This window comes from Mus caroli, chromosome 9 (genome assembly GCF_900094665.2).
Source record: "Mus caroli chromosome 9, CAROLI_EIJ_v1.1, whole genome shotgun sequence".
Taxonomy (NCBI): Eukaryota; Metazoa; Chordata; class Mammalia; order Rodentia; family Muridae; genus Mus; species Mus caroli.
The window spans coordinates 26219907-26291995 of NC_034578.1; the positions used below are offsets into that span (position 1 = coordinate 26219907).

At 44.4% G+C, this 72089-nt stretch overlaps 1 protein-coding gene across 3 annotated transcripts; it reads left to right on the forward strand.

The window, feature by feature from the left end:
• The first annotated feature begins 9689 nt into the window (after window positions 1–9689).
• Snx19 (sorting nexin 19) lies at window positions 9690–47945 on the forward strand. Of its 3 annotated transcripts, XM_021172128.2 has the most exons (11): window positions 9690–11889; window positions 14494–14632; window positions 15583–15683; window positions 15789–15908; window positions 18128–18258; window positions 19102–19198; window positions 19685–19865; window positions 22360–22489; window positions 44472–44656; window positions 45449–45536; window positions 46515–47945. In XM_021172128.2, the coding sequence occupies exons 1-11, from the start codon at window positions 10201–10203 to the stop codon at window positions 46645–46647; spliced, it is 2994 nt and encodes a 997-aa protein (XP_021027787.1). In that variant the 5' UTR covers window positions 9690–10200; the 3' UTR covers window positions 46648–47945. The 3 variants fall into 3 exon arrangements, with proteins under 3 accessions (XP_021027787.1, XP_021027788.1, XP_029337340.1); XM_021172129.2 differs by lacking the exons at window positions 44472–44656; window positions 45449–45536; window positions 46515–47945 and adding an exon at window positions 33195–33610; XM_029481480.1 differs by lacking the exons at window positions 44472–44656; window positions 45449–45536; window positions 46515–47945 and adding an exon at window positions 26323–26728.
• Window positions 47946–72089: the final 24144 nt, after the last annotated feature.

The window sequence follows — 72089 nt, forward strand, 5'->3', positions numbered from 1 at the left end:
TCCACCACATGGCCATTCAATCCCGCTGTTGAAAAGTTAGAAACAGATGGGTTTTGAAAATTCAATGGGCTATCATACAGTCTTAAACAGGTGCCGATTCCAATGGCACCTGCCGTTCCAGATGTGATTTCAATGTTGGAACAAACCGACATCCACACTGCCACCTGGAATGCAGCTATTGAGGGAGAAAATGCTTTTGTCCCTGTATCTGTTACTGAAGACCAGCAGAGCTTGGATGCTCTCGGATGGTAATACAACTGCACAGTCTTATTTCAAGACTCTATCACTTCTCATACCTTAGGTCACTATTTAGTCCACAGGGATTCTGATCACTGTGTCTGGTATAGGAAATCCACAGGCCCATCACATCTGCTGACTAAACCTAGTGCGCTCAAAGTGGTACCTAGTGTAAACTGCATGCCAGGAGGCAGCATAAACAAATTGACAACGTTTGAAGAGTCTTCCACAGATTCAATGTTGTGTAGTGCATGTCAACACATCCCTAGACACTATGGGCACATACAAAGTGTCCTTCTTTGTGCCAAATAGGAAACGTGTTACCGATCCAAGAGTGTCTCCTAAGCCTTTTTATAGAATCCTTCACACAGCTACTAATTTTGGGTGGAGCTTACAACTATCCAGAATGATGCCCAAGATGCTTGGACCAAACCATCCATCAGATCCAATGGATATTGAAGAGTCTGTGCCAAATAAAAGTGTTCGATGGAACCTCTGCCTGGCCCTTACAGGTACAATACAGAGTACACCTTTAGGACTGTAGAGCAAATTCTTAACATTACGAGAAGAAAACGACTTTCCTTTCCAGAGCAGCCTTTGGGTTGATATTGAGTCTTAATTGACATTGGTCTGCCTAAAACTTAAGCTGCCTGCTAACTGGGTATTGTCCGACTGTGCAGGCTGGGCATATACAACATAAACAACAGCACTTGATCATCAGATGAACAGATAAGACTGGGCCCAAAGAAGTCCTTAAGATAAAAAGGGATGTGAGGCATTGCTCATATTATTTCTAGTCACTCTTCCGTATATTACACTCTCTTTCCCAGTCTGCACCTCTGGCATTGTCTGGTATTCCCTACAATCAGAGGGTGGAGGAAGAGACAGCTCATGCTTGGTGCACAGGTGGTTATGCAGGGTGCTCAAACATCATACAGATATGCAGAAGGGCAGCATCTCTCTCTCTCTCTCTTCCTCTCTCTCTCTCTCTCTCTCTCTCTCTCTCTCTCTCTCTCTCTCTCTCTCTCTCTCTCTCTTACTGCAGAAAGATGGTGGTGAAGTGTAGCCTTTAAGCAGTGTCTCCTGATTGCTCTCTTTGTTTGAGATGAGAGCAGACATGTGACTATATACTAACCCACTGCCTCTAGCCAATTGTTTGGCTGGATGTTGAGACCTTTGAATGGAACATGGTCAGAACATGATACTGAGGATGTCTGATAAGAAACAGTACAAAGCTGGGCAGTGGTGGCGCACGCCTTTAATCCCAGCACTCGGGAGGCAGAGTCAAGAGGATTTCTGAGTTCAAGGCCAGCCTGGTCTACAGAGTGAGTTCCAGGACAGCCAGGGCTACACAGAGAAACCCTGTCTCGAAAAAAAACAAAAACAAAAACAAATAAACAAACAAAGAAACAGTATAAAGTTTTGTTTTAAAGCAAGTCACATTCTTGGAGAAAATATTAAAAAGGCACTTGTATCAAAAAATTAAGGCTTTAAAAATACAATAATAAAAAAGCAAATAACCCAATAATAAAATAGGGTAATTTTTTAACACACTTCATTGACACACATACACAGAACAAATAAACACATTGTAAGATATTCACCAATACTATTAGTTAGAGGCATGCAGATAAAGTAACTAAACTAAAGATATATGACAATTAGAATATTTAAAATCCAAGAGGCCATGAGGGGGTTTGGAAAGGCAGCTTAGCAGTTAAGAGTGCTTGTTGCTCTTCTAAAGGACCAGAGTTGGTTTCGTAGCACCCACATCAAGCAGCTCACAACTGACTGCAACTTAGCTTTACAATCTCTGAAGTCATCATATAGCTCTGCTACCACCTGCACACACACACACACACACACACACCTTAACAAAAGTAAAATCATTTTTTTAAAGAATATAAGAGAAAAAAATTAAAAAGAAGCCTGGATTCTTTCCAAGTTTGGGGGGAGAATACAAAATTGTAGAACCTGGTTTGAAGACAGGCTGTACGGTTTATCACACACCAGCCAAAAACCCAATCATTTTTCTAGTAGATAATTTTTTATGAAGAAATGAAAATGGCTGCATCCAGACATTTACACACTTACAGACATGCTAGATGCATTTGTCATAACCCAAACTGGAAAACAATGATCCACACACAGTTAAAAGAAGCGCATTGTCATGTCTGCTTGATGGAGTACTGCCTAGCTCTAAAAAGGCATAAAGTGTCGATAAAACAACACAGATGAATCTCAAAATAATAATTATGCCAAAAGAGAAATGCCAGTCGCAAAGAAAGTACATTATGTGTGGCTATGTTTATATTAATTTCTTGAAAATACTTAGTAAGTGACAGACAGCAAGATGGCATATCTGTTGGTTATCTTCTTGAATTTTGTTCAGTGAGTATCTATGTGTGCGATACACCTGTGTCAAAATGTATCAAACTTTGCACTTATTACGTATTTGTAATCTGTCTGCCAACTGTACCTCAATAAAGCCACTGAGATAGCCAAACATAAGAAAGTCAGTGAATCAGTCAGCTAGTGGATGGATCACAGGGCTCCCAAAGGAGGAGCGAGAGAAAGTACCCAAGGAGCTAAAGGGATCTGCAACCCTATAGGTGGAACAACATTATGAACTAACCAGTACCCCGGAGCTCTTGTCTCTAGCTGCATATGTATCAAAAGATGGCCTAGTCGGCCATCACTGGAAAGAGAGGCCCATTGGACACACAAACTTTATATGCCCCAGTACAGGGGAACGCCAGGGCCAAAAAAATGGGAATGGGTGGATAGGGGAGTGGGGGGGAGGGTATGGGGGACTTTTGGGATAGCATTGGAAATGTAATTGAGGAAAATACGTAATAAAAAATATTAAAAATTAAAAAAAAGAAAGTCAGTGAATGCCAGAGATGCTTCTAATGTGCCTCATTCAGATGCTGTCTGGGAAGATTCTCCTAGGCAGGATCAATGCTTGTACTTGAAATCATGAGCAGATACTGACTATCCTTTAATTGATTTTTTTTTTCTCTGCCGAGATAACATAATGGCTCTCTGCATACTGAAGCTCAGTGGTTCTCAACCTTCCTAATTTAATAAATACCCTTTAAAAGGTTCTTAGGGTTGTGGTAACCCCATTATAAAATTATTTTGATGCTACTTGCTAACTATAATTCTGCTAATGTTATGAATTGTAATAGAAATATCTGACATACAGAATATCTGTCATGCGATCCCTGAGAGGATCAGTTGACCCCCAAGGGGGTCAAGACCCAGAGGTTGAGAATCACTGCTTGCATTAGCTACTCATTGTGTGATTTTTATGAGACACCTAGAGGAGTTCACTTCATGCTCACAGTTGTGGACTTAGACAGCTTCTGACTTTAGGTGTCTCCGCACCCAGGTCAGTCAATGCAGTGTCTATACATTTTCTTTGCTGTTCAACTTTGATTTCAAGTTTCTAACATGTTCCCAAGTTACACCACATGTGCCTTCTAGCCTCCGAGAATTTATATTCAGTTCTACAAATTTAGAATGATCCATTCTATTTGAAATCAGTTGGACAGGGTGACAGATAGGATACGTCGGTATTTCCTAGGCAGTAAACTTTCAAAATGCTATTCGGTTTCATGAGATCTATTCAATCACTCCAACGCTCCTTGGGATTATTTTGTAGTTTTTTATTTTTCTAATGTTTTTCTCACTTTGAAGTTCCTACATGAAGCTGCATCATTAATCTCTCATACGTCTGCAATTATGCATCCTTTCTGGACTTAATGTTGTTTATTATTTTTTTCATCCAAAATCAATTTTCCTTAATTTTACAGCAATCACCCTTTGGGTTTGTTTCTCTGCTTTAGATTCCTAATGTATCTTAAAGCTATAATTCTATGCTTTCATCACAATTTGGGAAAATTTTCTGTCAAATGTTTTCTCTTAAATGTTTCCTTCTCCTCCATTTTCTCTGTTAACAGGCGCTGGAGTCCTGAGTTTATTAGAGTTTTCTCTCTATCCCCCATCTCTCTTAATATCTCCTTTAATCACCCATCCTACAGTTCTGTATGCTGCAGTCTAGCAATTTACTTCAACAAGTGAGCTAGATGGATAATTTTCTCTGCAGATATGCGCAATTTTACAATTATGACCTACTTTTACAATTTATTTGCCTGCTTATTGAGGGCCTTACTTTTTCTCCATGGTCACGCGACGATGGGTGCCCCATCCAGTTGTATTTTGAATCTGTACAGCCACCCTGACACTCTGGTATTGTTAGGCCCTATGTGTGTGGTGTTCTTTCTTTGGAACCCTTGCCTAGATCTTATATCAGATGGTGTCTGTGTCTACAGCCTTGTGTTCTACATATGCTACTCATGGGATCTTTCTGCCCCAAACACTTAATGGTATTGAATTGAGAGCTCATATTTTTTTCTATCTTAAGGTTACCTTATTTTATAGACTCCAAGCGCGATTATTTTCTTCCAGGAAATGCTTGTGTCTATAATTCACAAGCTTCCACTAACCTAGAATCTCTTCAAGCTTCCCTCCAAGACTGTAGCTCAAACTAGATGTCCAAAACTCAGTTGCTTTTTCTTCTAGGTACCTCAAAGCTCTCCATTAAGACGTGTCCTGCTAAGGACCTCTGTCCCTGTGATCTCCCTCATCTTCTCATCTGTTCACAGCCCACTACTCTTAGTTTTACCCCTGATCTCGACATTTGTCTCCATGTTTTATTTCAAGATTGGATTTACTTCAAGACTGGCTTACTATATGCATCCTCTTAGGAACCCAGCCATCCACCACAGTGTTTTCCCTTCAGTGTCTGCCTGGCTCAGCATGGGGAGCACCTACCAGAGCACCTAGCAGTCTGTGTAGGCAGATGTGAAAGCTAATCTGAGAATTGTTTCTGTATGAACTTAAAAGAAACATTGAAAAGTTCAGGAGCTATCAGCCTCCATTTCAGTAGCCTGAAAATCGAAACATGACCTTCCACATAGCCTACAGTAGGAAGGAAGGAACTGTCACGGACCAAATTACATCTTTTCAAAAGTCACATGGTAAAGCTCCAGTACTCAGTTTACCTGAGTGAGGCTGCGTTTGGAGATTGCTAATTATAGGTGAGCATAGACATGATAGTGGGACTCAACATGTTAGTGTCTTTCTAGGAGAAGGTAGGGAAGGCACAAGAAAGACCCAGTGAAGACCCAATGACAGCTACCTACAAGGAGAGACTTCCCCTAGAAGAGCCAACCACGTCAGACACTTGGAACTTCCAATGTCTTGCATTATAAGAACCAAATTCTGTTGTTTAAAAGAGTTTGTCTGTAATGTTTGTTCTCTTGGGAGTCCTAGCAATCTACCTCCTTCCCATAATTTGACATATTTCCATTATATGGTTTTACACTGTATCCATCTCTGTCTCTTATATCAAATGTGAATTCCTGAAGAGAAGTTACCTAGAGTCCATTTTAAAATTCCTAGTCCCTATGCCCATCCTTGTAGGATCTGTGGCTTGCTCGGGATAACACACTCCTTGCTGCCCTCTGGTGGCTATCTGCTCTCAACACATCACTGAAGGCAGAATGGGACAACACCCATGTTCTCCTGGCCTCTTTTAGGCAGTTGGCTTTGCAGTTTATAAAAAGCAGCTTCCTTCTCTGCAGGTGTTGACACACTCTCTTCCACTTTCTACACCACCTGCAACTTTCTGGTCATTAGCATTTATTAGTAACTTTTCTATCAAACTTTCACTATCTGCTTTATTTAAAAAATTGATGACTTCTAAACCTAGCTAGATCATACCACTTATAAACCTAGACTCACCCAGGCACTATGGTGCACACCTGTAATCCCTGTATTGGAGAGGTAGAGGCACCAGAATCATAAATGTGTGGGCTATAAAGTGGGCTTGAGACTTGTTAAAAGAGATTTAAAATCCTTAATAATGTATTCATATCTTACTTCAGAAACCCATTTGACTGCACTCAAACTTAGCCATCAAAACTCCTTTCATCTGTACACACTTTAGCTCTGTTGTAGCCCACACAATGTCTTCCCTGCTGACTCACACGTTCTGAGATCGCGCTGCTTTACTGGTGAGCTTGTAGGTGAGGTTAAGGATCTTGGGAGGGGACGATAGTTCTGAATTACAGGGGAGGGTCTGATGTAATCACAGCAGTCCTTATAAGAAGGCAGGAGAGTCAGGGGTAGGAAGGAGACATGACTGAAGAAGCAGAGGAGCGGAGGTGGCAGGAACGTGAGAGCAGGAGCCAGAGAGCACAGGTGTCCCCTAGACACTGGGAAGAACTGGAAAGCACAGTCTGGTTTCTGGCCTCCTGGGTGAGCACACTTCTGCCAATCCATTTGAGACTGCTAACTTCCCAAACTGTAAGAGGATAAATGGTGTTGTTATGAGTGGCAAGGCTCATGGCAGCTTGGCAGATCAGCAATCAGAAACTCCCGTGAACTGAGCTCTAGTTTCCCATGAGCCTTTTTCTGGTTTGCACATAAACTACTGCTACTACACTTGAGTACGTTCTCACAGCAGACTGTCCCGCTCCTGGCTCTCGTTCATTGCCCGTGTACTTAGACAGCATAGTTTTACGTTTTAGCACCTCACTTCTCGGGGTGTTAAGGGTCTGACTCTTTGCCATTTCTCTTTATCTATTCTAAACATTGCTACATGCTCCAATCCTGTTTGCTTCTCTCCTATGCTGAGGGGCAAAGCATCTGAGGAGAGAACAACTGAACAGCATACATTAATGCCATGAGAGACTCATGCTGCTGACCTTGGCTAACTCCTCTAAGACTCTGTCTTTTGTGTGAATTCCATTACTTCCTGTTTTCCAGCAACAACTCTACCCCATGCCCTGTCTTGGCTCACCTTCAGCATCATCAGAATTCTCTCCCTGGCCTTGTGGCTTTATTTTGGTTCCTGTTTTTGTTTCCAGCACCAGTGATTGAATTCAAGGCCTTGAAGAAGCTCAACAGCATTTAACGGCTGAGTAACAGTCCTGGACTTGTGTAATTTCTTTATTTTTTTGAACAAATAAAGTTTGAGTAAGTGGTTCAGGCCTCCCTTGAGCTCACACTGTAGTCCAGGCCCAGGGCACCCAAGTCTCTTGTAATACAGCCCATAACACCAAGCCTGCCTTATCTTCTATTTTTCAAGAGAATCTGAGGGCTGGTATGGACTTGTTCCAACCTGGCCTTTGTCACAGTTCCTTTTGTTCTCATAGTACCTGAAAGACCATCCCTCCCTCAGCTACTATTTTTTCTAGTTTATATTGTCCCTAAAACACACTCACTTCTTTTCTGTTTGCAAATGTAAGAGTAAGCAGGCATGAACCACCCCAGTCCTTAGGTCACTACCCATTCTTTGTGTTTGTGTTTTATTGTTCTGTCTTCTATTGCAGCATCATGTTACCTCATGTTAAACATGACGTCATGCTTAAATGCACTGCTCTTTTTGTGGCCTGTCTGTTGATGAGCCTGAGAATACCTTTGGGTGAATTGGTGGCTTTTGTCTTCTTAGTCCTAGCACTCTAGTACTATGCCTTTAATGGACTGAAAAATAGCAGGTCGGAAGGCAAGCGGCGTCTCTTGAGAGGTGAGTGACCGGTCAGCCTCCCCGACCACAGGCACACACCATTCTCTATCAGGCAGGGCTCTCATCTCCTCCCAATGATTAATCTGTTTGGATCCTAAGATCTGTCCTAAATCCCCAGGCAGAAGCTCATAGCCGTCCAGATGACAAGTGCATTGGCATGTCCATCAACTGTGCTGCAGAATCAGGAAGACACTCTTGGCTACCTCAGAGCTTCAGACCATCTGCTCAGGTGGCACAATGCCCACTGACAAGGTCAGTTCTTTGCTACCCTGCACTTTCAGTCTCATGATGCATGGGAAGTTTTTCTCTGAACTGCAGAAGCGAAGTCTTAAGTGGCACCATTAGTTCCTCCACCATTTAAGTCTCTGCTGTGACTCTAGCATGGGCAGCAGGGATATTTACTTCTCTAGAGCATTACTGTCAGGTAACTGTTCCCAGAACAACAGGACAGTTTGGGAGGACGTGACAGGCAGTCTGCAGGTCTCACATTCCTTTCCGTTGGGAGGAGGATACAGTGATAGGATGTTCACCCTGGCAACAAGAACTAGTGCTTTGTAACTCCAGAGATCACCTTGCCTGCCTAGAAACACTTTGATCCTAAACTATATTGTTGGACTTTGAGCCTGTTAGTTGTCAACCACAGGTTTCCTTTGTATTCAAATAAAGTTATTACCTCGACACCAGCAGTGGAGACAGAAAAGGCAGCTGTAAGATCTCTCTTGGTGGTACAGGGTTGTTTTGTTTTGCTTGGATTTTTTGGTGGGGAGGTGTTGTTTTTGTTTTTGCTTTTTGTTGTTTTGTTTTGTTGTTGTTGTTGGGTTGTTTTGTTTTATTTGGTGAATTTGCCTAAATCCTTCAAGGCTACAGCAGAGGACAGACTGGTAAAGAACGATGGCATTCATCTGCGTCCCAATAGAAAGGAGAGCCACAGTGCAGAGTCCGGAAGGACCAAGGTGGAGACTTACGCAGGCCTCACACAAAGAAGTCATAAATGCGTCTACACAGAGCCAGGGTCACTTTCACATACTGACTCTCTCTGTAGGTCACTCTTTTTTGAGTTGACAACTGGCAGATGTATTCAAAGCAGAACACAGACAGGGGCATATTCCAAACCAAATGTGTGAGAAGGTAAACTAAAAACTATGACAGCTCTTCCTCTGCCTTGCATGCCTATGCACTTGGGAAGAAGACAGGCAGAAAAGTCTTCAAGATTCAGCACGAAGGCTATCTTCTTAATGGGTTCCCTTTAACCATTGCGATTCACTAAAAGCATTCCCGAACATACTTAAGATTTTGCAATTCACTATATCTTATAGGAACTCGTTTTACTGAAAGCTGATTTACGTCAAATAAACTCATTCCCCCCAATTAGCTTCAAGGGTTACAAGGACCCACTCTTCAAGCCAGTGACTAAACATAGGAAATAGAAACCTGCCCCATATCTTAATACTTACCTTTGACTACTCCGGAAAACAAAAGAGGTGGACTGTGAATTGAGTAGAGTGGGGGGGGGGGGAGCAGAGGGTGGAGTGGGGGTAGAGGTGGGGTGTTCTGGAAGAAGCAAGGAGAATTTTAAAAATCCCTCATCAATCAAGCTCCCAACAGTACGTCTCCAAGGGAATTAAAACAAAGCTCATTACGGAAAGTTTCCCCGAACCTCTAGAGATATTTACAAACAACACTTTAAAGAGCCTGGGCGAGTATCCGTTTGGGGTGAGCACCGGCTCTGGGTTCTCAGCTTAGCAGAGCGCTGTGTACGCCCACCGTCACCACCGCTCCTCACCACCAGGGGGCGTCCGTGGCTCCGATCCACCGGGCCGCTCTCCCAGCGTACCCCGCTCCCGCAGGCCGCGACCCGGAAGCTGTCGCCGGCTGCCAGCCGGCCCGCGGCTCTGTCCACTTTGGAGTTGCGGAGTGTAGTGGCCTGGGCGGCCGGAGCTTGCTGTGGCTGCTGGCCGCGGCGGTCGGAAGGAACCCCCCACAATGAGTTCGTTCCCAGGGGCGCAGTCTGGGCACGCGTCCCCCGGCGACGTGTGACCCGATCTGCCGGCTGCTGCTTCGGAGTTCGTAAGTGTCCGTGGGCCGCGCGGGGCTGCGAAGAGACTCTCCGCCTGGGCCATGATGAAGGCCGGCAAAGTTTTCCTCATCTCGGCTGGGAGAGGCTAGTTGATGGGCTCTGTCGACAGAAGCGAGCGGGAGAAGCAGAGCTTTCTCTGTCGCTCTGCAGTGCCAGGAGTATCGAAGGTCCAGAGTTCACTCAGTAGCAGCCGGAATTGTTCTCTTCGGGGACAGTTCATGCTCCCACTCCTGACACCAAAATAAAATAGGAGGCTGTCATCTGTGGAAACATACCTGTCCTTTCAACCATGAAGGCACAAACAGTGTCTCCTACCCAGGAGAATATCTCCGAGTCCAGTTATGTCCACAGCAATCTATGGAGTAGCCGGAAGCTAATGATCGTAGGGGTCTTGGTGGGCTGGCTACTGGTCATCCACCTTCTGGTCAACATGTGGCTTCTGATCCTTCTGTGTGCATCGCTGGTAGCGCTGGGAGGATGGCTGGGCTCCACTGCCATCCTAGGGGCTTCAGGTCAATTGCACCTGGAACGATTCATTACCATCACCACCTGTCCTCCATGTCCCGAGGCAGAAAGGCAGCTGGAACAGGAGATTAACCGCACTATCCAGATGATTATCCGAGACTTCGTGTTATCCTGGTATCGTTCTGTGAGCCACGAGCCGGCCTTTGAGGCAGAGATGGAGGCAGCCATGAAAGGGTTGGTTCAGGAGCTTCGAAGGCGGATGAGCATAGTGGACAGCCATGCTCTTACCCAGAGGGTTCTGACTCTCTGTGGTTGTCACCTGCAGAGCTATATTCAGGCAAAGGAGGCCTCTACAAAGGAGCAGAGCTGTCCAGTTCAGCCCTCCCAGCTGTGGGATGCTTACTGCCAGGTTACTCCTCCCCATCCTGCCATGAGCTGTCCCACCACGGAGGTCACTTATGCACGTGGCATTGTGAACTTGATACTAAAAGAATTAGTGCCCAAGCCCCACCTGGAGACGAGGACTGGATGCCACGTTGTGGTTGAACTTATTACTTGCAATGTAATCTTACCACTGATCAGTAAGCTATCAGATCCTGACTGGATCCACCTTATTCTTGTGAGTATCTTTTCCAAGTACAGACATGATGCAGCCCAGGGAACTAAACCCCCCTGCTCATCCAGTGTCCTAGAGCAGCCCTCGGTGCCCACATCTCTGCCATTGATTGTTGAAGTAGAGAGTCTGCCAGTAGGAAAAGCATCGTCTCCAGCAACAGCCCCAGTACCCTTGACCTCCAGTGAGCCAGCCCCTTCCCCAGAGATTGAAGAAGGCCACGAAGCTGTAGAGGGAGATTTGCCTGGGATGCTCGAAGAAAAAAAAGTAGGAAATAGCTCATCCCATTTTCTACAGCCAGATATCCGAGGCCCCTTGTTCTTATGTGAAGACTCAGAACTGGAGTCACCACTGTCTGAACTGGGCAAAGAAACCATCCTGCTAATGACCCCAGGCAACTTCCTTTCTGACAGGATTCAAGATGCTCTGTGTGCCCTAGACGACTCCGGGGCTCTGGAGCCTAAGGATGGCGAGGGATCTGAATGCATGGAAGGAGCAGAAGCTGAGGAGGCCCCAGGGACAGACACAGAGACAGGCATGCTGGTCTCCGTGCTTAATTGCCCAGAAATCCAGATTGACACAGCAGACAAGGAGGCAGAGCAAGGAGACGACACCTCTCTTACAGCTTTGCTAGAGGAACCAGAAAAACCCTGCCCCTTACGGCCATCATGCTTAGACAAAGATCTCGCCAGTGGCGTGTGCTCCCTTGAACCTGCTATGCCCCCAGTGCCTCTTTCCTCCTCTCCACCTGGTCCTCTCAGCTCAGCCACCTTCAGCTTCGAGTCCCTGAGCAGTCCAGACGGCCCGGTTGTCATCCAGAACCTTCGAATCACTGGCACCATCACTGCCCGAGAGCACAGTGGAACTGGATTCCACCCATACACACTGTACACTGTGAAGGTAACAGGATGATGGCTGTGCTTTCTCACTTTGGGGATGGGGTTTAGAAAGCGGAGTCCATAAACAGATTGTTGCAAGGGCAGATAAGAGCATCCCGGGTTGATTAAATAAATTAAATAAGGTGGTGTGTAGCTGGTTTGGAAGCCAGGATCGGCTCTTATGGTAGACCCACACGAACAGCCCCAGAAGCTCAGTGTCAGAAGACTTGGGGGGGGGGGGTCAATGTTTTCATTGGTTCTCAAACCTGCTTCCATCTCAGAATCACTCTGGCTGCTTTGTAAATACACTGACTCTGACAGACGGATTCTGGATAAGAATTTCTAAGAATGCATCCCAAAATTCTACATTTTTTTTAAAAAAACAACTTACTTATGTTTATTTTATGTGTATATTTTGCCTGCATGTATGTAAGTGCATTGTGTGCCTGATGCTTGTAGAAGCCAGAAGAGGGTTCTACAGGGTCTGAATCTGGAGTTACAAACAGTTGTTAGCTGCCATGTGGGTGCTGGAACCAAACCCTGTTTCTCTTTAAGAGCATCAAGTGCTTTTAACTGCCGGGCCATTTCTCCCCATTTCTCCATCCCCCCACATTTGTTTCTTAAATGAAACTTTCCAGTTAACTCATCGCTCCACTGCCTGGCCTGAGGGGAGACCTGCTACTTTAACCAATTTTCTCCATATCATCTCTGCATATTCGTTCCCAAGTCTATGCATAGACGCCTCAAGGAATGAGGAACTTGCCACCTTCTGACTTAAATATAAGTATTCTACCTTCCTAAATATATATATCTATGTGTATATATATATATATATATATATATGATATTATCATTTTTAAAGGAAGAAATTAGGAAGAAGTTCAGAAAGAGAGTTCCTTGGCAGGAGCCGCTCTGTTGAACTGTACCTGCCTTCTGGAATTTCTGTGATTATCAGTCCAGCGCTAGGAGGGCCATGCTGCTGCTCCCCTGGTGAAATCCAAGAGAACCAAGGGGAAGTGTCCTGTGCAACTTCAAGGGGATCTGGCCTGTCAAAAGCCACATGACATCTGAAATGAAGGCAGTCTTGGAGCTTGAAATCTCTCCTGAATCCTACCTGTCTCTTCTGCTCGGTACTTGTCTGAGAGACTTCTTTGCTCGCCTCAGCTCATAGGACTGTGTCTTCCTGTCCAGCTCTAGAGATGTTCAAACACCAGCCCCTTTAGAAGTGGCTAGAGTCACTACTGTAATTCGAAGCACCTGTGCATTCATAGGCACGCCACACTCACTCCCATGGCCTTTATAAAACAGGCATTTTTCAAAAGCACAGACGAAGATCTTTGGGGTCACAAGTGAGAGGTGACTGTCAAACTGCGTAACTTGAGCAGTTTGCTTGCTTGTTGTTTGGACTCCAGGTGTCCTTCTGCTGTGCCCTGTGCTCACATACAAGTGCCAGGTTCTGGCTATTTCATCTTCTACTTGTGACATATTTGTGAACTGATAACAGTTTTTCTTTCTTATAACCAGAAAAATCAAGTTGCTGCTCAAGGGATAGGGCAGAATATTCTGTAGAAAGCTTCGCAGCTCCCGAGCGCTCCTAGCTCGAAAGCTCAGTCCTGAATGCTGCCTGTCTCCTTCTTTCTTGGTACTTATGGGAGAGACATCTTTGCTCACCTCAGTACTTAGTGAATATTCTTCCTCTCTAGTTCTAGAAATGTTCAAACACTAGCTCAAGTTCTTTCAACAAGGAGATTTTTTGTTGCTTTATAGTATTTCAGCCAAAGAATAGCCAATTTCTGATAAGAGCAAGCACATGCAGAGTTGGTCGCAGCATCTATGTATCTTACACTTCTTTGTCAGAGGGCTTGCCCTGTGTGGCCAGAGCTTCCGTTCTCTTCAAGCTGCTTACTTTCCTAGGAGTGCAGTGTGGGTCATCTCTCCCACCCTGGCCCTTTATGTATATGAGGCAGCAGACTGACCTCACAGAGCATGTCCAATCATCATGCCATGTCTAGTGATATAGCTAATATATGCTTAATCCAAAGAATTTCAATTCAATTTCCAGAATAACAATTAAAAAGATTAATTTTCCCAAAGCTACAACAACAAAAAAGAAAGAGAAAGAGGGGGGAGGGAAAGGAAAAAGAAAACTAGTCCAGGCCAAGTCGTGAGTGATGCTTATCTGCTGTTTGGGACTTTTCTTCCCAAAACTAGTATAGATTGTTAGTGGCTAGTTGTCATGGCAAAGTGGTTTTCTCCTGATGAGATCTCTCCTGTGATTTAGCAGTGGTCGCTGTTGTAGGTATGACTTCTGCTCTATAATGTCTTTAGGATTTAAAAATGTTATGGAGCTACTTTGGGAGTGGGAACTTCTGGTAGAAGCAATCATAAGAAACAGTGGCAAGTCTTTCTGACTGAGCAAGGGGTAGCAGGAGGCGTAGCTCATTCAGCCGTGGAGTTTGGATTGTCAGTTACAACTAAGGATGACCGTCAACACAGTGGCATCTGCAGCATAAATGAAGTTTTCCCCTTTCCCACACGCTACTGTCACCATTGAACAACTCATTAACCCCAGAATAGATTCCCTAAATCTCACTGGTTCTATCAATAGCTCTGTTCCTTTCCACAGTACGAGACTGTCCTTAATGGCGAGAACAGCAGCGGCCTACAGCAGCTGGCCTATCACACCGTGAACCGCCGCTACCGGGAGTTCTTGAATCTGCAGACCCGCCTGGAGGAGAAACCAGATCTACGAAAGTTTATCAAAAGTCAGGTGTTCCCCAAGCTCCCAATGGCAGCTTACATATCACCTCTAGCTGCTCTCATTTGCGTGCTTGGTGGCCTGTGGGTTTGTGGGCAGGAGAAGGCAGCACTGGCTGTCTCATCCCCAAGTTTTCTTGAGAAGCCTCGGGTCTAGAGTTGGACAGCTGTGATGGATTCCCTTCTGAGGTTGTCCTTGGTGACAGGTGTTGCTCCAGTGTCCCCACATAGTTTACACTTAAGAAGAAGAAGACACATCTTCCTGTGCCCATAGAATAACTCAAGGAACTAAATTAGTGTTTCCAGGTCTGGATTATCCATCTTAAATAACCCAGAAGTCCTTATCTTCAAAACCAAGCCTTTTGAGTGCTGTTTGACACATCCAGCACACAGTGAAAAGTTTAAAATGTAATCATATTTAAACACAAGGAAGCTGGGTACTGGCCATGTTGTTATAGTTGCTTTTAGATGCTAATGATAATGCAAATAAATGGTAAGCTGAATGTAAATTATGTTTTCTTAATTACATAGCTAATATTGGGACAAGCTTCAAAACTGCCTGGTTCTCTTCTCCACACTTCCCATGCATTAGCTCGTGTAATCCTCTAACAGCCTGGGGTAGATATTGTCATTCCTTATAGAAAAGCAGTTGTTACCAATCATGCAGCTTGCCTAAGATCATTCTTATAGCAGGAATTGGAGCCCAGACTTAACTCTGGGCCTCTGGGCGTAAGAGGCCTGATGTCAGTAACTGCTGCACTGTGTCTTCTCTTCAGATTGAGGCGAGTAGATTGTTGCATCACAACCCTGAGGACAGTTGGAAGTCCTGAAGTTAACAAAAACCCAAAGCCCAAACCTAGTGAAATACATCCAATAGTTCTGTTTGTTTTCCATGAGATGTCTCTGTGTGCATGCTAAGTGGATGAATTTGCTGTTTTTGTTTTGCTTTGCTTTGTAGATGTGAAGGGTCCAAAAAAGCTCTTTCCAGATCTTCCATTTGGAAACATGGATAGTGACAGAGTAGAAGCCAGGAAGAGCCTCCTGGAGTCATTCCTGAAGGTTGGCATCTTTTCTGGCTTTGCTCAAATCCTCACCCCACACATCCAACCCAAGGCTCTGAGATCCAGGGCCTGGGATTTCTTCTAAAGTGTTTTTCTTTTGCAGCAACTCTGCGCCATTCCTGAGATTGCCAACAGTGAGGAGGTGCAGGAGTTCCTTGCTTTGAACACAGATGCTCGGATTGCCTTTGTCAAGAAACCATTCATGGTCTCTAGGATAGACAAGGTAACAGCAGAGCCACTGTGCTCAGCTTTGTCCCTTCTGCAAGTGGGAGGTGTGCATTAGGGTGGAGACCATGCTGAGGAGATCAGAAGGGCCTCAGAGAATAAGATGGGCCTCAGAGAAAGAGTCAATAGAACATGGACTAAAATTTTCAAGACCTGTTGCTAAATATTGACTGGATCATCACCTTGCTGAATCACAGCGAGCAGCTGTTAGAAGACAATGACCGCATGATATAGATATAGATACACATATACATATATGTATATACACATATAGATATGTGTGTATATATACATTTGATATTGTTCTAATGGAAGCATATAAGGCTAGAAGTGGGCCTCCTCATCTTGACTGGGAGAAAAAAAAATAAGATGGAATTCTATATGATAGGTATTAGGGGACATTCTTCATGACGAAGAACCCAAACTAGAAAGAGATCAGCAAGACAAAAGCCCCAGAGTTCTGAGCCGATGTACCCATTGGTGCCTTCCTGGTTTCCTTATGGGGACCTTCCTTTGCGGTTGCCTGGTTCTTTGCTTTTCACCTTTTGAGTCAGCTCTCATTAGAGCCCAGTCTGGCCTGGAACTACCCATAGTCCCAGCTGGTCTCAAACTCATCATTGTCCTCGGCCTCACATTCAGGGAGGCTGACTATTTTGAGCAAGGCACTGTACTAATTTACAGTAAGGCCAACGTGGAAAGCACAGATGAAGGCCCTCACATCAGCTACAGACCTTAAGGCTGAGACGAAAGTTGTCTTACAGGTGTGTGCCTATGCAACTGTGCATTCACGCGTACATGTGTGGAGAGCATAGGATATCTTCCTCCATTGCTCCTAGTTTTTGAGACAAGGTTTCTCACTGAACCTGAAGTTCTCTGGTATTGGCTAGAATGGCTGGCCAGGAAGTCCCTGAGATCTGCCCTGACGCCAGGAGCATGGGAGTTACAGATGTATATCACAGAGTTACAGATGTGTATCATAGAGTTACAGATGTGTGTACAGAGTTGCAGATGTGTATCACCACAGCCAGCTTTGATGCAGGTGCTAGGAACCCTGAGGAAGGACTTTGCCCGCATAATCTTCTCCCCAGCCTGCAAACTCTATGTGCTAAGCTGCATTACTTATGTCTGTGCCGTCCTATCTCGTGTTCCCTTCCTGGTTGGTTTTCCTAGTGTTCCCTGTGCTCTTGTTAGTTGTCCAGTGTGTCTTGGCTGTACTAGGTGTGCTCTTGTGAGGGATTACGACAGGAATGAGGTACGGCAGGCCTGGTGCTACTCTGATCCAGCAGCCTTTATTAACGTATGCTCACCTCCATCGCCTTGAGTCTTTTTGGTTTTGTACATTTCCCTTTATAGCTAATATATGAGTGCCACTTTCACATGCTGAAAAATATAGGTGATTCTTGTTTCTTACAGGTATTTTTTTCTTTATAGCAATTCCAGATAGCTTAACCACAGGCCTGAGGGACTTTTATTTTTTCTGTACCTAAAGAAGAGAATTGTTTGATTTGACTACATTTCTTTCTCTTTTTTTAAAGATTTATTTATTTTATGTATATGAGTACACTGTAGCTGTCTTCAGACACACCAGAAGTGGGCATCAGATCCCATTACAGATGGTTGTGAGCCACCATGTGGTTGCTGGGAATCAAACTCAGGACCTCTGGAAGAGCAGTCAGCTCTCTGAACCACTGAGCCATCTTTCCAGCCCTTGATTTGATTACAAACCCAACTTGTTACCCACAATCCTTGCAACATGTTTATATTATTTAAGCTGCAAAACTGTATTTTCTTTTTTCCACTTACCATCTTCATTTTTCTTCCCTTACATACCTTCTTTATTTCTACTAATTCACACTTTGCTGTTAGTATCATCAATTTGGAAACTGGGAACCCCATGTTTATGTAAAAAGGAAAGAAACTAATTAAAAGTATTCTTTAGCCTGAAGAACTCTCTTGAGTTTTTCTTTTTCCTTCTTTTCCCTGTGGCTTCTTATCCCTTGGTATTGTTTGTTTTACTCTGTAGAGAAGACTGTTTTAGACAGAGAGACAAAGTATTGATGTCGTTGGCTGGTATCTGATTTTCTCAAAGGCAAAGGCTCTAGCTGGCGAACTCTTTTCACCCTGTGCTAAAGCCCAGAGAGGTGACTGTCCTGCTCTCTGTCACTGCCCATCAGGAACGTGCAAAACCATTCTGATCCTGTACCTCCAACCCTGCAGATGGTGGTGAGTGCTATCGTGGACACCTTGAAGACAGCATTTCCTCGCTCTGAACCCCAGAGTCCCACAGAGGAGCTGAGTGAAGCAGAGAATGAAAGCAAGCCCCAGACAGAAGGCAAGAAGGCTAGCAAGTGAGACGCCCTTCAGTGGCCCAGGGCTTCTGTCCTCGCTTCATCCCCAGCCCTCAGCCAGAGCCGCTTCCATTCTCAAGCCCTAGAAGAGAGGAGGCATGCTGCCCACCGGGTTCTAGCAGAGCCAGAGGCTGGGTTCCACAGTGCTCTGCCTAAGGAGTCTAAGCTGCCAGGAAAACAGCACTGCTAAGCATTTGCTCCCATGAAACCCTGGGCCCAGAACACTGGGAATGTTTGACTAGGAGGGAAATCTGTAGAGTCTGATACTCTTCTTTCTGTAGAAATTGAGATGTTTCTTTCCTACTAAGAATCAAGGCTTGTGATCTATTTGTTTGCCATCATTTCTGGAACTTTTGGCTCAGAGAGTACTTATCCAAGCACTAAACAGGAAAGGGCTAGGACGGAAACCTGCAGGGTGTATTTTAGTAACTGATTGACTGCTGCTGCTCTCTGCCATATTCCCGCCCAGCTGACCCCTGGCAGCATCCATACCAGCATGCGGAAGGCGAGGATGGCACATGCACCCTGTCAGAAAATTCTGTGTAAATGTGGCCCGTTGAGGAGAGAGCCATTGCAAACTAACCACTATTTTACTTGACAAAAGTCCTTTCATAAGTACCCTATAGACGCAGTAAAATATGACACTGCCTTTGAAAAATTGTCAAGTATATATTGTTTGGGAGATTTCATCTCCTAGATAGTTCTGAGCACACTAAGCGCCACAGGTACCCTAGGGAAAGCATGGCTGTTTCTGTTTCAATATGCTGTCATTACTTGCCAGCCTCTCTTTTTAGAGAGCAAGATCATCGACTGCTTTCTGTTCTGCCTTTGTTTTTGTGTCAGGTCCAGACTGAGGTTTTCATCCAGTAAAATTGCCCCTGCACTGAGTATAGCCGAGGCACAGGACAAGATTCTGTACTGCCTCCAGGAAGGCAATTCGGTAAGAGCCCCAACCAAGAGAACAGCTAGAGCCTCAGACTGAGGTTTAATCCTGAGATATAGTATGCAGAAGGCTTCTCTAAAGTCAAAGAAGAATCGGGTGCCCTGCTCAAGAACTTAGCTGATATCTGGTTCTTAAAATTTTATGCTAAAATTGTTCCCTCTGAGTGCTTTAGAATTCTGTCAAGTCTGGATTGGCAAGTTGGCTTCTTAAGGGAGTGGGTTTGAGATAATAGTAGCAGGATGATAAGGGAAATCGTTTTCTAAATGAGAACAGGTGATCCATCCATGTACAAAGGTGATTATCCCAGAGCAGGCTAGGTGTACTTGCAGCCTGGGTAAGGAGTGGAAGCTTTCCTGAGGTGGCCATGGGTTAGTGGACTCTGTGCACGTGGGACTTTTTCTAGTGAGAGTTGGGAAACCCAGATGCTACCTTTATTCTGACTTCTGCATCCTTGGTGATCTTTGTTACTTGCTGTTTCTTCAGGAGTCAGAAGTCCTGTCCATGTCTGGGATGGAGTCTTTCATTGAAAAACAGACAAAGTTACTGAGAATGCAGCCAACAGAGGTCCCAGATAAAGATCCCCAGCAAGTCCCCAAAGAATATGTGGATAGCGGTTTGCTGAACAAAGCTGTGGTAGCCCAAGAGCTAAACAAGAGTGGCCCGGGTGAGTGACAAGACCTTTGCTTCCATAGCAGAGAGCCAGGGAGATGTCCACTGGGCCTCAGGGTAGGTGGACTGTGCAGTGCTGATTTCTCTTGTGCTCAGCAGAGACATCCATGTGCTGAAGTACTCCAGAGCTGGAGGTGCAGTGGTCCAGAGATGGAGATGGGATTTTGATCCAACCAAGCAGCAGGGAAAGATCTGTATGCATAGCATCAGTGTGTTATTTTGGGCATGGGGCTACTCTTTTTCTAGACAAATCCATCAGTGTCTGTGGTACCACTTTCCTGATGTTTCTTTTTCCCTCCCTACTTTTCTCTCTTTCTCTTTCCCCCTCCATCCCCTCTCTTTGTTTCTGTCCCTCTCAGTACCTCTTGGGGTCCTTTAACATCATTCTTGAGGTGTGGTTTGGCTTGTGTTCTTACTCTGTACTCTCCAAATGATCACGTCTGCTCTGTCAGCTTCTGCCTGTGCATGTGTGCCAGTGACGCCTAACTACCAAACTGCACGCATACATCTCTACATGGATAGAGCACAGAGCAGCTGAAACACAACAGCATCTCATGGATTCATCTTCTCCCAGATCTGCCCCTGCTTTACTTCTTGCCATTGCAGATGAAGCTTCCTAGTTCCCAGGACAAACAGGCAGAAGAGGGTCTGAGTCCCACTGCCAAGTATTGTCTTCCCGGGAGGAGGTCAGGTGTTTCCTACAGAGGAAAAAATCAGAACCTGGCTTCTAACATGCTTAGTGACATAGGACTTTAAAAGAAGAAAGTTTTATTGATTAACTAAAGCAAAGACCTGCTAAGACTAAATAATGACAACATCTTGAGGGAAGATATTGTGGACTGAAGAAGAAAAACTAATTTCATATTTACTCCCGGATGCTCAAAAAAAAATCACCTGGCCTCTGCTATAGGAACCTCAGTTTAAGTATGTGACACAGTGGGGCTGCTAGTTAGCGGTCATTGTCAACAGGACACCGCCTAGGGTCATCCGAGGGGAAAAACCTAATAAGCTGGTTGAGGAGTGGCCTAAGTCAGATGGCCTGTGGACATGTTTGTGAGAATCGGTCTTGATTACTAATGTCTTTGTGTCGTGTTCATCATTTTCTTCAAAAGGACCTTGTGATTCCATTTGCTTTACTTCTACTGCACTGACTACATGTCACCACATGGTGGCAGCTGCAGATAGATGCTATTCTGTGGCACTGAGGAGGCTGTTTGCTGAGGGAAGAATAGTCCACCTTTGAGCAAAGAACTAGAAAGCAACTCATGTTTTCCACACATGACACTCACCAATTTCTTTCCCATTTGGAAGACTTGAGGGGCCACAGATGAGCTCATGTTTTTGCTGGGCTTGAACATCTATTCACTGGAAAGAAGCATCTCTTCACATACATACATACACACATACACACATACACACATACACACACACATACATACACACATACATACACACATACATACACATACATACATACATACATACACACACACATACATACATACACACATACATACACATACATACATACATACATACACACATCACAGAAGAAAATATGTACTGAACAGAATCTAGAAGTGAGACTCAGTGTTAACCGATCTGCCCAGACCCCAAAGTGATTTGTGTTCCAAAACACCCTTAGAAGAGGAAAGCTGGTGCAGGCTGGTCCAGAGAGTCCCCATTGAGCCTAGACTAGCAGAGCATTGATGTTGATAGTGATAACATTAATCACAGCAGAAATGCCAGATTCTCCTAATCATTATGGAACATCCGCATACCCCTGGGACACTGACATGAGGTGGGAATCCCAGCACAGATTTAGAGAGTAGACACTTCTTTCCAATGGGTAGATGTTCAAGATGCTTCAGCCCAGTGTAAACATGAGCTCATCTGTAGCCCCTCCAGTCTTCCAAATGGAAAAGAAATTGGTAAATGTCATGGCATTTTACCAGAGGTGTGGTACTCTTCCCAGAACCATGTGTTATCTCAAAGTCAGACTCCAGCCTCCCGCACCCCACCCCACAACTCTGTGTAATCGAGGTGGGTCTGTAGGAGAATGAATCTTGGTTCTTTCCCTTAATCAGCCCATTCCTTTCCATTATCCACTGTGGGGGCGAGTGGAAGGCACAGTGCCTTGCCAGTTCCAGTTAGTCAGCAGTTGTGAGCCCCTGTGTGGAGTAGAATGGAGTCACCATCCTGGAGAAATACAAGGGAAACCAAAGCCAGATAGGTAAAATAATTACGTACAGGACCTGTTAATACGATTTTAAAAACCTGTCATGACAGAACATTAGAAACAAAAATGTTGTAAAAGCATACAGAGCTCATCACTGAGTGATAGATACAAGCATTTTTTGATTTATATTATGCAAAGGGATTTCAAAACTCTAGGATAATGACAAGAAGCTAGAGAAGACCTGGCTGCCACCAAAGCTCTGAAAGAGGAGAGGTCTCTTCCCGAGTTACCAATGATGCTTTGTCCCCAGGAACAGAGACAGAGTTAGCCGACACGGCCTTTGATCTGATCCTCCTGCTGTTGATGGAGCAATGGAAGTGGCTGTGTACTGAAAGCATGCAGAAGTTCCTGCACATTATTTTTGGCACTCTAGTTCAGAGGTAAGATTGCTGAGCTCTCTGTCATGTTAGAGCCTCAGTTTGCTAAGAAATTGTTTCTGTACTAGGAAGGTTTAATTAGCATTTCAAGAGCCTGCAAACTCAGCATTCTAGGAATGTGGGGAAGAAGCCCCTATCAGAAGCCTTTTTGTAACCAACCACCTTGTCTAAAGTTTGAGTGTATATAATTCTCTAAGGTTTCTGACATATATAGCACACTGAACATTGCCTCTGTTCTTAGAATACTTTAAGTTAGTCTGCTTACTTTAGTACATCAATTCCTCATGCGAGGCTCCAAAATGTGTCAACTTAAAAACACTGGTGATCGCCACTATACATTGGTTGACATTAAGGAAAGAAATCAAAGCACTTTCCCTTGGGGTCATCTGATCAAAAGTGAGCCCAATTCTGCCTCATGTATTCTGCCTCTTTATAGCTTATGGTTCCTGGCCTATGAATCTGTCTATTGTATGAGTATGAATCTGGATCCCTATGCTTATCTGAATGCTGTGTCCTGTCTGTGTATGTCCATAACAAAAGACTTCTGCTCAGACTTTGCTGGGCAGCACCAAAGGCATCATTTGGGGAAGGAATGATGCTTTATAGAAACCTTTAACAGGTTAAGGATTTTACAGGGATTAAGTCACTTAATCGAACTGACCCCAAATAACACACTAACAAGTTATCCAGGACACACATAGGTTGCTTCCAGCATTTACAGTGGATCTTTGTTTTATAAGGTTGCTTTCAACCTACTTTCTGTTTTCAGCATTTATTGTCATAACACACATACACACATGAGTTACTTGTGGGTCAGGACATGAAAGAATATATAAGATTAAAGCTATGCATTTTCTCAGGTTGTAAACCTCAATTACATGGGAAAGTCAAGGCAAGTAAGGTTGTACTACATTGTTCACTTAAATCCAAGTTAAACAGGTGGAGAATGTATAGTTTTAAGTCTTATGTGACCTCAAAGTATATTATTATTAACTCAGCTTCAAGGACCAGCAAAAGTTTCAGTATCCTAGAGTATAGAGATAGTCTCATAATAATGTGGTACCACGCTCTGGGGTCAGTTTCACATTTTTACATCCCCAAGCCCTGTGTCATTCTTTTATTTCTGTGCACTGGGCATTTCTTTTGATCGTGCATAGTGCTTACAGGATGGTAAAGCACAGAGAGAAACTTGGACTTGCAGCTTAGCTTTATCTGGGCCTTAGAGATAGCCTGAAAGATTTATGACTAGATGGAAGCTTCTACGACTGATTTCTTATCCATCCTTATGATCTTCCCCATTCTCTTATACTAGACATAGTGATAAACATTTCTTTGGACCCTGAAGACCAGATTTCAGTCACCATTTTTGTACCATCTTGTCTCGTTTTTCCCTGAATTAAGGAGACCTCTTCTCCACTCACTCTGTTGACAGGGATACTTATTATATTATAGAAGTTATCCGGGTTCCCTAACGTCATGATGCACAATAGATTCTTTTGTTCCCAGGAGATATTTAGCAACACAGGAGGAGGTTTGGGTTGTCACAACAGGGAAGGAGGATGGAAATGCCCCTTGGAAAATATCTGGTGGGTAAAGATCATGGATGCTTCTTGCCTTCTGTGTTACAGAGAACATTCCCTGATGTACTCCCCCACACACCTCTCTGCACACACAGTGATGACATATTCTTCCCACAATGCCTCTAGTGCTAAGATTGAGAAATTGTTCCTTCACTGTTAGCTTAAGGGCCACAAGGACCTACAAGGTGCAGGGCCTGGTACAGCCTCTCGAAATATTTGGCTGTATAAACATTTTCCTTCTTGATATTTTTTGCAGTTATATCTCTAGTTCTGTTGTGTTCTACTCTGTTACCTGGGAGTGTTGCTAATTGGGCTTTTATTTCTCTTCACCCTTTATTGAACTTCCCTTTATTGATCTTAATACTTTCAAGGGTGGAAAGATCCTTAGTAGTGAAATCTGAAGTCTGGTAGTGTAAGGTTAAATGACATTTAGTAGTAAGGGGGTATACTGGGTACCCCACTCCTCAGACCATGTATGTGATGAGTTGGCTTACAAACTCAAGAAGCTACTCAATAGGAGCAAAACAGCATTGAAACATTAGGAGAAATTGGAAGATTGAGATTCATAATTTAGAATTTGGAAGAAGTTAAGTTGCAGTGTGAATAGCCCAGAATATTAAAGGACTTGGGCCAATCCAGACACAGGACAGAGACCTTTATCTAGATCCAGGAAGACCACTGAAGAACTGGTATCTCACAGGGAAGTTTGATCCACAAGAGGCACACCCCCAGGGATAGGCAGAAAAGCCAGCCTCATTTCAGGATTCAAGCCAATTGCAGTGCCTCAGCTGCAGTAAATGGGATCGAAAAAGTCACCATTGTGCTGGCCTGAGCTTTCTCTTGCCTCACTGGTAGAAATTTGTCTAAGCAGTCTTATAGCATTCATTCAACTCTACTTTAAAATACTGTCTTACTGTCTAACTGGGGATTCATTTCAGTCTTCTATCTTTAGTCGTTTTTAAAGTATTACTAAAGGCTGGTCAGTAATGTACAAAAGACACAGACCTACTGTTGTAAAGTTTAAAATGTAATGAAGGTGAGCACAGAAACTCAGGCACCACCTTGGGTTGAAAGTGAGTGGGCAGGGAGCCTGCATTCAGCCCCACTATTCCAAAGCCTGATCTGCACTAACACAGACTACTCCCCATGGTTTATACTCTGAGCTTGGTTTCCTCATCTGGGAAATGGGATTAATAATGCTATTTTTTTCTTTATGTATACTACAAAGTATCAAAAAAATGATATTTGTTCTTCAGTCTAGGAAATGATGAAAACATGTCTTATGTTTCTGATGGCTTCAAATTAGTTCCCCTCTGTGGGTTTAAGATCTCCATCTCACACGAGTCTACTGTTGCCACCTACAGTCATCCCTTGTGGGACTGACCAACACAGCATTAAGTTTCCAAACAATGCAGGCTCCACTAGGCCTTGAAGCTGATTTATACCAACCAGTGGGTTCTTTTGTTAAAACAGCAACCAGGAAAGTTCCAGACCTAACTCTGAAGCACAGTGCCTGAGCCCTGGTCCAAGACACAAACACATATAGTACTCAGTTTTCTGATGTTTTCTAGATTTACTGGATAGGGAGAGCTTCTGGAACCCAATCTCTTCCTGATGAGAAGAGATTGGGCGTCAAGCTCCGTACCTTCTCATTCCACCTCTCCTCCTAGACACTTGTGTTAGCCCAGCTAGCCAGGCAGACAGCTATCTGGTGAATGCAGAGCAGCAAAGCCCATAAGAGTCTCTAGCTGTGATGGAACCAGAGAGAACGCACCTACGAGTGCCCCTGACTCCTCAGCTTTTCACCTTTCATCCTCCGGGACTTTGTTGTTGCCTTCTGTTTAGTATTATGGTGGAGGCATCATTTGGAAAAGCAGAAATATTGCCATGTCCTCGATGACTGTAAGTGGCCTGAACAAAAAACTGTGGCTACCTTGGAAAAATCTGTGACTGGTCAGTACTACTTGCTTATGCAGGTATGCCAGGCTTTGCTGTTGTCGTTGTTCTTTGGGTAGCTTCTTTACATCTCTCCACTTTGTCCTTTGCCATTCTCCTGTCTGTTAGTGCCAGGTTTAGAACTGTGGTGGTTGGCACTCCACCCCACCCATCCATAGGCTGACCTTAAAGGAGGACCACCTCCTTCTCTGCTCAAGAACTCTCTTTCCTCATAAGTGATCCCCATCTTTTTATAGTGTTTTCATTTGGCTCTCAGGATGCATTCTAGCTTTATAATGTTCTGGGTACTTCTGTTAATAGGAGTAAGAAGAGGGGGAAGTCCTGGTCTTTCCAGAATGGACCATTTCCCTCCATCCAAAGGCTTCAAGGATTTGACTCCTATGGTCCACAGTCTTCCATCAACAAGTCGCCATATGTGTAGTAACGTGAAGAAAACAGGGCTCACTTCAGAAGTTACTATTTCAATGGATAATCTTATTGGCTTATATGTATTCACTATGCAGCAAATGTTTATTGAGAGGTAATTCACACGGATGTTATATGTGACACCTTGAGCATATTTTATAGTTTAATCCATTTAAGAGCTCTGTGAAAGAGGTGTTATGATCCCCACTTCTAACCTGGGGGAATCTATGGCTTATAAGGAATTGGGGTTATTAAGTCAAACCATAAGGTTCATAAATAACACATGCAGAAGGTAAAACCACCCATGCTTCTCCATGTTCATCTGTAGTGATTCTCATAACTGTCAGGGTTAGACCTTTGCTCCATGGCTTCACGGGAAAACCTGAAAGTCACTGCTCTGAGCAGCAACTATCCCCTAATCCCCCTAAGAGGAGATGATCAGGTAGTCTATAGATTCCAAACTGCGTGCCTATATCTACTTGGAGCGAGGAGAGCACCTATGACCTCAGACGGTAGCCTCCCTAACTGCCCCCTAGGGAAACCGTAGTCATTATTTTTTTAAAAGCTGTTTGTGTGGTAAGCAAAAAAGCTGGGAATTTGACCTCTCCTGAAGCTGCAGGACACACACACACCCAACACACCCACCCTGACCCCACTACAAGGGATGGCATATAAGGGCCTAGTGTCCCCATGACTGTCACACACATTTCTGTCTGAAACTTAAATACTGGAGCCATATTCTTTTGCAGGGTGTTTGGGCTCCTGCCTTCTCTGTGCTTTAAGGTACATGGTGGCTGTCACTGGCCACAGATGGCTGCTGTGGCTGCTTTACCTTTCCTGAGCACTGTGCAGTCTTGGTGTCCAGGAGGGGATGCCACCTAGATGTAGGTACTGTGCCCCTCAAAATGTCCTCCCTTCCCACCATCGGGAGTCATTATCTCCATGCAGACATGCTTGCTTCTGCTGCTTCCAGCTTCCTCCAGTCCCTGCTCCCTTAAAAGACCTATATAGAGAACTGCCTTAGACTCCCGGGACTTCTGCCAGATTGTAAGCACACTCTCTCTAGCTGCAAAGGCGGGGCAGGGGGAGACAGAGTAAATTCAACCTCATGACCCCTCCTTCTGAGCCAACGTTGGAGGAGCTCTGGGCTGTGCCAGGCTTATAAATCTCCCTTGATTGTTGATGGTGTGGAGAGAGTGGGGGAGGGAAGCTCAAGAGAAGTTAGATGCCCAAAAAAGGCATGGTTAAGTCAAAGGCAAGTGTTGCACGCATGCGTGGCTGACCTCATGTCAGCTTCTGTGCTGGGAATATCCAATTATGTAACAAGGAGAACTCCTTATTTGGGAGGAAAGGGGAGTGAGGATAGCAGTCTAAGCCAGGGAACGAATGGATCCAGCTCATGCAAACGTCTTGTGTCTGAAACAAGAAATTTTACAGTTCCCTGTATGCATCAGAAATGGATTTAGGAAACTGGAAAAGTACTCAGAACTAGTCTGGGTTGGAGGGAAGGAGAGAGGTAGTGTGCCCCATTGATGGTAGAAGGCTTGGGGCAGGAAGACCCAGCCAAGGTAAGGGGTAGAATTATTTTGGAGCCCTGATGTAGAGAGTAAAGGAATGAGAAGAAGCTGGACCAGCTCCCTGCCTAGATGCCCAGAGCCACGCCACGATAAAAATAGGAGCCAGGCCAGCATCCGAGTACGTGAATGCCACGTCCATTGGCTCTGCCCTCCCCATGGCCCTGAAGATGGCATCAGACCCTATGTCAGAAGGGCAGCAGACACATTCTTGGCATCTCTGTCTACATTTCTTAAAGTGTAGTGAGAGAGGAAATGAGTATGTGTTTGTGTGTTGGGGACATATGGAGAGGAACTTACCTGACATGGTAGAGAACAAAGTTTCAGTGACCTGGGAGGAGAGGAGAGTTAAAAGTTCCTAAAGCCACTGTACTGAGAAGAAGAGAACATGCAGGGTGAAGGAATCCGACAAGCATTAAGCCCAGGAGAAAATTAAATAGTAAATGGCAATTTCTAGGGCTTCTGATAGGTCATGGAGTCCTCTTAGGAAAGGAATTGCCCAACAAGCCAGCTCTTGAGAAATTCCAGAAGGTGGTGCAGAGGTATGATCACTGAAGAGTGTGGGCTGCCCAGTGGGATACCTGTGTGTCTCCCAAGGACAATCACCAATGGCTGACGTGAACACTACTGCTACTCTTTTCTTATGTCCCTCTGGAGTCATAGGCATTATATGGGTAGAACTCCACACAAGCTGACTTCCTTGGTGTGTATGTGTGTAACAGCCTGAGGGACCTTTGTGACATTAGTTACTTCTTAAGGGAAACTCAAGGCCTGACACCTAAAGGACACAAGCAGTTACAATAGGAAAGAACCTGACATTTGTTACCGTCTCACTGGCAGGGAAGCCTACTATTACTGTATGTGCTGATGTGCAGTTCTGCCACATAGACATCCTGCTTCACTGCCTGAACAGTTCCTTCCCCTCATGCTGCCTGCCTCCCTTTTGTACAAGGTTCCTCACAAAACACTGCCTGCTAAAATCCCCCTCACTAAGCTCCAGGGTCTTAGTCCTGTCTAGTCTTTAGACCCCAGACTGGTCTCTGGGTCTGATGCACCTGAAGGTGCTACATACACCCATTTCCATCAGCAGACTCTGACTTTGTTCTTAAGCACTCCTGGGCCAGGGGTTAGTCTTTCCTAGTGGATCTTTTCTACACTCTGGACACAACTAGAGAAAGAATATCAAAACAATTCCGAGTCACCAGGAGACAAGTGCTGTGTCTCTTTACTCTAGACCTCTCTCCGTCCAGTACAGCTCCAGCGCCATGCGTTGTCTCACATCTCACTTCTTCCTATGACAGCTTCTCTAGAAAAAGCATGTGCTTTTGCTGGCACACCAGATCCTTTGACTCAATAAGTTTTCAATTTCTTGTATTAGGTTATTTCTGGCCCAAAAGTATCATTGACCTGGGCTGTATTTAAAAGTGCTGAAATTAAGGATTTTGTGTAGTGATGGCTTCCTTCAATTGTGTTGTGTCTCCTTGGTTGGAAGGAATGTGTCTTGCCATAGCTCGCCCACTAGGCACATTACAGGGAAGCCCTCTGTGGCTGGGCCAGGAAAGGACCCCAACAGTTATGTCTGCCATATACCCTGTCTGCCTTGCATTTGAGGGATGTCACTTGCTCTAAATTCATATTATGTTAAAGACACTGTGCCCTATCCTATTACATGAGAATTTCCACTTAATGGAATAAAAATTATTATAATATATTACAATGTAATATAATATTGTAATAGATATATAGTAACTGAGTATCTTCTGTCTGATTGTGTGTTTGTTCTTCTGTGTATTTTATAATGTTCTTAAATTCTCATATGTTTCGATGGAAGTACAGCACTAGTCATAATAAAATGAAGAGAAAACCAGAATATTGAGGCATTTAAATCTAAAGAGAATGCCATTTCCCAAGCCACATTATTGGTACCTGTTGCCTACCTGCAACAACAAATAGGAACCTGAAAGTGTAAGGTTTTGGCAACAACATTAGACTACGTAAGATCCTTGAGGGCAAAGATAAAGCGCATTCACAGTTGTGTCTCAAACACCTCCTCTGACATATAGAAGACACTGACTGAAATTATGTTAAATGAGCAGATGTGCAAGATCGCATACAATTCCATGTCTCAGTACGTCTCTCATCACCAGTGAGAACTCCAAGCATCCTCAACAGTGCTAGGGGACAAAAGGTACCCAAAGAAACAAAATCTCCCCAGGCTGTTCCCATAGAATGTCCCCAGCTGATAAAGTGGGCATCTTCAGTACCCAGAGCTATGGTTGTACCGAGCCACAGGCTTGCCCTTCAGGCAACAGTACCATTTCTTTCTGAAGCAGCACAGTGCCTTGAGCACCTTGCCCCACTGTGAGGACCCACCGATCTTATGCTCTCTGGAAGCAGCTCCTGCTATTGCACTGTCCATGTCCACTCCCGACCCCCTTTCCACATAGGAAGAATGTGATCGTTGAAATCAGACAGACCTGCCTCACTTGTTTGTCTTACCCACTGTATGGAGGTTCTTTAGGAGAAAGCTAATGCGGAACAAATTGTAAGAAGAGGAGGTATGTGTTTGGAGCTGGACCTTATACGCCAGGGATCGTTTAAGCTAAATAATATTTCAAATAGTGCAGCAGGTGTAAATGTAGTACATTACTTGCACTTTTAAGTAGAAAGCAACGTGTAATAATTCTGAATGCTTTTCATCTAGTTCTCTGAATGGGGCAAGTCTGTGGCTTGGAAAAGGAGTACCAAAATTCTCCCTGTAAGCACCAGGTGGCACTGCAGGTTAGAAATACCATTCTCTTTCTGTAGGGAAGACTTATTTTGCAAGAGTAGCTCTGCCCCTTGATGATGATGCCTAAGCATTGCTCCATAATTCAGAAGCCACGCCATGGTGCCAGTGACATAAACAGGCTGAGTGTCTTTCATCTTTCACATTTCCCCTCCTCCCTGACCTGATGGGGCCTCAGCACACTGTTCTCTGGTCAGTCTCGTCAGAGATGGCCTTTTGAGTGGGTTCCATCCTTTAAGAGTTCAGTGCTGGAACTGATATATTGAGAACAGAACGAACAACAGGTCTGTGGTAATAATGAGCCGGACAGACATCTGAATTGGGAGAATTTTGTCAGTACTCTTTAGGCCATATTTAGGCCCTTTGGACCCCAAAGCCTTAAATATGCATGATGATACGTCTGTATAAAGTAGGTGGTAGGCCAGTGCTCTACCACTGAGCCATACTCTATTCTGATCCTCAGCATTGCCTGTCCTTAGCATTGCCATCATGTGCCTTGCAGAGGAGGAAAGTGACAGTGGAGCAGTGAAGGAGCAGATGTGCACATCCAGGTACAGGCTTCAGTCTCACTCCAAGGGCACGCCAGCAGCACTGGAGTGAGGTTCTCAGGGAGTTAGGGCTCCTGTGCAGGAGCCTTGCAGTGTAGTGCAGCAGCGTCAGCATTAGCCCCAACAGCCCTTCCTCTCCCCGCTGGGATTTTTCCCTTTCTAGTTGTATGCATTATTTCCCTCTGCTTTCTAACTATTGCTGATTCACACAGAGTTGCCACCATGCAAAAACCCTGGAGCTGCCACAATGCTGTCCTTGTGTCCTTAGGATCTCTCCTTGGTGTCAGGAAAGCCTTCACCTTGAGAAGCTTTTCAAAGGCATCCTAAAGACAGGAAAGCAGAAGCCGGTGCCATTAGGTAACTCCCCCAGCAGGTGCTTCCCAGTCCTGCTCACGCTTCTTTCTCTCCTACTCCCAAACCAAACTAGGATTTTCCAGTTTCTTTCTCTTGGACATGTTTCTCCTGTTGATCGTTTGTCTGCAAGATTGATCTTTTCTAGCCTTCTGTAGCCATTTTCACACCCTGTCTTGAAGTCCTGCTGTGTCTGCTTATTTAAACAGGATCCCAGGTAATTCTCTTCCAAATCTTGGCTGAGCACACTAACTCTGGTACTTCTTATACTGGTGACATTTGGAAGCAGGACCCCTCCTGATAAAGAGCTCATAATTAGCCAGCTCTCTTTCCTCTGCCTCCTTTCTTCTTTTCCTGGGGTGGTGGCTCCCCTCTCAGCCAAGAGGGGAACACCCTGTGACTTAAAGTCACCAGGAACAGTAGGGGCCCTAGTTGTCAGGACAACCCCTAACTTTCTGCCTCTTCCTTCCTTTGTGTCTGGCCTTTCTTCCTGGTGCTAAGGACTTCCCACCCCTCACTGCCCTTTCCCCTTGGCTGACTCAATCTTCTTCTGAATGGGTGGCCCTTTTAATTACTGGCCCACCTCAGCCACCTCCCTGCCTTTGCCCTCCACTGAAAGGCAGGCTCAGGATTACTACCTGGGGACTGACTGAGCCAGACCTGCAGTTCACATGGGGCAAAGAGGGGGGATGAGACAGTGTGCGTCCTCTAGTCTCTGTAATGAAAGTGTCCTTGTTTAGTAAACAGAGCTTATGCTGGGGAGAGGCTGACGTAGTTTCCTGTTCCTCTAACTTAACAGGCTTCTCTTCAGTCTGCTTAGTTACTCTGTAGCAGTGCTTCCTGTCTCTCTCTGTTTCCCTGAGCCTGCCGGGAAGGAGGGAAACTGAGGCATGAAGCGCAAGCCTCACTGGCTTCTTCCTATTCTCTGGATCTGATAGGGCTGGTACAAGGGACGGGTGGGGTCACTTTCTCTGTCACACACACAAACACAGCATCTTCAAAAACATTTTTAGTTTTCATTTTTTCTCGTTTCATCTTGGTAACTTCTTGAAGAAGATAACATAGGAAGTCTCCTGGTTTAAAAGTCCGTCAGAGGTGTTTGAGGTTATGCTGTGGTTACTAACAAAGGGGAGGGCTTGACCATCTTCAGAGGCAGATTTGTATAATATATCTTCAAATTAAAGTCTTAAAAGTGTCACAGTGTCCAGCCCTGGAACAAATATCTTCAGACCACCCTTTGCACTTAAGCCTTGTTTTTGCCAGAACCTACAAGTGTCTCCTTTCTGTGCCATACTTCTTAGAAAGGGAGCCAGCTTCTGCTGCTTGTCTGTGTCCCCCACCCCACCCCCATCCGGCTACATTCTTTTCTTCTTTCTAATTTCAAAAACTGGGTTGGAAGCAGCTTGGTGTTGTTCCATCCATCAGAAACACTTCCTAAAACACATGGGGGACTTAGTCATCTAGACATCTCTCTCATGTTTGACTTTCAGTCCTTTCTGTCCTCAGGGCTTATTTGCCAAGAAAACCAACAGAAGGAAGCATAGGCAGCTGGCGGCTGTCTCCCTTCCCCAGGATTTATAGTGTGGAGAAAGAAGCCATGGCTGGGCCACGAACCCTTGCCTTTCACCCCTTGGCCCTTCCAGCAGGATGAATAACTATGTGTAACTTGCCTATTGCATGGATTTTTCATAATAAATTCTTCATTCTAGATCAGCTAACTTATTACCAACATATTCCTGACAACAATCACCCTGTAGCTGGAGTTTCGGCACACATTTTAATTTGATTGTTAGCTTTCAAAAAGTCCATTACTAGGAAAGTAAATCTAAGGTGTATGGCCAAGCATTTATGCAAATACAGAAATACAAAGCATTTTTATATTGTATGCAGTCTACTGACGTCTTTGTTTTGTTTGGGTTGGTTGGTTTGTGGTTTGGGGGTTTTGTTTGCTTGGGTTTTTTATTCTGTTTTTCATACTAAGGCCTCACCATGTAGCCCAGGCTAGCTTCAAACTCTTGCTCCTTCTGTGTCATCTTCCCAAGTTCGGGGATTGCAAGTGAATGCCACCATGCCCAATGCTTGCTTCTTTGCTTGTTTTGAGACAGTCTCACTTTGTAGCCTAAGTTGGCCTCGCTGGGGATGCTCTTGCCTGAGCCTCAAAGTGCTGGGATTGCAGGTTTGCACTGCCTTATTCCATCTTGTCCACAGTGTTTTAAATCTGTCACTGTCCTCTACCATAAGGGTGAATAATTAAAAGCTTACAACTTGTTCCCTTCTTTAAATATTCGGGTATACTTTGTTCAGAGGTTATTTTGAACTATGGTCACTCTAAAACCAGAGATTTCCACATTACAACACAGAGCTGATACTCAGCTACTCTTTTTCAAGTGTAGTCAGTAAAAACACATTAAAAGAGCCACACATCCCCACAATAGGATGTTGAATATCCGACGGGAGATGCCAACCTATAAATGAGGAGTTCTAGTGTAAAACTAAGGCCTTTACAAAGGAATTCTGTGTGGCTTGGAGGAAGACTAAGCAGTCACTTACGAGAAGCCCAGAGAAGGCTTCCAGACCAGGTGATAGCAGAAAAGAACTTGAAGAATGAGGGCAGGTGGCAGCAGCTATGAAGATCCTGAGCATCGAAGCAGAGCAGGAAAAGTGTAGCTTGACTTTGGTTCTCATTGGAGCTAAATGATTCAGAATGTACTGCATACAAGACAGATGAGAGCTTGCTCACATGGAGCCCTGAAGATTCACACGGAGCCTCGTGAAGAACATAGCAACTGTCCACCACTGGATGGGATGCAACCTACAAGCTTACCTCATGATGACATGATCATGTTGGAAAAAATCACGTTAACAGTGCTGTAGACAATTCATGGAAAGAGGTAAAGCTTCATTGATGGAGACAAATTAGGAAAGAGGTAAACTGAAGGAGATGAAAGTTGAGAAGCTCAGCTTTGGCCACTGCCACAGGATGCTACAAGTGATAGGTTCATGAGATGTTGAGGTAGTAGGGTGTAATGTTGGATTGGGGCCAAGGACAAGAAGAAATTGAGAATGATTTTTACAGCAATTCTGCCTTGTGGGTTGAGAACTGTAACTGATAGAGTGACATCTTTCTGAACAGGGCACCTGGATGATTATTGACAGGCTGCCACTGCCTAAAGCAGTAGCTTTGCCTGGAATGCAAACAGGTACACTTAAGGAAGCATACAAGACTCTGTCTCTAATAGTTACTAGAATCTAGATAGAGAATGTATTTACCCATACATCTGTCTTTAGAGTTTTTTTTGGGGGGGGTGGATTGTTTGTTTGTTTGTTTGTTTGAGATAGGGCTTCATGTATTCCAAGCTGGCCTCAGGTACAGTATGTAGTCAAGGATACCCTAGAAGGTCTAATCCTGTTGCCTCCACCTTTTAGTGCTGGAATGACAAATGTGAGTCACCACACCAGGTTTATGTTCAGTGTCATAGTCTGCAGTAACTCATGATGGATTCTGACCACAGACACCAGAAAGTCTAGAAAAGAAGTTCTGCTGGAGACCATCATTCAAGGATAAGAGAGACATTGAAGATAATAGATAAAGTAAAAACTGGAAAGGTGTTGCTTCAGATGGAAGATCAGAGTGGATGAGAGATAGTAGGATTCATAGAAAAGCAAGACAGAGTGAGACTTTAAACCATACTTCTTTATGAGATGTATAAGCAATGGAATTGAAATATTGGCACCAGAAATACTCATGAAAGTTCTAGAATAGAATTGAGGTAGATATTGGACAGATGACTATGTGTTTGTCACTACTATGCTAAATGCTCCAGTGAGAAAGCCAGACTCCTGCCCTCTGAACTGGAAATCTTATTCTTTTGGCATTTACAAAAACCTATACCAGTACAAAGGCTCAGTACTGTGTGAACAAATTGTACTCTCAAGTCTAATGAGGGAAAACAGGAGACTCAGCATCCAGTGAGATGAAGATTGATCTTGACATCAGATTCTAGATGAACACTGAGAAATAGAGCGGGGATATAGACTGAATGATGCAGATCAAGTAGTAATGGAGCTGATACAAACAGTGGCCAGCACACTAACACACAGGAGCTAAGACTGTGGTTCAAACGTGGGACAGAGCAGCCTTTTAAAATTGATTCTGAAGTCATGCTGATTGTTTGGGATAAGTGCTGGACTAGCTGCTTACACTGAGAAAGCATTTATTCACTCCCAACAAACAAATGGTGTGTATTCTAGGTTGGATCATTTCTGTTTTGCTTTCTTTGAAAGGAAATGGTCTAATAAGAATGAACAAACATGGGGCCGGAGAGATGGCTCAGTGGTTAAGAGCACTGACTGCTCTTCCAAAGGTCCTGAGTTCAAATCCCAGCAACCACATGGTGGCTCACAACCATTTGTAATGGGTGGTGGCACAGGCCTTTAATCCCAGCACTGGGGAGGCAGAGGCAGGCAGATTTCTGAGTTTGAGGCCAGCCTGGTCTACAAAGTGAGTTCCAGGGCTATATGGGGAAACCCTGTCTTGGAAAGAAAAAAGAAAAAGAAAGAGAAAGAGAAAGAGAAAGAGAAAGAGAAAGAGAAAGAGGAAAAGAAAAGAAAGGAAGGAAGAAAGAAGGAGAAAATGAACAAACATGAAGGTAGAATTGAAGTATACAATAAAAATGGAAATAATAATACTAGAGTATTTAAAGTATAGTGTGTGTTTTCCCAGGCCATGCAAATGGTATGCAAGCATCTTCCTCTGAGTTGTGTTTGCAGGCTGGAGATACAGCTCAGCCAACCTGGAACTCATCATCCTCCCACCCCATCTCACCCCACTGATCCTTTTCAGCACTCCCTTCCTCCGTGTACTTCCAAACTGGCTGGATGCATTTCACATCCATGTACCTAACAGACAAATTCAGTCTGTGAAATTAGATGAGTTTATATTTGCCACTAGAGATCTAAGGTCCATAAAAAGGATCATTTGTGGTCATTTGGAAATGGATTGTATATGGACAAATGTCTTGCCTTAAAACAAACAAACAAAAAAATGGTTAAAGGTTATGGGTCCTAACATCTATCTCTGGAAGTTTCTGAAGCACGTTATGAAATAGATGTTATCTGAATACTCAGGAAAGAAGACAGTGAGTCCAAGACAGTGGAATAGACTCTGTAGGGAACATGTCCTGCCTGGTTATGGTAGCTTCTTTGACAGGATTATGAAAGGAAATAGTGATGATTACATGTGTCTGAATTTCAACAGCTGGTTGTTTGTTATGATGTGTCTATAGAAAAGATGGACAGACTGGACACACACAAGAGAGACAGAGACAGAGACAGAGACAGAGACAGAGACAGAGACAGAGACAGACAGACTGATGCTACTCCGGGAAGCAATTGGGAAGCAATTTCTAGTGGTGGAATATTGTTCTTCCCACTCCCCTCTTCAAAGTTTTTTTTCATAAGTAACTTTGGAAGCAACTCAACCCTAGGGCAATGACAAGGTGAATATTGCTGGCTTAGCTAAAGGCTATGAATGTTTTAAATGTACATATGTGGACTGCAGATTCAGTATCAGTTAGTGGTTTTTTTTTTGTGTATGCCCAAAAGTCATGGACTTTTGACAAAAACCATCTAGAGCAAAGAAGACTCTGTTCCCAACACACTGCTGAGCAGCTCATGTCTCAGGCAGGCTTGCTTCTGGGCCCTCTAGTTAAGAAAGCAATCATGGCGCAACACAAATCCAGAGGATGGAGTCCTCTTTTTCTCCATCATTCAAAACATCATTAGGTGGCTGGGTGTCTAACTTTGTAGTTAAAAGAGTAGAATATGTATAGCTTATAGAAGAAATGTAAGAGAGGAATGAAACTGTAATGTGCCATCTTTAGAGATAGATTTACCCTGGTACTTATTAACCCAGAGGCTAAAACTAAAACAAGTGAGTAGAATTCACAAGGAGACAATATTTCGAAAGCACTTATGATATTCTCAAATTATACTTTTAATTAAGCTTCCCTAGGTTACAGTGCTAGTAGATGGCAGAAATAAAATAAAAGTCTATTTCTAGACTCAACAGACAAGCCCTGTTTGTGCCTTGAACTTATAGAGAGGGGTCTGCTTCAAAGGAGGTTGAATTGGAGTAAGTTCCCTTTCAGTTCTTAAGTTGCTCGTTCCTCATAGCCACCTATCATAAAGCTTTTCACTGTTCTCAGCATGGACGTGTACAGAGTTCCTGAGATCTCACTGTCCTCAGCATGGACCTGTGCTGTGACTGAGAACGTCACCTTTACAGTTCCTGGAGGACCTTGCTTAAGATCTTCAAATTCTTAAGGCATAGTAAATTGGGATCTCTAACTTATAGATTTCTAATTTAAAAAAAAAAAACTATGCAAGAGAGAGATAGCTGGAAGGTTAAGAGCACTTGCTGCTCTTCTAGAAGTCCTGAGCTCAATTCCCAGCAACCACATAGTGCTAACTCCAATGCCAGGGGATATGATGCCCTCATATGACCTCACAGGTACCAGCCACATATGTGGTACATAAACATACATGGAGGCAATATACCTATGCACATAAAATAAATTTTAAAATTGATATTGCTTGCAATTCTCAATTATTAAAAATATATTTTTTATAAAACCATTGCCTGATTGCCCTAGATATAAAAATAAGAAACCAGATTCTTAAGGTGTAGTGTTAAGGTCTTGTTTGGATAGATATGTCTTACAGATGTGGATGCATGAAGCATGGCTCTAAACACAAAAGCTAGTCACAGAAGGCTTGCACCTACTCAGTGAACCATTTTAGGTTTCACAGTAGACTCATGGAGGAAGCCGCTAGGGTTCCTCACCCTCAGAGTTCATTTCCTCCCCATTCTTCTCCAATGGAGGACAGGAAAGGATGGCGACCTAAATCCACAGTCAGAGGGCAGCAATGTTGAGCTTTCTCAGACACACAGAGGAACTTGGGTCTGGCTGGGTTATCAGACTGAGAGGGGTAAAGCTGTGGACTGATGATGCAGGGCTTGTGAATAAACACAAGAAGGGGCCATGGCAGCGAATCAGGCTGAGAACGGAAGCCAAGGGAAAGAAGCTGCGTTATCAAGTGTGAAATCAGCAAAAGCAACTTACTTAATGGAAAAGGCCCCAGTCGACACTGCCTCCCTGAGGCCTGCTTCCTCTCCCACTCTACAGATTGGTGCTACTGAGCAGTGACCCAGTGCTCAGTGTGCTAAGTATATAATTTGCAGGGTACCATGAGATGACTGATGCTTCCAGGGGAACAAATGGCTTGAGATGTCTCAGAATTCCTAGTCCACTATACTGTATTATTATATTAAAACTTTTCTGAAAACATCTGTCCACCCTAAGAAACAAATTTTATATTGAAACTTTTATACTGAAACAATTCATATGTAAACAGACATACATACAGGTACACATGCATATTTAATCTATACATACTTAGGCACATACATGCATGAGAAATAAAAGTATTCTAATATATATAATGCACTTCTATATTTTCTATTCGATTTCTACCTAGATTTCTTTAAATGTTGATACAAGCACTAACACATGTTCTCTAATGCTGTCCAACCACAATTTGAAAGATATTGTACTAAACTGCCAAGGTTTTAAAAAACCACTATAAAAGTAGCCTGATATATTTGATAGAAAAGACCCTAAGTCTAGGGTAGTGATTCTTAGCCAGAGCCATTTTGTTCTCAGAGGACATGTGGTAATGTCTGGAGATACGTTTGGTTGTCATAGCTACCATCTAGTTAAGGTAGAGTATCAGAGATATTAGCTCAGTACTTCCTAATATGCAGAATAGATCCTCACAGTGAAGAATTAACAGTCAAACCATCAGGAAGTATTATGGTTGAAAACCTTGCTTCAAGGGTTATAGGGTGAGTCTCCAGTTTTAATCTCCTGTAGGTCTGTTTCAAATGGTAGAACGTGTCCATAAAAAGAAGAGCAGGTCATTAAAGGTCAGCTTTAACCTGGTCATCTTTTCTTCTCTTTTTTTTTTTTTTTTTTGCTTTATACCAGTAGATAATTAAGAGATCTTTTATTTTCATTCATTTACATTGCACTGGGAATTTTTGTTAGAACATTACTATTACACATATTTTCTATTTCATGGCTTCACTTTCATTTCTCAAGTGTTTAAGCCACATCAATCCAGAACCTTTCTCACTAAGCCTGCAGCTCTCTTAGACAAGAAAAGAGAGGCAGTTTAACTACCTCCATTAGACACAGGCTCCCATATCTTCTCCTCCCCCCCCCCCACACACACACACAACTTGATTCTACTCTTTGGATGGAAAGTGACCTTCTACTCACCTTGAAGTGCCATCCTAAGCCCTGGTATTAAACAGTCTCTGTTTTAGGCCCTGCTCCATTTCTCTATTTGTAGCTATTTCAGACCAGGTTCTCCAGAATGCAATTACATGCATTCCTCTATAACTGCAAGCCCTAATTTTCACATCCTCCTTTTAATATTTGGCATAGAAGAAGGCCCTCCAGTGTCCCAGATGTCCCAGTGCAATCTATTTATCCCTTTTTTGTTATTGTTGCTTTGTTTTGCTTTGAATTTGGGTCATGGTATTTACTATTTTGGAGTCTCCTAATAAGGCTTCCATTCAGAGGTGACTTGACAGACTAAGCTTGTGAGTGAGTGACAGTTGGGGTTGAAGCAATAAAGGTGCAGTGACAGAAAAAGAAGTCTCTCTAAACCAAATATCAGACCTGGAATAGTGATGGCAAATAAAACCTGCTGGAGGCTATTCTCTACCGTTTATTTCAGTGTGTTTACTTCATGTGTCTTGTGTTACATAAACAATGGTGTTTGTGTTAATAAATGATGCAGCAGAAGTGACTTCTGATAACCCGTGAAGAGTGTGTGTGTTTATAGCCACCTTGAAACACTAGATTTAGGTCAGGCAAAGGGTAAGTGAGCTGGTTATTGTGTAATCCTCCCATAATCCCAGCATCACAGGGTAGAGGTAGAAAGATGACAGGTTCAAAGCCAGCCTGGGTTACATGAGGCTAGAAACCCCACTGCTCTACAACAGTCCCATCCTGTTCCTTTAAGGGAACTATAGCAATACAGCTATCTTTTTAACCTGTCCATTCTGCTGTTAAGAATAGAATAAGACAGGACTGGAATGATGGCTCAACAACAAGAGAACATAATGCTCTTACAGAGAATCAAGGTTGGTGGGTCACAGCCTCCTGTAACTCTTAACTACATCCAGTAACTCTAGGTCCAATGGAGTTAAAGTCTTCTTATCTCTCTGTATGCCAACATGCATTTACATACACACATCACACATAATAATAATAAAGTATGTTTTAAGGAACTAAATTTTAGAAGACTGGGATAACATAGGGAATAGAGAGATGAAATGAACAAACAAGGAAGGGTAACAGGGTCATACTCCCTTGAATACTCCTCATGTTTGTCTTCCTCGTGGTAGGTAGCTCAACTTCCGAGTGAGCCCAATAGGATTCAGGAGTTAAAGTTAGATGGAGAAAGGGAAGAGTGGAGCTAGAGAGATGGTCCAGGGGTTACGAACATTGGCAACTCTTACAGAGGACCTGAGTTACGTTCCCAGCACCATATGGTGGCTGGCAGTGGTCTATAGCTACAACCCTAGGGGCTCCAACCCCCTCTTCTGGCCTCCACAGGCCCTGTACATATGGTGCACAGACATGCATTCATGTAAAATACCCATACACATAAAACAAAAAAAAAATCTCAAAGCAATTTTTAAAATGAATGGGTATATGAACTTTAGAGAAAAATTACAGAGTAAAAGAAAGGGGACTTTGGGATAGAGAATCTCATCCCTTGTGTTTTCAAGATTCTCCTGGTCTTTGCTTCTATCTAGACACCAAGAAAGGCAAATTATACCAAATATCTGAATCTACAGGCTTTGAAATGCATCCTGTGTAATACTGAATGAAGCACATCTTAGAGACTGGAATTGATGACAGTCTAGACACTGAAGCAGCACTGGTCCCTGAGGAACATGACTTAGGCAGGAGGAGTTATGGTGGCAGCCTTCTTGGTTTGCACTTTGCTGTTTTTCTCTGCTAGACTGAAGTATTCATTGTCCATGAAGCAGGGCTGCAGGAAAAACCTAGTCAAGAGGAAAATTCTGGAAAGAACAGGTGTTTAAGTCATGTGTGATCCATGCGACCTTTGAGATCCGCTCCAGGACCTCCTTCCTTTGTAGACCTGAATTCTGTTTCTGCCAGTTTGCCACAGGCTTGCTTCAGACATTCCTGGGCTTGACTCGGGGCCTCCATCTAATCAGCTCTGCGCTCTAACTTTGCCCTGCATCCCAGTGACTCCACTTCACTAGCTTGGAGGTTCCAGTCCCCACTGACAGTTCCTCTGCTTTGCCTTGCCATGTTTAGCTTCCCAACTCAGCCGTATCACCACGAGCTGAATTTTACCGTTTTGGACTTTGGTTCTTCTTCCCTGCATTCCTAGGATTTGAAGAACTGTAGTCAGACTTGTATGTGCTCATGCTGTGTGACACACGAAAAGTTGTTTGCACCCCACATCTGTGCATGAAGATGCTAAATCCATGTGGAAGAGAGGACAAAGAGAGAGAGCAAAGAGGACATCCTTGTCATAGTGAAATGTGAGGTCCTATCCTCACTGGATAGATTACTATAGACCCAAACATATCCAACTCCTGTCCTCTGATAGGTACCTAGAAGATGCCTGAGGTACCCGGGTGCTCTCTTATATGAGGAAGGGTTACATGGATGCAGAGGTTGCCTGGAAGAGTTGGAAATCTTGTATTACTAGCCCCAGAAGACAGAAATAGAAGCAAACGTCCTTATTTCATGCTTATGTGAACACAAAGCTGTGCTAAACTTCATTCTGGCTAATGTATCTTGTGCTAAGATTCTCTGGTCTCCTTGAAGTTAGCAAGACTTTGCCCATCCACTCCAGTCTTAGATGAGAGCTATACCAGTGATTCACCTTAGTAAAAAGTACAACTGTGAAGAAGGAGTCCTGAACCACCTCATCCCCTGCAGAGAACCTGATCAGGCCACTGCAGCCTCCTCCCTCGCTGCTGCTCTTCTATAAACAGGAACAGGAATTCTTCTTGCCACTAGATCTGTCTTGTCAGGCGGCTTAGGAGCGCTGAATGAAAAGCCCCCCACCCCCCATGGAGAGGAGCTGTGGCCCTAATAATAACAGACATGCTCCTGTCGGCTATTCTGGGCAGGAACGGCTTTGTGCCGCTCTTGATCTCTATCGAGGCTTGCCATTCTTGCCCTGCTGTTACCTTTGGACTTCCTATTCTTAGAATGAGTTGTGAGTCCTGGACTTGGGGGAATTGCAGCCCCCAGGACTGGAATGTCCAACTTGAGTGGAATGCAGACAGTCTGACAGAATGGAGGTTAAATAAAGTTTGCCCTGTCAGCCCCTCTTCTCTTGGATGGATGTCAAGTAATTTGGATATAAGAGCAACGGCATGAGCTGCCCTGGAGTATGGTCCCAAACAACCCTCTGGACATAAGTAGAAGCCGTTGGTGGTCCGTCCATGACCAGCATAGCCATGCCAGTCCCCAGGAGATACGTAGTAAAGAGGCCTCAAACAGTGACTATGTGACACTATGAAAAAATACAGAAATAAAGAGAATAATATTGACACACCTTCTAAATTTTTAGCTGAGCTCCACAATTGGCTTATCTGCTCCTTAGAGTTCCTGACTTGTGTTTGAAATCAAAACAAAGGGGAAATCTTCATAACATGAAAATAGATGTCTATCAACAACATATCTTGAGCCACAAGGTACTTTGGGGGACTTTTCAAGTAATCTAAGATGTAAAATTCTGGTAGTACTAGTAGTCTATTTAAAAAGCAAAGCTATAAATACATGGTAAAGGAATTCATATTCCAGAGTGAAATATTCGCTACACACCTTTGTCACAGCATCAAGTGCCAAAGGAGGCACCAGGAGAGCTCTGTGGCTGGACCTCTCAAGGGGGATTTTATGCACCAGTGTTCAGATGCAGAGAAGAGAGGCTAGAAACAATGTGTGGGTGTAGACCATACTGAAGACAGGTCAGAGTCTTGCAGGTCCCATTGCATACCAGAATGGCAAGGAGAAAAAGTAAGAGTGTGTGTATGGAAACTACCAAAGCCTTAACTCCTAGGCAGTGTCTACAGGTTACTGAGGCCACAGTGGTTTTCACTAGAGCAGAGATAAAGTTGGGTGCAGCCCTGCTCCAACCTGAGGACACTTTAGCATCTTCTCTGATGTAGTGCCTAGTATAGTATTATCACAGTTGCTTATCTTGAAATGATGCGATCCCGGTGTTGATCTGGCTTAGTTTCTATTATGAAGGTCTATGCTGGCACTGTCAGCCTATCAGGACTGTAAGAAAATACAGTGAAAACTATAGAGCTTGTGAACAGTGCAAATCCACTGCTCACCCTGCTTGAGGCTGTACCAGTGAGGGTCCAGGCACTGACAAACTCAGTTATATTTTGATTCCACAGACTCTATCTCCTGCCTGTGTCCTTACCTGGTAAAGGGTGAAGTGTCTAGAGGTTTGTACCTTTTTGAAAGAGCACCATATTCACATTCACAAAGGCTGTGGCCCATGCCCTAATTACCTCAAGACCATGCTCACGAGTACTGTCCTCTCACTGTGGAGATTTTAAAATGAGTCTGAGAGAAAAGGCAGACACGCAGCCCATTGCCTTGAAAATGCTGGGTTTCCTGAGCTTCCTTCTCTCTTCTACCACAGGTGGCTAGAAGTGCAGGTGGCTAATCTAACATGTCCCCAGCGCTGGGCACAGTACCTCCGTCTTCTTCGGGAATCTATCTGGCCTGGTGGAGTGCTGCCCAAGTTTCCACGGCCTGGAAGGACGCAGGCACAGAAAGCAGCTACTGAGAAGCAGGCTTTGCAGAGCTTGATGGGTCTTCTTCCAGGTAATGAGAACAGTGAGATGGTGACCATGGGAGTGTACAGTTTTCCTCCCAGCCTGCCCTACCACCACTGCCTGACATCCTTTCCCATCTTCAAAAGGGTACCAAAAGTCCGACTGAGCCATTTCTCCAACTGATGGAAAGGTGTTCCTACTGTGAGTCTTCTAGCCCTCACTCAAGTGATAGCAAGGAGTGGAAGGGCCACTTTGGCCACAGACACTAAGAGACAGTCCTGCAGACATGTGGGTTTAAAAAAGCTGTAACTGCAGCAGAGGGTATGCAACATATGAAGATGTTAAATTCTCTACTAACATGATGTTTGGGGACCAAAGAAGAAAATGATGTCTCCTGCAGAGCTCATACTTGATGAACTGTGTCTTTAGCAACAGTAAACACAGCGTGAGAAGGGTGTTTTTCTTGTGTGTGTGTGTGTGTGTGTGTGTGTGTGTGTTTTTCAAGGGCAGGGAAAACAGATTGTTGCCTGTGGCTGTTGTAACGGAAGAGTAATGAACTGGGCCCTGGATAATCAGCTTGAGTTAACTTTTTCCAACCTAAACAGTGACAGTGAAAACACCTCTGCACCTTTGTGGCAGATTGTAGAGCCCTCTTGAAGCTCTTAGTTACACACTCAAGATTTTCATGGCTTTCCTCTGTTCTATGGAGTTTCACTTGGCTGTGTAGCTTAGGGCTATTCCAGAAGTAGCCAACCTGTGAGATGGTAAAAGTCCTGGAAGATGCTCTTCTGTGATTCTAAGGCTGAGGTGGTAACACAACTGTCTTATTTGTTTCCTTCAGATTTTTTGGTAGAAATCCTGGGAGTGAACAAGTGTCGGCTGAGCTGGAGTCTTGTCTTGGAGTCATTCCAGCAGCCCCTCATCAACAGGTAGGCTGCAGCATGCATGCCTAACAGGCATAGGTAAGGCTGTGTGCTGTTGTGGGTGGCAAGGTTGGTAGGGACAGAGCCCATTATCAGAACAGCACTTGACATGCAAAGGGCCCAATATCCAGATTCTGCACACATTCAGTGAAAGCCATGCTGCCAGCTTTGGAGTGGATTTGTGGTAGTAAACAGCTGTAGGACCAGCCACTGTTTGTGTTTGGAAGAACTTAGTACAGACCAAGCATGAGCTACTAAAAATGCCTGTTAACCTCCAGGCAAGAATATTCCTTGTATCTAAATGTCATAAAATGCCGTATGTTCTATGCAATTACATTAGCACTTAAGCACTGGGCTGAAGAAGTGTGATCAATGGTTTATCCAAACATCTGCCATCCCTATGGCAGGAACTTACCCTGGCCTTTACAGTTCAGGTTACATGATGACTTTCAGCATAGGGTCCCAGCCTCACAGCAAAGCTGTGGTTAGTATTGAAATCAGAAATTGTCATTGTTTAGTGGGCAATAAATGGGAGTAAGAGCAGAATCATAAAAGGGACTAGAACCTAGAAATTTTCAGAAATGATAGCTTCCATCTCTAAGGATGGAAGGCTTTGGGGAAGTGTCTCGTGCCCTTACATCTGCCCTCCCAAGCCTATGCCACAATCTCTCAGTTCTCGGTCCCCAAGGGTTCAGTTCATGGAGACTGTGTCATCAGAAGCAAGAGTGAACTGTAATCTGACATCACAGTAGTTCTTCTCGGGTTCTGCAGAGTAGTGCTAGTGTGCTGGTGTAACTGTAGAGAATGTCATTTCATACAGCCTAGTCTCGCGTCCTGCCCTCTATGTGTTGAGCTGTAGCTTTCAGTAGTGCAATAAGCACTGATTCGTGGAGCTGCCTCACAGACTCTATAAGATGGGAGCTGTAAGACATCACTATAAAGCAGGCCCTCTTCTCAATTGGTTGTTCTATACATTTGTTTCAGACACTTGATTTACTGCCTTGGAGACATTATCCTGGAGTTCCTGGACCTCAGTGCCTCTGTTGAAGAATGTGCCCCAGCCACCTCTGCCTCAGATTCCCCAGGAAGCCTCAAGAAGATGGCTGTCTCCACTTAGCTAAGAGAGCTGTTCAACTTCCAGAGACAGCTAAGATACCTGTGCCCTCTGGAGCTAGGCTAGCTTAGCTAGCCTCCATCTCAGGGGCTCAGTTCCCCTACCAGGTCTCCCTTAGTAGCACATGACAGAGCTACATAGCCTATTTGCATGTGTACCTGTTTCCATAGTCTTTGGCATGTGGATTGCTGTGGGGAGGAGGTCTTGTTTCCTTGAGAACAGAAACTGTGAAGCAAAGGCTATTCCTTTGCCTTCTTCTCACCATCATGGTTTGCCAACAGCATGGCCCTGCGCCTGCATGAACCTAATCCACAAATGTACAAGTGGTAGGTGATACAGGAGAAAAACTGTAGCCAGATTTCCTGGGAGGAGAAGCAAGTCTCCTGAGCTCTCTTTCCTACCTGGAAACCAAACGTTCATTCAGGATCACTCCCTCACCCTGCCCAGTTTCCCAACAATTCCAGAAGAAGAGGGAAGGAAAGTGTGTCTCCAGGGACTTGCTCTTTGGCTATTTTCTGACACAGTGGACTTCTAAAGGATGTCAAGAACGCTGCTTCCTAGAGTGGCTATACTTTTCCTGTTCAGAGGCTTCAAAGCACACTGTCAAACTTCTGGTAAATCCACTCCACCCTTCACACCCTTTCCTGCGAGGGATTACACAGCAGATTTCCTTAACTTTCCTCCCAGCCCCTACCCAAAAGCAAATGCGTTTTGAATTTGTAACTTTCCTTCTATCAACAGAATTGCATGGCAAGTTACGTATTTGGCCTCAGTATTTCCAAAGAGAAAGGAAAGTGCTTGTTCCATGGCTGAGGGTGTACAAAGAATAGAAGTCAGGGGATAAGTGGGGATCCCTCCACAAGATTCTGGCAAGAATAATATAGCAAACTTGCGGATAGAGAGTTTACTTTCTGTTCCTTAAAGATTGAATTAGTCCTTAGGAGGCCAGGAATAAAGGCAGAACAGTCTGTGTCCACTGGAAAGATGGAGCAACTGAGAACAGCTGTTAGAAGAAAAGGGAGTTGGAGGGAAAGTCACAAGGCGAGTGCTGCTGACCAGTGAGTGCACATGAGTAGCTGGCATCCCCAGGGTACCCATGAGAGACCTTAGCCAACCCTCAGCTCAGGAGGTCTGTGTTGTGTAGCTCTAGCCTTGCTACACTCAACTACAGAACCCACAGGGATGGAGGTCATGGGGAAAGCCTGGTGAGAATTGGGAAGGCATCAAGAGCCAGCATCAAGGTTGTCACAGACTCTGAAGTATGTGATGAACACACAATTAAAGTTGTTCATAGAAAAAAAGGTTGTGAAATTGTGTTAGTCTCCTGGTTAGTCTCCTGTCCTGAGAGGCTCATAACTGTACATTAAACTCTGATGTGACTGGGAGGGTTCTTGCTTAAAAAGAAAAAAAAAAAAAAAAAAAAAAAAAACCACAGTGAATGAGATAAAGTTTTATGGCCTCTTCTGGCCTTGAAGCTTGACTTTATGGCTCCATAGTTTTTGAAGTATCCCCTTCCCTAGACCCTCAGAGGCAAAGATAATTCAACATGTCCTCTGAGTGCCTGCTAGGGATATGGTTTCACGGGGACGCCTTAGAACCAATCCTGTGGCTCCTAGGGTAAAGGCTCCTTTATTCTGTATTGATGGAATGAGCAAGCCTGATTTCTGAGCAGGCTTCTCTCCCAACACCCACCCCTTCACATGACTACAGCCACCTGTGTTCACTTGAATCTGCTACCAGTCCTGGTACACTTGTGCACAAAAACTGTTAACCCAACACACCACGAGTTCCTGTGGCAATGAAGTCTAAGGGATCTTTTCATGCCTGCAGCCCAGAGAACTTCCCTATGCTTCATTTTATATAAGAGGACACACTTTTACTCCACCTGCCCTCGAAAGATAAGCCATCCTCAAGAGGGAAATAATAAATATAACCAAGGATATATCAAAACCTGTCTGACTTGGAAAAAGGTTAGTAGCAGGCTCAAACCACAAGATCATCAGCATGTGGGAGAGCCATGGGTGTTGGGATGATGCTCCAGGCTGGGAGTGGGAACGGAGGGAGAACTGAGCCACACCAGTCCACTTGATTTCTTCCCTTTTGTTTGGCTTTTTAAGGACCCAGTTTGTTCATTTAATTGAGAATATTAGTTCCTGAAGTAAGACCAACACCCATTCTGTCTTGATTGCACATTTGTAGGAAGAGGAGAGCTGGGTGGATACTGAGCTCTTTCTGGCAATTTCTAAATGCCATCCTTGCTCTCATTTATTAAAGTTCAAGATCGCTGTATGTAATTATACAATTTTATATAAATATAATATAAAGTAGCCCGTGATTTTTATTTCCAAGCTTCTGGATTAGGTTTTGTAGAACCTAGAGGGAAAACACTCTCCTAAACCCAACCCTAGGAAATGTGAGAATTGAACACCAATGGATGTTGCCTGACTGCCATTTTGAAGTTTCTAGCACATGGCATGCTCTTTTGTTGAAAGGGTGCCATGGAGTTTTTTCCGTGAACACTGTTGCACACCACATTTCTAGATTCTCATTGTGTATAACTTTAGACTCCGTGAACAGCAAGCTCCCCTGTCCCCTGGAGGGTGGTGGTGGTGGGTCTGGTGTTCTCCATTCCACATTCTGTGTATGTGCATCTATACACTACAAGTGAAGTTATGTAGTGTGTGCCCTGTAACAGACTTACTTCACTTGGCATTATAGCTTCTGGTGCATCTCTGCTGCAGCCTGAGAAAAGTTCTTTCTTAGACTCAACAATGCTCTCTTACGAATATGCTGCCTTTTCTTCAGCTATCTTTCCAGTGGTGAACACTTAGCCTGCTTTCATGTCTTGGCTATTGTGAATGCAATGGGAAGGGGACTGTAAGTATTTCTGTGGATCCCTGCATTCAAGACTTCCTTTTAGGTGAAAGTAACCTAAAGTAAGATTTCTAGATGATATAGCTGTGTTTGAATATTTGAAGCACCTTCACACTGTTCTATGTAGCAGCTACGTTTCTACCAAGAGTGCCTAGAGGTATGTGTGCACTCGCACATTTAATAATGCCTCTCGAACGCATGCCAAGCATGCTGGGTGCCACTCCAATGTGGTCTTCATCTGTATAGCCCAGATCTTCCTGAGTCCTCCATTGCCTTTCTCAGTCCATTCCTTTCTCACGACCAATCTTCCTTTGCTCTTAGCACCTAACAGCTGTTAGGTCCTAGATGGGGTGACAATGCAAACAAAGTCCCTGGCTGTGTGAGTTAGGCTGTCCCCGAAAGGAATGAAGGTGCTAGGAACATTGTGTTTTCTTCCATAAAGTCAGTGCACATAAGTTAATGAGTCCCAGGGGCTCACTGATCCAACAGCTCTGGGACCTCACAAGAGCTGTTTTGTTGTTTGTTTTTCTGTGCTCCCATCTTAAACAGTTGAGGTCTGTCCTGAGACTCCCTGATCGATGCTTACTATGCTTCCTGACACTGCATCCAGATCTACTGCCTGAAAGGATAGGCCATCTCTTTCAAAAAATAAGGGAGCCATTCAGGAACCCCTCCAGGAATCTTACTTATCACTCCGGCCTCAGAGCCAGTCAGTGCACATTAAAAATGGCGGGCTTGAAACAGTACTTTCCTCCCACGAACACGGCACATGCTAAATGAAGGTCAGAGAGATAAGAAAAGAGTGTATCAAGAAAGAGGCAATGATAGGCATTGCCTCCCTCGGGAGTCATTCTACCCATAAGTCTCCATGGAAGTCTAAGAGCTGCCATTTGTTGAAGTCATTGCTTGAAGCACTGCATATATTGTTCATCCAGAAGTTAACACTGTGAGGTTAAGTTCTGCCATGTTCTATTTTATAGATGTAGAGCATGACACCTATGTCGACACATGACGTACCAGTTACTTGCAAGAAAATGACAGAGCCTAGATACAAATCTCATCAGTCCTCTTCAGACACGCTTAGGTAACCTCTGTACTAAGCTGCCTTTTTTGCCTCACAAAGACCCAACCAGGTTCTCATTTTCTGAGGCCACTCTGGCCTAATACAGTGGCCAGAAAGCTTCTGTAGAGAATCAGAAAGCAAATGTGTCAGGCACTGTGACTGCACGCTAAGCTGTGACCACTCGGTCCTTCCATGGTAGCATGAAAACAGCCACCAACAAGTCATAACTAAGCGAACTGTGTTCCAGCAAAGTGTGAGTTAACACAGGCAGCTCGCCAGACAGAATCCATGAGTGGTAGTTTGCAGATCCTGTCCAGTGCTTAAAAGAGTGCTTCCCAAACTGTCCTGCTTGCAGTTCACCTGGAATCTTGTTTCTTTTTTTTTTAAAAAAATGCAAATTTTGACTTGGTAGTCTGGGATGGGACCCAGGAAAAATACAAATGTCATGCTGTGAGATGTCGATGACACACTTCCCACCCGTTGGCTGGGGAGGCAGGTGAAAGGCTTCCTTCGGAGACCCCAGGAGTGCCTGTCATGTGTCCTTCCTGCCACAGCACCAACTTTCCCCAGCTGTCCTGGATGGGAAAGAATGGGTACTAGGGAGGGGCTGGTCATTGGCAAAGAGGGGACCTATGAGGCGTTTGTAGTCAAAGGCCCAGCTGGACAAGTTCTGCCTTAAGTTGGCCTCCTCTGTTTCCTTTCCCACTGGATATGCCAGAAATCACAGGACAGTCGTTCTTAGTGCCTTTATGGAAAAGAGAAAGGAGCCATTGAAGGGCAAAGTTCAGCTAGCAAGCCCATATCACTACAGGAAAAAAAAAAACAAAAACAAAGGATTTCTCAGGAGAGCATCAGGACTGAGGCAGTGTCGCAAGCATCATCTCACATCCTGAACCTTACCTGATCTGTCCCCGTTGCACAGACAGCACTGACAAGTCTTTTTAAATCGGCCCAGGTTACTGGAGACTTGGCTCAATGATTGGGTACTATTCTGTAAAGAACCAGAGATCAGCTCCCAGCACCCATGTCAGGGTGTGAAGCTCACAAACGGGTGTTATTCTAGCACCAGGAGAGGGAACATCACTTTTAGGCTGCTGGTACCTGCACTCACATGTGCACATTCTCCTGCACAGATAGATATCCATCTGCATAGACACATAACTTAAAAATCCAAACCCAAAAGGATGTTCAAGCACCATGAAAGAAGCAAATGGAGCTGGGTAGGACCCATTCCTGCCGCTGGGTTCCAACAAGGAATGAGTAGATTCTGCTCGGAGGTGGCAGAGATGCTGTGGACACCAAGTCACCGGGCAGGTCCACAGAGCTGCTCTCGCTCTAGCTGAGGCTTATGGCCGCCTCCCCAGGACGACTCAGCAGACCAACGGTCGTGGCAACTCTGCTTCTTTCTCTGGAAGCAGAATAAGACTAGAGGACGAGGACAAGAGCAGCTTCTGATCTGTCCTCACATGTGGCACTGGCTTTCTTCCTGCGTTCTGCTCGTACCTGCAGGCGTGTCTATAGATGTAAGGATTATAGATCTTGAAATGTGAACCATTGGGGACTGGGAGGCACAATAAATGGAAAAGAGGGAGGAACTGAATCAAGATCCAAATATAAAGAACCTAGCTTGCTTCTTCAGGCAGGTCTCTATGTTGCCCAGGCTAATATTGAACTTATGATCCCATCCTTCCTCCTTTTTATCTCCAAAATGCTGTGATTATAAGTACCATGGCCAACCAAAAACCATCTCCTTAAGTAAGATTATCTACTTAACCCAAAGTAGCCCCCGTGGTCAACAATGTTTGTTTAGGAAATAGAAGCTAAGTTTCGTATTAAAGTGTTACAGTGGTAGCCAATAAGTCTACATGTTGATAATCCACACTGGGGCCTTTCCTGCCGGCTCCATTACTCCGTGTCTCCACTGCACTTTGTTGTCACATGCAAGGGAGAATTGGCTATGATTGCCCTCAGAAACTTTCATTCATGAGGAGGAAAACCAAGCTCAGAAGTCTCTGAGAACAAATAAAGGGACTAATGTGGAGCTGGAGAAATGCTTCAGGGGTTAAGGGTGCTTGTTGCTCTTCCAGAGGACCAAGTTCAGTTCCCAGTGCTCTGAGTGGGCAGCTGACAACCACCTAGAACTATAGACCCAAGGGATCCAATGACCTCTTCTGAACTCTGAGATGACTGCACACCACACACACACACACACACACACACACACACACACGAAGACCATACACAGAGAAAGAAAAATATATATACATAATTAAAATAAAATAAATGTGAGGAGAGACTCTTGAACAGAAACTATGGCTTGCCTATGAGGGTTAACTGGGATTAGAGACCCATTCCAGTCCACCATATCTTGCCATCAGGAGAAATAGATCTTGCTTAGGAAGAGAAATCTCTTCTACAGTTCACAGCCTTTATTAGTGCCACTCCTGTGAACTCCAATTGCAGCAATATGAGAGCAGGCTAGCTCCTTTTCATCGCAACGTGCTTGTGGTGAACCAACCCTCTATCATCTTGGAAAACAATTATTTCAAGTAGAAAGATAATTACTTTCATTAAAGCTTCCTGGGCCACTGGGAGGGTCACAGGTTTGTTTGACGGTAGGACTTTTTCTTGGGAACAGACTCTGTTATGGAGATGGTTGAGGCAGGGAGCTGGGTAAGAAAACTTCACTGAAATCTTGAGGTTAGTGTTATGCCTTAAACAACCATGCTCTTCTCTGATTCTTTCTAGCCTCTGTCCTCTTACTTTGCTCTTGTTTCCATTGAGGGGATTACCTGATTCATGGCCAGGCTCTGTGTGGGCCTGTGGCTTCCCCTCCACCTGTCAGGACCAATTCATGTCTTATCTTCTCCAATAAGTATCATGTGGTCTTACAGCCAAAGCTGCCCCTCTCCTTCTGGGTTATTTGCATTATCTCTGCAGTCATGCCACATACACATACTGTCTCCCATAAAGTTATTTGAGGGCAGGGAGTACAAGTATCTCCTTAGTTCCCATTGTATTCCTGGGTCTGTTTATTTGTCTGTCTGTCTATATGTATATAGATATATAGCTGCTATTACATAGCTGGTACAACATAAATACTATTTACTTGGAGATTATATTTATTAATCCTAAGATATAAAATATGCGAATAATTCCAAAGAAGTAATTCTCAAGAGAACAGAGGTAGACACCAGAAACAAAGGTGGGTGGCAAATTTGCATCGTGACAACCTTATTATGGCCTCAATCCCAGCAAATATCAAATAACAGAAGTCGATTCTTGTGTTTCCTAAACAAGAACCTGTACAAGTTTAGGGTGTACTGTGTGATGTGTAAGTACATAGGCCAAGTAAGGTTCAAAACCTGTAGTCCAGGCTGACCTCAAAGTTATCAGTCCTCTCGCTTCTGCCTCGCAGAGCTCAGATTGCACACATATGCTACTCTCTTGGTCCACCAAACAAAACAAACAAACAAACCACACCAAAATGGGTCCTGCCATGCAAATGTTAAAGTCAGTGAATGACAAAATAGCCAGCATCCCCACTGACTCACTGAGATCAGACAGTCCATGTCTACCTAGAGAAAACGTGCTGTGCACATTCCCACACCCAACTATCTGGAAGGAAAGCTGCTACCAAGATGAGAAAAGAAAGACAATCTCCCTGGGCTTCCACTCACTGAGTTCCTTAACGTTTCCCTTGAGTTCCTTTAGCTTCAAGTTTAGAGACCTGTCTCACACAACTTCTCAAATCTAAGCAATGGCCTTGGTACCACACGGGAAACCCTTGAAAGTTGAAGTTGGTTTTTTTGTTTTGTTTTGTTTTGTTTTTTTAAGGAAAGAGACCACAAATTCCTTACACAAATGGATGTTTGCTATCTTCCATGCTGTGTTTACTGCTGTAGTCATGTATCCAGACCTAGATAAAAATGAGACCACTGCTATACACTGAAAACTGAGGGACCCAAGTCCATCTGGCCGCCTGTGTAAGGTCTGTAAGGACATGGTCACCTGTTTCATTCTGTGGATACATAATCAGGTGGTCTGCAGCCCCCAGGCCATGGAGGGAAAGAGGAAAGAGCAGGTGGATGGATGGAGAAGGAAGTTCAGCCAGTGAGAGAATCAAGACAATATTGGTTTTCATAAAAGGAATCTAGACACCTCAGTGCTTGGGTCCTATGTTGGAGAACACTTGCATAAGGCATTTGTCTGCAGTGGAATAATGCCTGTTCCTTGTTCCAGGGCACATTTGCACAGCACATGATGGGAAATTGTATGGAGCCAAGGCTGATTCTGTATCCACCCTTAGGGCAGGTTGGTCATTCTCCAGGGTAAACCTCCTTGGGATTAACCACTTATTCCATTGGAGAGCACTGGATAATTAATACCAGACCTGCTCCAGCCCACACCGAATGTCTTGCATATGGGTGAGGACCCATAGTTTCCTCAGCCTATTTGGCTGAGGTAGAATAATCTGCCGTTGTACCATGTGAGAGGAGAGTGTTTCACTTGCAGAGATGCACCTGTGCGCAGTGACTATGCATTTATAGATGCAGATCAGAGGGCAATGATGCACATGTGCCAACCCAGCAGTGATGCCAGTGAAATTTCTGCTTCCTAGCAACAGAACTGGATCCTTCATTCTAGCATTCTAGAGACACTGAGGCAAGGGCTTGTGTTTCTACAACTCTATACCCTACAGCTCAAGAAATGAAAGGCTGAGCCAAGTTCTTTGTGGGTTTGGGGTTTCTGTGGGGTTTTTTCCCCAAATTATAGGAATTTTCCTGATTTATTTCCTTTTGTAGTAGCCATCCTTGAGCTAACACTAGGCACACAGCAACAGAGGGAAATGTACAAGTTCTTCCTAACTCTGTCATCTCTCCTTCCCTTGTACAGTCCCCAGATTGAATTGTTCTCAGCATATCTTCTCTTCATTGACTTGGACACCCCAATATCTTTTTGATAGTTAACATGGCCATCTGATTAAGGATATGTTGCACATTTTTTCAGTTGGTAGTCTACCGGGAGAAGGTGGGCCTGGTGAAATCAGAGGTTCTGTCAGGTTAAGGGGAAGTGCTTTGATGAACTCTCTCCACCACACACACTATTCACAAGGCCAGAGCTTAGCTTCCCTTGATTTTCACCTCAGATTCCAAAGCTCAGGGGCTTTAGTGACTTGTTGACCATTCTGCTTTGAGACCTGTTTTGATGCTGGACTGGGTACCACAGCCTTGAGAAACACTGATGGAGCTGCTTCCGTCCCTGCATCCCACCCCAGTTATTAATACAGGTTGAGCCTCTTAGAGGAACTGTCCAAAGGTATGAACCAATGCTGAGCAGTTAGGGCTTGGGTAGAACACAATGACATGTGAAAGCAAAGATGCTTATAGTTGGCCACTGCTCCACTCTGCATCCCTCCTGTGTGCCTGCTGAGGGGCTATGTCAATAAAGAGATCCCTTTGAGAGATGCTCTTCAGGTACCTGCTTGAAACACGTATGGCTGTCTTCCCTGAGAGGTACCCAGCTGGCACATTTCCTTTCAAGTCTGCCTTCAGACTGTCTACAACATCTGTCTTCCTTTCTGGGCTGCAAAGTCCTCACAAGCAGACTGATGTACAGTCTCTCCAGCACCTCACAATATGCCTGGCTCCCAGAATCCTCCTTGTATATCCTACCACGTAGCAAATTCTCAGACTCAGCCCTCTGCCCTCACTCGGGCTAGTGACGTTGGTGACACTTTGTGCAACATAGCTTGATGCATGTGTGTCCTGTGGTAACAGACTCCTTTCTTCCCTTCTGGTGGACTTAGAAGGCTCAGTGCCATCTGGAAGTTTTCTTCCCAGCTTCTTACAGATGTAATAGCCCCTGTGCACCCATGTTCCCTTCAACTAACCACAGACAGCAAGAACACCCTGTTCTGAGCAAGAAAAGGGGGGAGCATCAGGTTTTGCTTCCCCTAGAACTCCCTTCTGCTATGAAAAGATGTCAGGGAGGGGAGGCCATGTCACCTTTCTCTCAGAAGCAGAGCTCTCGAGCGACTTTCACAGCTTCAATCGCTTCTCTCTGAAACTTTCTGACCTCCTGAGCTGTTGTCATGTAACCGACTAGCCTCTATCTCCAATGCTTTTGAGTCAGCCTGTCTGATCCAAGATGGAAATGGATCTCAGGCTGGCAGCCCTTCACGCTGGTCACCTCATAAGTACGCATCCAGCTGCAAAATCTCTCAGCTGCTTCCGTGAAAGGACCTCGATACCATGGCGGTTCAGATGGGCTCAAAGAAGGTGCAGGCTCTTTTTCAGTACCAGACTGACCCCAATTCCATGAGCAAAGGGCTTTCTAAAAATTATTTTATTTTGAAATGCTTTCTGGTGTATTTGTGCTATCTAATAGCTACAACTGGTTCTTTCTGCTCGTAAGAGGACCCAGCTCAGTAAGCAGGTACTGTTTTCAAACCCGAAAAGGAAGACAGATGATTAACAGTACCGACAAGACTCATGTAGATTATCCATATTCAGCTCTCAGGCAACACAAAGGAAAAGATGGGCCATTTGAGAAAGGAGCTGAAAAGCAAAGCCTCGTACTGTGCTTTGTGGGTGACATAGGGCACACCATGGCTCTTTATTAAATTCTTCCTCACCCCAGCCCATCCAGAATTGTCCCAGCGCCATGCTCCCAAAACTAAGATTCAGATTCAAAATACATACAAATACCTTGGGCATATAGCTAGGCTCTTCTCTGACTAGATATACCTTAAAATATCCCATTTATTCTAGCCCACATTCCGCCACTGGGCTGCTTACCTGCACTCAGGTTCCATGCATCCAGCTCATCACATCTTTCTGGCAAGTCTTGCGCCTAATCTCCCACCTCCTTCTCTACCAGAATTCTTTCTCCTTCTGATGTCCCACCTTCTATTTCCTGCCTAAGCCATAGGTCATAGGCTTCTTAATTGACAGGTGATATGTACATACAAAACACAAGATGTTTTCTCTACAGAGAAACGTGTCTTCCTGTTATGGGAATGGCTGACTTCACTGGTGCTAGGGACTATGGATGAGTAATCTCATCAACCCAGTCTGATTTCCTACATACATAAAGGTTGGGTGGAACCATAGCAGCCCTTGTCCCATCTGACAACTTTATTAGAGTTGGACCTAGCCCAATCTTGGAACGATGATGGTCGTCTCCGAAGGATGTCATAGGATGAATGGATGGTGACTGGGTTCAGCTTGGCTTTTACTAGTTTTCTTCAAGTCCATGTGGGTCTCAACCTAGGGAAGGAAGAACAGAAGCATAACAAAAGATGAAGGAGAGAAAGAACATCTTAAAGAGGAATGTGCTTGGCTTGGCTCTTCTAGCCTGCTCAAAGGAAAGGTTCGTTCCTGCATTTTTCTTCTCTGAACCTCACACAGATTTGGGGTGCCATAGAGGTCTGAAGAAGCCACACCCTCAAATGTTCATTAAATGGAAGAACCTTACCTTCAATTGCCCTTTCCCAGGAGAGATGGGGTGTGGATCCATGGGGCTTACACTAGTATTTTATACAATTACCCATACCATTTTATCTTTTGATCATTTTTTGAGGTATATATTTCAAATGCATATGAGGTTTCCAGAGTCACAAAGTGTTTCCTATCTACCATCCGGCTTATATATTTTTTTAATTTATTATATGTAAGTACACTGTAGCTGTCCTCAGACACTCCAGAAGAGGGAGTCAGATTTCGTTAAGGATGGTTGTGAGCCACCATGTGGTTGCTGGGATTTGAACTCCTGACCTTCGGAAGAGCAGTCGGGTGCTCTTACCCACTGAGCCATCTCACCAGCCCCCCGGCTTATATTATACCAACAGTTTTCAGGCAGTTTAAGAGTCATCCATGTCGTCGTTTGACTAAAGAAAAATCTGAAAGGCACAGGCTTGCTATCCTACTGGACAGGGATTGGAGACGTGAAAGGGCTGTGCCAACAGACAGCCAAGGAGCATGCCAAGTCTGCCAGTGGCCAGCCCAGGACCCATGGGTAAATCGTGTAGACACTCTGCAGCTTACATTCCTTATCTGTGAAATGGGAGCAAGCATGATGCTCTCACAGAGATGGGCTGGCAGGAGATCTAAGTGAGTCAGTGCATGTAAGGACAACATCTGGCAACGGTGTGTAGCACACATCCATTATTACCATTGGCAAAAATAAGCCTGGAACCTGAGCCTCCCATGCCCCAATGCAACGATGGATGTCCCTGCTGTCCTACACCAGTGTTAGCTGTAACAAGTAGATGCCAACCTCAGCCTCCACCTTCCAGGGAAGAGCAACTCCTCAGGCTTCCTGCTCCATAGGTCCAGGAACAAGGGCAATGCTCAGGTAAGCTGCTTTGCAGCTCTTGTCTCTGCACAGGTGTCAACCTTCTTCTGGATTTTAGATTACAAGCTAGACACTCTCTTCCCATATGACGGTCAGCTGAACAGAGACTGTCCCAATTCTCCTTACAACCTCATAACTCATTGTACATTTGTATGCTAGCTGTTGACCACTGTTCCTTGGCCTTTTCTTGGGTCATATTCTCATTACAGTGACCCAGAACACCAGACTGTAGTTTCCTGAGTTGATCTCTTGTTTCTGTGTGCTCTCACTGAGATTGTAGACTACACGGAGCACAGGAATGTCAACCTTCCACAACAAAATGCTTGGTGAATAGCAGGCTCACAGATAGTTCCTGCTTTACAAATTGGCTGATGGGATAACAGAGACTTTTCAAAGACAATAGTAAGGTTCCTTTCTCTATGTCACAAGTTCAGAGTGATCAAAGGCCATGCCTAGATGCATTCAGTACCACGGTGCCTAGGCTCAGGGAGAAGTTTCAGGGCCTGGACATGGAGAAGAGGTTCATTCTTCCTGCATCCCAGCTTTGCTGCAGAATCCTAGACTGTGACCCATGCCCATTGTCAGCCGCACACTGAGCACAGACAACCAGTCCAGACCCAGGGCTCCTGCTCCCTACAGTGTCTGTACACCTTGTTATGTGCTGTCAGCCAACGTAACCTTGTTCTCCAGTTCAAAAACAAGTGAAAGTCATCTCCCAGGCTCACCTGGCACCAAAGCCCTGGGATGGAAGGGGCTCTGGTTAAAGGGCAGCTCAAATCCAGGCGTTAAAATAACCCAAATGGTGATGTTTTCTGATCAGATTCCTTTCCTTGTCGGGTTTGTGATTCTTGAGCCCGAGAATGTCCTTCTCGGCTCAGGTTTCTCTGTTGTCACGCTCGTCTCAAGCCTGGAATGCAAGCGCTGGCCATTGAGATCTGATGTAACTATGTCACCATCCCAAAATGGAGAGACATTATCTCATAGATGGTGGCAGCAGGCAGACACCAGAGTGTTGCTGCTGGCAGCCATGGCCTACCTCTCAACTGTGGGCACCTTGCATATCCACAGTTCTCAGGGACCATGCCCATACTCCAGTCTCTGCTCTTGTGAGCTGGAGACTTGCACATCATCATCCCTGGGAGTGGAGGATATAGAACTAGACTCAGGGCATCCTCATTTTGGGTAGCCACATTCATTGTCAGATGATCCCTGGACCTGAAGGCTTGGACAGAATGCAAAGACAGCCATTCACATGGTTGAAGACATGCACTCAGGGCAGTGCTAAGCCTCTATCCATTCCCAGACAGCCCCAGGGACAGGACTGCTTGATTCAAGGGCAAGTGGGTCCGCTGACCTATGAGGTAACCATCCCTTTCGGCACTTGGAGAGGATGAAGCCTCTGGGGAGCCCATTAACCTCTCTTCAAATAATAGCATCAGAGTCCTGGTCACTTTGACCCTGGATGAGACTCTGGATTAAGGAGCAAAACTTACCTAGCATTGGAAAGAGGAGACCTCCCTGCTGTCTTCCTTCTTAGTTTGCTCTCTAACGTTGGGTCCCATTACTCTGTTATTAGACGTTTGACTCATTTACCGACTAGGCCTTACCTACTCTTCTCTTCTCCTCCACTGCCCACTCTTTCTTAACTAGATGGACTTTCTTCTCGACATCCAATTTAAACTGTTCCTGCTCATCTAAATGTGCCTAAGTACCCCGTCTTCTCCTCATCTCTAGAACTCCTTCAGACTAGCGCTTTTACATGCCGCACACTCTCCAATTGCAACAGGATCTCACAGGTGCTAGACAAATGCTCCCTCTCAGCTGTGTGCCCCCAACCCCTGAACATGCATTTGATACTTAGCCCACACCTCCTATCACCGTACACTTCTGCCTCTTATATGCATGTCGTTAGAGCATCCTCTAGTATAGACTAGGGACACAAGGGTTCCCAGGGCCTAGCTTGCTCACCACTGATTCAGGAATGCTTCTGTATCACACTAACTCTAGTTTCTTCTTAGAATCAAAGCCCGCCCGACACTGATTCCTGGATGTGGTCTCATGTCCCAGCTCTACCCAGTTTCCTTCTCGTCTTCAAGCACACCAAGCACCCCCCTGAATCAGTCCTCTGCTTGGAATGATCTTCCCTGGATGGCCAATGGCTCATTCTTCACTATTCTTTCTGCCTCACCACTGCCTTCTCAGAGACCACTGGCCTGACTGTTCTATCTGAAAGACAGCACGCATCCTTTTTAACTGTAATGCTGATCTGCCTAGTTTTCCTTCATAATACTAACCAGCAGTGGATTTGCATGATAGCATTTTATATTGAAGTATACTAGATCATGCTACATTTGGCAAAATTTTAAATTGAAAATTAAAAATTGTGATTTTGGGGGGCAACGCATTACATTATGGTATGTATGAATTAGGAACTGGACAAATTATAGTTATACATATGTGTGTATGTATATATATATACACATGTATATGTATGTATATATACATGTATATGTGTGTATGTATATATACATGTATATGTATGTATATATGTGTATATGTGTGTGTATATATATATATATTTATATAATTGTCATTACTACCTTTGTAATGAGAACAGTTAAAATGTATACTCCATGTAATTTTCAAATGTATCATATGCTTTTATTTCTGAGGTCACCTTGTGATGTGGTTGATCCTGTAAAGTTATGTGAAATTCTGTGTCGTGAGGCCAACATCTCCTGAATCCTCCAACCCCTTAGCCTCTAGAAAACATCATCTACTCTGCCTCTGTGGTCTGATTTTTAAAAAATACTTCCTTTTAAAAGCTAAAATGGTAACGGTCTTTAAAAACAGACCAACTCCTGAAAGGGAGGAAAATGGAAAGACCTGCTTGGAGAATCGTTGTCTTCCAAATCAACAGTAACTCCTCCCTTATTGGATGATCTGAAGTAGCGATCTGTCTGGCCATATTTTGACTTTTCAGTGTGTTTGCAATAGAATAAATTTCACTATAAACAAGATTAAATTAAATAAGAAAATAATGGCAACAGGATAAAACGATGCCCTCTCTGCTTTCCCAGATGTTTTGAGAAGAATTCTGGAAAGGAAACTGCTGTATTTATTTGCACCGTTGTCCCTGAAATAGTCCAGTGCTGAACAAATACTGCCGGGATTCTGTTCCCCCATTCTTCCTTACCTCTCTGTTAGGCCGGACCCTGCAGGACTGTGTGCATTTGGAATAAAAAGTAAAGCCAAGCATATGGTCAAAACGAAGCTGTGCTTATAGCCATAGGTCTCCATTTGGTCTCCCTGGGGACCTATGAGATACTAATGGGGGCCTTGTAGTTAGTAGGACCCTAGCGAGGGAAGCCCAAGGATGACTGACTCAGCTGCCTGTCTACAGCCATCCTAAAGTGTTTCTGTTGTTTTCAATTCCCCCAGATGGGTCTAGGGAAGTCCTACAAAGGCAAAAGCCTTCTCTTCCAACAGGCCTTCAAGGGTAACTGCCTAGTACTTTCCTGGGAAGATTGTGTTTGACAGCAATGAAAACCAACAGTTTAACAGCAGTAATTTCTTGGCAGGACAGATTGGTATGAGACTTGTCCCCAAACAAAATAAGCCTTTCAGGGAAGTATATTTCAAGCCTAGCTCACGTTCCCAAGACACTGAGATTCTTATATGGCTGACACAGGAGCCGAGGCTGAGCCCCAGCCAGGGACAGCTAATTATTGCCAATAACACAGAGGGCCCATCAGTTCAAACAGGGAACTGAACACGCCATGGAACGCCTCCTGGGGAAAGGCCGGCTCCTCTGCACTGGTCTTGTTGATGGCTCCAGGATGGGACAGAACAACACCCCCTTCTCTTTTCCTCTACCTTGCCTCTATCTCAGCTCCTTCCCACCACGTTCCATAAATCCTGTCTCTCCATCAACAACATTTCCACTGCTATATTTGTCACCAGAGAATATAAGATCTCATGTGGGTCTGGAAACTCGCCATAGCTATGCCTCTGACCCTCTGCACCTAAGTTGTTGCAAAGCCTTAATTTCTAGGCTTTCCTCTACACTAGCCAACAAAATCAGACACCATGTGGGAAGTTCTCCAGCCAAGTCTCTCTGTGCCTCATCATCCACAAGTCCACAAGAGGGCACACAAGAGCACTCAAGAGCACCACCGCTGTGGCACTAGGACCAGAAGGTGGCGCTGTTGCCTCAGTCATGGAGTAAGACCCAACAGTAACAGCTAGCCTGAGGGCAGAGCTTTTGTGTGTGGAGAGCCATGGAAAAGTGAAGCCAGGAGGTGCTGTACCTTCCCAGACTAAGGTCACCAACTACCCTGGGAAGCAACAACAAGTCCCAATCTCTGTGTATGAAAAGAAGAGATCCAGAGTCTTTTTGAGGAGGCCCAGCTCTCTTGGGCTCATATTCTGGCTGTGAGAGGAGACTGAAATTGGGATCCCTTCCACCCTTTTTAACACAGCATCCTCTGCCTTCTCTGCATCCAGCATAAATCTGTAGTGTCAGGTAGCCGGGAGTCCAGACTAGAAAAGGCTAAAGTCCTGCTTTGGTGAATTTATCCTGAATACAATGGTGAGGATGCTGGAAGCCTGGGATGAGGAGTCCCAGTGTCAGGCAACCCCTGGCACTTAGGAGAAAGACCTCAACGGTGTATCGAGAGCTGCAGAGGCAGAGTTAGACAGCACAGGCTTCCTTGGGAAGGATTTAGGAAGGGCTTCTTAGACATGGGTATGAGGAGATGGACAGCACAGAAGGTGGTTTCCAGCGTGAAAGATCACAGCTAAGGAATGAGTTGGGGACCAAGAACCAGCAGGGCAGGGCAGCAAGTGGTGTGCAGACTTCCCTGACAGACTTCCTCCTCAACAAGCTTTGTACAATTACAAATAGCAACAATGTCGCTAGTACATGCATGCATCCATTTGCAAGTATGCAAATGATCTTCTTGTGCAGACATGTAAGTAACTCACAAGATTATAGGAGACCTGAATAGGACACTGCAGCTGTGTCTCCCTTGAGCTGTGGTTAACCTTGACCTGATGTCAACTCTAGGACCTCTTCTCTCCTCCTCCTCTGACTTCCCTCCCCTCCCCTTCCTTTCCTTTCTCCTCTCTTCTCTTCCTTCCCCTGCCAAGAAATACAATAAGCATTACATGATATCAATTTGTTACTATCCAGAATTAAAGCTCTGTCATCTGTTGACTCAGTCAGATCCATATGCACATCTTTTATTACAAGATGAATAGTCACCGTCAGTGAAGAAGGCACATGCTCTCATTCACTCATCTTAGGCTTCAATTTTATGGAGGAGCAGCTGAGATCTGCTGAGTCTAGATGGCTTCCTAAAGTCAGTAGTGAGAGTCAGTGGGATGGTTTGTATAATAGTGGAGTGGCACTATTATAAGGTGTGGCCCTGTAAGAGTAGGTGTGTCACTATGGGTGTAGGCTTAAGACCCTCACCCTAGCCGCCTGGACATCAGCCTCCCACTAGCAGCCTTCAGATGAAGATGTAGAACTCTAGATGCTGCCATGCTACTTCATAGATGATAATGAACTGAACCTCTGAAATTGTTTAAATGGTTTCCTTCTAAGAGTTGCCTTGGTCATGGTGTCTGTTCATAGTGGTAACACCCTAACTAAGACAGACGGTGTTGGTTCCCATCCAAGTTGTCACACCCAATGTCATGCTGCCCTGCCACACATGATGTGCCCCAGACTGGTTCACTCAGGAGCTTGCCACCTTGATGGGGAGGGGAAGCTGACTATCGCTAGCAGCCAGCACATTCTGTGCAACACACCATGCTGCATGACCCACGGGTGTAGAGACAAGAAGCCACATCCACGTGCTGCTATAGAGTCATTAAGCGATTGGTGTCCCTTTCCTTTCTAAGCCCCACTGCCATGTCAGGGTGAGCACTGAGTGGTTGTCCTCACAGATGTGGCAGACATTGTGCTGTCAGGACTAATGTGACAGAGAAACAGAAGCTCATCCTCACCGTTCCAGAAACTGCTGGTCAAGGTCAACGTGCTGGGGGTCAGCATCTGCTAAAGACCATTTCCCTGTGAATAGTCTTCTTGCCAGGTCCTCATGTGGCAAAGGGGACAAACAAACTCTCTCCTGCCTCTTCTATGAGGGCACCAATCCCAATCTTGAGGGCCCCACCCTCATGATCTAATCTCTTTCCAAAGGCCCCACCTACCAAAACCATCACCCTGAGGGTCTTAAATATCACTACGTAAATTTGAGGAAGACACAGGTATTAAGTTCACAGTGTGGGAAGGTTCACAGCAGTACCGCTTTGCAAGGTCACTTACTGAGGCACTATGGCATCTATGACAGTGTGGCGGGGAGGGTCATTTAGGAGCGTGTATGAGTTGGTACACCCAGAGTTAAAGTGGCTTCTTTCCCAACTGTTTGCTCTCCACACAAAGAGGCCTGTAATTTCATTCTTGGGAGTTTCTGTGGCAAAGATCCCTTGCCAGTGTGTTGAAGTTTATGGAGAGAATGTTTTTAATCAGTGAAGTGTATCGAAGTGGTGCACAAAGTTCCAGGAAAGAACAAAACCCACCAGTGAGGCAGAGACCTCTCGAAGAGACAAAGAATCCCATGCTAAACTTCACTGGGAAGAAGAGAAACCCAATAAGCAAACTGTGCTGGGGCAGATCATGAGGAATATCATGGAACAAATAGCCAGGAGTCCACAGGGTCACATGTGCACTCGCTTTGGATTTCCTCAAAGAATTTGGTAGGGAGAAAAGCCTAGGAACTTTCTTTCAACTGATAGTGGTGCTGAATTAGAGAGGCAATGGCCACTCTGACAGGAGTAGCTAACATCCAAATGGACTTACAGGATGTCAAGTTCTGGCTTCGGTGCTCTTGCTAGTAAACTCTCCAAGATTGCTTTAACTGTGAAATTTTCACCCATGTTTATACCCTTGTAGATGGAGACATAGCTGCTTCAAACTAAAATAATTTGCACATCTCGGTAAGGAAGGGACAAGACAGGGACTCAAACCCAGGCCACCTCATTCCCCAGCACATCCACATAGACCCTTTGCTATATTGCCAGGTCCAAAGACCATGGCGAATTGACAAGAGAACAAGGGCCAATCCCCAATGTCTCATCTCCTAATCTTCCCACCATTCTACGCTTACTAAAACTCAAGCTCCACAAAAGCCAACATCTTCATCTTCTTCAATGGCGATACCTGAGAACCTAGCACATATAGACATTCAGTAAACAGCTAATAGATAACTCAACAAATCAGCAAATAAATGTGGAAGAAATGAGACCATCCACACACAGAATAACTATGAACACTGTGTGGTTGTTAAAATCCTCCCTGGATGCTTCTTACCAAAGGGCCTGGATGTTCCAACCACTTCAGGTGGTTCCTCTCCGTGAAACCCCCTTAGTCGTTCCAGCCCCTGGCCAAGATGCTGACCTTGACTTTAACATCATGTACTACGAATCTTCTCTTAAATTAGGGCTAGGGACTTCTGAATGAGAGGCATAATACATCCATAACTAGATAACCAGCACACTTTTAAATATATTAAAATAATACCTATACCCTGCCTTATGGAGAACAGATCTGAACTAAAGTGTAGCTAGCATGAAGTGAGTGTGGAGAGTGTTGCCAGCTGTGGTGCTAATTATTTTACGTGCTGGATAAAATTCCAAACATCTCCAACTCTGCTTTCCTGGCACCACTGAGAAATGTACCATGCAGACCTTTGTGGTGGGATGATACCACATGACCACTTCTAGCCAACCAGGCTCAGGAGGGCTTGCTACCCACCTAGGGTGCTAAAGAGATAACCCTTCAGCACTCTTCTTCTCTTGGCTCAGCCAGCCGGAGACCTTGCAGACAGTGTCTGCCCCATCAGCTTAAGTTCCCAGTTACAGTGATGAGCATGACCCTCGTCCCACTCACGTCCCCAGCTGAACTGCACAGCACTTTGCTCCACAAATCAACAAACTCTAAGTGTGAAACAAGCTAGCCAGGTTGCACATCTCTACGTGACAAGAGCAGGAAGTCGATCCCAGGTGTTAGATGCTAGAACACAGAACTCGTATCTTCTTGTTCTCTCACCTAAATCCTCTTGAGTAGAAGTAATATGCGAACATATAAAGATAAATTCTCTGTAGAAAATAGAAGGGGTTCTTTCAGGACACCATGGGGAATCATGAGCGTCAAGAGGAGACAAAAGCATACCACGGTACTTGGAAAGGGTTTTGCCCAGCATGGGTTGTGCCGCATGACCCACTGGCAGTGCTGATAAGCCCACAGCTACCTGGCACTTTGCTTGTTGAAGACGAGTATCCTCAATCTTGAGTTTCCTTGTCTCACAGTAGAATTGCCAGCAGAAAGCTCACACCCAACAATGCAGTGACTCTGCTCAGGGTAGAGTACTACAATGAGGGCCTGTCAGTGATGTCAGCACCCAGAATATCTGCTCTTAGAGGCTCACAGGTTATCAGTAGGCCACTTCCCTTGTCCTTTCTCACAGAATATGTGCATCACCTTTGAGATAACAGACATCTGTGTGCTCTGTAGGGTGCTGGTCAGTGGTTTGCAGATAGAGGTCCTAATACCAAATAAAGCTCAGCTCTACCACATACACATGAAACCATTTGGCACTTTTACACATCCACATGGCTACAATTCTTTTTGACCTGTTCTCACAGTTGCTGGGTAGAATTAGAGTCTGGGAAATGCTCCTGAAAATATAGTGTGTGTGTGTGTGTGTGTGTGTGTGTGTGTGTGTGTGTGTGTGTGTGCAGTTCTCATAGAGGCCAGATGGCACCAGATCCCCTGTACTTGTTACAGATGGTTGTGAGTCACTCAACAGCAGAAAACCCTGGTGCTTTGAAAGAGCAGCAAGTGCTTTTAATTGCTGAACCATATCCCTTGCCCCCATGATGTGAAATGTGTTACTGGAATTAAAAGACTCAACCTTCTAGCATCTGGGGATATGGAGACGGAAATGGCTACCACCTGTAACCAAGTGGGACTTCCAGTGGAAGGAGGGGGATACCAACCCACCCACAAAACCTTTGACTCAAAGTTTGTCTTGCCCAACAAGATATGCAGGTAAAGATGGAGCAGAGACTGAGGGAGTGGCCAACTGATGACTGACCCTACTTGAGACCCATCCCATGTGAGAGAACCAACCCCTGACACTACTAATGACACTCTGCTATGCTTACAGACAGAAACCTAGCATAACTGTCTCCTGAGAGGCTCCATGCCACAGCAGATGGAAACAGATGCAGAGACCCACAGCTAAACTTTAGGTGGAGCTCATGGAGTCTTATGGAAGAGTTGGGGAAGGATTGAGGGATCAGGAAGGGTCAAGGACACAACAAGAAGACCTATGGAGCCAACTAACCTGGACCCATGGGGGCTCAGAGAGACCGAACCACCAACCAAAGAGCTTGCAGAGGCTGGACCTAGGTTCCTTACACATTTGTAGCAGATGTGCAGTTTGATTTTTATGTGGGTCCCCTAACAATTGTATGGCAACTGTCTCTGACTTAGTTGCCTGCCTTTGGATTCTCTTCCCCTTGCTGAGCTGCCTTGTGTGGCCTCAGTGAGAAAGGGTGTGCTTAGTACTCATGTATGACTTGATGTGTCAGGGCAGGTTGGTACCCATGGGAGGTTCCCCTTCTCTGTGGATATGAGAAGGAGGTAATGAGGGAGAGGCTTGTGAGGGTAGAACTGGGAGGAATGGAAGAGGGACTGTGATTGGGATATAAAGTGATATCCCAATTAAAAGGGATATTTAATTAATTGATTAATTATTTAATAGAAAGAGACTCTACCTCTATTCTTACATTTAATATTAAAGTAAGAAGGGACTGGAGGGACTGATCAGGCATTAGGGGCACTGGCTTCTCTTTCAGAGGATTTGAGTTAGATGCCCAGCACCTATATGATGGCTCACAGCCATGTGTAACTCCAGTTCTGTGGAGTCCAACACCCTCTTCTGGCCTCTGCAGGCAGCAAGCTTGCATGTGGTACACAGACAGACAAGCAAAATACCCATACACATAAAATAAAAATATTTTTTTAAGAAGAGAGAAAATATCTATTTCATAGACATTGAGATTCATTCGAACAAGAGATGATGCACCGGAAATATAAAAGAAGTCGCTGTAAGTATCATAGCACAACTGAATTGCTGTGGCCTGATAAAGCTTGAAAATTAGCTTCAGGCAGGATAAACTTGCATCTGGTTTCTATAGCAGATTAGCTAATGTGGGTGAAGCTCTTGGACACTTGTGAAGAAAGCAAAATAGTACTGTGATTGTTGTTATTACACTGTTAGATCTTTCCCCTGAGATGCTCAGTGACCTTTAATGGCTACTTGGCCAATCGCTGCATCTCTGCTTCCAGAACCCACAAAGCCGCTGGTCTGCTGCTTCCTGAGAAGAACAGGATTAGCAGGTACTTGGCTCTGAAGAAAGACAGAGACTGGGAAGAAGCCAGAAGAGGTATGCTAGGGGAGAGAAGAAAGCGATAAGAAGATGAGTTAATACCTCTCTCAGTTCTTCACTGGATTTGAAGACTCACCCAAACTGGTGTTTGTTTTGAAGAGCAAATGAGGTCTAATTTACTCCAGAGAGTAGATCTTCACATTTTCACTCTGAACAGCCCATAGTTAAACAAACCTATTGGCCAATTAGAAAGCAATATAACTTAAAAATAAAAGGCCATTTTCTAAGTGAATCAGGTGTGCAGAGCCTGTAGCCCATGGACACATGTGGCCCAGGATATCAGTGAATGGAATCCAATGAAAAATTGTAAGCTTACCTAAAATGTCAAGAGACCTTTTGTCCTTTTTGCTCACAACTGAATTGTGTAATTCTCAAGCATGAACTCTATCGATGACGTCATGTTGCAGTGCCATGCAAAATAAACATGAGGATGTTCTTGCTATTAGGACTCGTATGTGGCTCCAGTGTAACCATGGCCCGCAACACTGGCTTTCTGTTTGTTTGCTTTCAAGTGCAGGAACTGCACTGGCACCGTCAAGCATTCCTTGCGTTCCTGGGGACTTGGGAAGTGAAACACAGCACTTATCAATAGTGTGCTGTTGACTTACCATTAAAGTTACTTAGAAAACGGGTTCCTATTTGGTTGTGTGTGTTTGTGATGTATGTATGTATACTTGTTCACATGGGTGAGCATGTATGTGCAGGTTCACTTGTGTTTGTGTCGGTGGAGGCCAGAAGGTGATAGTCAGTGTCTTCCTCAACTGCTGTCTTGTACTTGTGAGATGGAATTAGGCTTTCATTGAACCTGGATCTCACAAATTCAGCCGGACTGGTTGGTTATCCAATATAGTCAACGTTTTACATGGGTGTCAGGGATCCAAACTGAGGTTCGTGCGCTTATGCCACAAGCAATTTACCAACTGACTCATCTCACCAGCACACTCCAATTTGATTAGGAAGGGGACCACACCTCCCCATGCCTCAGCCATCAACTGCTGTTTTTTGTCTTTCTGTCTTTTCTGTCAATTAATTTTTTTACAATAAAAGGAACGATAGCCTCTTTTCCTTTATGCTTTTCCAAGTCCTAAGATGGCTTACAACATTTTAAAGGACGACAGAACCCCTGAAAGACACACAGACGAAAGATTAGCTGATAACGAGTGGAGAAATGGCTACCTTTTGAGGCAACAAGAAGTAAAGCACTTGGCTTAATTTGTAGGGAATCCGTGCAAGTATTCAAAGACTCTAATTTGAAGAGGCGTTATATTTAAAGTCTTGTCACCAAATTAAGTGTGTATCAAAGGTTGTCATAAAAACACAACAGTGTCTCTAGGAGTCTATCTTCTTGAAAGGTTTCATTTTGGTTTTGTTTGCTTTGTTTTAAGTTGGAGATCAGATGAATTCTATTGAAAAGCTAGTTGTAAGGCAATATATTTAACATTTAACAGGGAAAAAAGGGAAAATAAGAAAGAAGCAAAAACCATTGGCAATGGTCAGTTTGTTTGTAGACATTGATGATAAACATAATTTCATTGAAGACACAGCTTCTTAGAGACATGGAAAGATAAAACTAAATCAAAAGTTATATGGGAAATCTTAAAAGACACGTTATAGTGATTTTCTTTGTCCGTTGTCAGAATACCTGCTACTTAGCATTACTGGTGACATCCTAATGATTGGTATATTAGTTTCTTTGGGTTGGTGTGGAAAAAAACAATGACCAAAACCAACCTGTAGGGGGAAAGGGTTTATTTCACTTACCATGTCACAGTCTATCTTTAAGGAGAGTCAGAGCACAACTCAGGCGGGAAGTCGAAGGCTAGAACTGTAGCAGAGACCATGGAAACATGCTGCTTACTGGCTTGCTTTTGGTTTTCCTCCGCCTGCTTTCTTATACAACAAAGGGCCACGTGCCCACACTGGACCAGACCCCACTACATCAATTATTAATCAAGGAAATGTTCCACATATATGTCCACAGGCCAATCTGATAGAGGCAATGCTTCAATGGCAGCTCCCTCTCCCCATGTCTGTCAAGTTGATAAGCATGAGTCGACGTTGCAGAGGTAAAGGTAGGGGACTTGTGAGATTAATAGATGATGCAATCGGTGTGCCTGACTCACATTTGATCAAGTACCACTGTGTGATATATCAAGAAAATTTATTTGCAAAAGCATTAACTAGGGTGACGTCATACAGATCATCATCGAGCCTGTGAGCATCCCAGGGACCAGGGGATTACTTCACCACCCATTCCGAGAAGTCCTGAGAAGTGTGGATGCTAACTATGGCGACATCATTTATTTTTTCAGAGGTAAGATGGCCAAACGGAGACCAAATGTGGAAATGAAGTTATGTGAAAATATTTTATGATTACAAAATGGTAATTTGACTTGCTACCAAGTTTTTTATAGTCTCACAAAGAAAATGCATGCCAGAACTTGATGACAAAAACTGACTTATAGATTGACATTGTCAATAAATTTAACTCCTCGTTTAGGTGAGTTAAATAGGCACCTTCGGGAGGAAAACCAACTTACCAATATAATGTTTCAAATCATGATGGCTCACCAAATGAAGCTGAAATATGGTAAAGCTCAAATTAAGATGGACAACTACGCATTTTGAC

Excerpts from the sequence above, each read along its gene's own strand:
- Snx19 (XM_021172128.2), top strand. The coding sequence starts at position 10,201 with ATGAAGGCACAAACAGTGTCTCCTACCCAGGAGAATATCTCCGAGTCC. Across the intron at positions 15,684-15,788 it reads TCCTGGAGTCATTCCTGAAG|CAACTCTGCGCCATTCCTGA; the intron begins GTTGGCATCTTT and ends TTTCTTTTGCAG. Across the intron at positions 44,657-45,448 it reads CTTGATGGGTCTTCTTCCAG|ATTTTTTGGTAGAAATCCTG; the intron begins GTAATGAGAACA and ends TGTTTCCTTCAG.